Here is a 72,089-nt window from a genome sequence, read left to right as displayed (position 1 = left end):
TCGTGTTCCTAGTATCTCAAAACTGACCTTTTATTGTCCTTCTTGAATGATGCGGCAGTATGGACTTGAACAAGTAGTTCCACGCTATAACGCTAGTGCTCGTGAAGTATCGTTGCATGAAAGTAACGTTCATAAGTACGAGACTTATTGGGTTGGAAGACCTTTGTGGACCGTTTCTACAAGTGATCAAGCTCCTCCTCCTTTATCTAGTGAATACAAGGAATGGTTGAACCCTAGAAGTAGGAGGGAACGATTCGGATCACGCAATTCTGATGTGAAGAGTCGTCTTGGAAATAAAAAAGCCCCTCCTAAAGATCGTCTAGGTCCGAGAACACAAGGGATTGAGTTTAAGACTCCAATAATGCCAAGAAAGAAGAATTATGTGAAAGGGAAGGGTAAAGAAAAGATGGTTTATAGGGAGAAACAACCGAAAAAATTCAAGAAAGGTGAAAGGGGTGAAAGTTCGACTAGGGGTGTGACGGTTCGGGCTACGAAAGACACATTAATGCTGAAGGCCGACCTAATTGACCAAGAGAAGGATGTTCTTAAAGTGAAGAGAGATTAGATCAATAGTGCTTTGCTTTTTTATGATTTATAATTTTTATTTAAAATAAGGCATATGATGCCAATAATTGTAGTCGCATTTATTTCAATAATGACAGCATATTTATTTCAACCTTAAAAATAAAAAAAATTACAATGACTTTATTTATTATTTATTTATCCGAGTCAAGGAGTCGGACGCAATGGAAGAACGAAAAAAAAAACCTCAAACGAACAATGAATTCGCAATTGCACAAAAAACGGAAAACCTGATATTCCACCGTGTCACGGTGAAAATCCCGTGACACGTTAAAAATTCCCGCATCACGGCAATTCCTTCTTTTTTTTCTTGCACTCAGGTCCACCGCGCCACGGTGAACTGTACCGTGACACGGTGGAATGCCCCGTGTCGCGGCAAAACCCCCCTTTTTTTATTTTTTATTAATTTTTTTTTATTTTTTTTTTGTCGTGACGCAATGCTGAACTGACGCGCATATTTGATCAACAGAGGGAGGATACTTTATTTTTTAAAGTGGTCGGGCCCCCTTGAGGAGTTGCCTACGTATCCTAAAAAGGAATCAGGCCAAACGTAGCTCTATTGGGTCATGAACCCATGCGACTAGGCATAGAATTTCTTGAGTTGATCCAAGTTGGTTAAATTGTGGAAACCATTACCGTCCATGTCTACCAATTGTGCCGCTCCGCCAGACAAGATGGTTTTAACAATGTACGGGCCTTACCAATTCGGTCTGAATTTTCCTCTTGGATCTAACACATTTTTACGAAGTGCCTTAAGCACTAGGTCACCCTCTTTGATGTTCCAGGTCTTGACTTTTTTATTAAAATATCGCGCCATACGCTGTTGGTAGGTTTGGACATGATGCAAAGCTGCCAAGCGTTTTTCATCAAGTAAGACCAGTTCATCGTATCTTGCTCTAATCCAGTCGAATTCATCTAGTTGGCTTTCCAATGCGATTCGAAGAGAAGGGATTTCGAGTTCGATTGGTTGTACAGCTTAAACTCCATAGACCAAAGAGAAAGGGGTAGCCCCCGTTGATGTACGAACAGAGGTTCGATAACACCAAAGGGCGAAATGTAGCTTACTTGGCCAATCCTTGTAATTTTCTGTCATCTTTTCGATGATAGTTTTCACATTTTTATTGGCCGATTCGACTGCACCATTTGTTTGTGGTCTGTAAGGTGATGATCTGTGATGCTTGATATGATATTTCTGTAATAATTCCGCGCATTCGGCTTGGAAATGTGTTCCATTATCACTGATCATCTCATGTGGTACCCCATAGCGGCATATGATATTTTTCTCAATGAATTGAGCTACATGTTTCGCCGTCAGCTTAGCATATGAGGCAGCTTCGACCCATTTGGTGAAATAGTCGATTGCTACGAGAATGAATTCATGCCCCCCTTGTCCTGGTGGTGTTATTTTTCCAATGATGTCGATGCCCTAAGTGGAGAAAGGCCATGCAGAAGTATTTGTGTAGAGAAGCGAAGGTGGAACATGCTGTAAATTTGCGTAGACTTGACACTTCATACATTTCTTGGCGTATTCGTGACAATCTCTCTCCATGGTAGTCCAATAGTAACCTTGTCGTTGAATCTTTTGGACTAACATCTTTGCATTCATGTGTGTTCCACATATACCGGCATGCAGGTTTTCCATGGTTTTATGTGCTGCTTTCTTGGCTATGCATAAGAGATTTCTTCCCATTGCAGTTCTCTTGTGGAGTTCTCCCCTGATGAGCACATACTGTGAGGCCAGAAGCCTCAAAGCACGGCGTGCCCTTTTATCAGTATTAGGAGGGTATTCTCCTCTTGTCACATAATTAAGGATATCTGTATACCATGGCTCTTCATCTTCTTCTTGTGATTCTTGTTCATCGTCGAGTGCGTGAACATAAGTTGGCTCATATCTTCTTTCTATGGTCAGTGGCATTCTGATTGTATCAGTTGGAATTCGCACCATTGATGCTAATTTAGCTAGTGCATCGGCGAATTGGTTTTCTTCTCTTGGAAAATACGTATATTCCACTTCATGTAGTTTCTCCGTGAGAGTTTCTAAATGAGCTTGATACGTAGCGAGACTTTCACTTCTCACTTTCCATCTTTTGGAGATTTGGTTAATGATTAGTGAAGAATCACCATAGATTCTGAGTTTCTTAATTCCCAAGGCGACAACTGTTTCTAACCCCAAAAAGCATGCTTCATATTCTGCGGCATTGATGGTGACATCAAAGTCGAGCTTCATGGAAATTGGGATGTGCTCTTCATTGGGTGATACAAGCAAGACTTCTAAACCACATCCTTTTTGGTTTGAAGCTCCATTGAAATAGAGTGTCCAGGTATCATCTTCATTCATGAGTAAATCTTCGTCAGGGAAATCGTACTCATCTTCTTCTTTGTCAGCTTCTTCTAGCGGAAAATCTGCTAAGAATTCAGAAACCGCAGAACCTTTGATGGCTTTTTGTGGCACAAATCTCAAGTCAAACTGAGCAAGATTGACTATCCACCTTGATAATCTGCCATTGAGTGTTGCTTTTTCGAACAAGTATTTGAGAGGATCCATCTTGGACACGACATGCACTGTATGAGTGAGCATGTAATGTCTTAGTTTCTGTGCGGCCCATACAAGTGCGAGACACAACTTCTCAAGTGGTGTGTATCGCGTCTCATATCCTTGAAGTTTCTTACTCAAGTAATAGATTGCATTCTCCTTACTTTCGATCTCTTGCGCTAACATTTCCCCCATCGTTTCTCTTGTGACCGTAAGGTAGAGTCGAAGAGGAAAGTCAGGTATTGCTGGCGCTAGCACGGGTGGGTTTGCCAAGTACTCTTTGATTTTGTCGAAAGCTTTTTGGCAATCGTCATCCCATGTGACTGGGACATTTTTCTTGAGCTTCTTGAATATAGGCTCACATATCGCTGTGAGCTTTGATATGAACCTACTTATATACTGCAAACTTCTAATGAAACCTCGAATCTCCTTCTCATTTTTGGGTGGTGGCATGGCCATGATCGCCTTTACTTTTGTAGGATCTATTTCAATCCCTCGAGAACTGATCACGTATCCAAGTAATTTGCCTGACGTGACTCCGAATGCACATTTTGCTGGATTTAATCTCATGTTGTACTTGCGGAGTCTTTCAAAGAACTTGCGAAGTGCAATAATATGGCCTGGGCGATCTTTAGACTTAACGATCATATCATCGACATAGACCTCCACCTCTTTGTGCATCATGTCATGTAACAATGCTGTGGCTGCTCTTTGGTAGGTAGCACCCGCGTTTTTCAACCCGAATGGCATTACCGTATAGCAATATGTACCCCATTGGGTGATGAATGTGGTTTTCTCCATGTCTTCTTCGGCCATCAATACCTGATTATATCCGGCGTAACCATCCATGAATGACAGGAGTGCATGGTTTGTTGTATTATCGACCAGAATGTCAATGTGAGGTAGAGGGAACCCATCTTTTGAGCTTGCTTTATTGAGATCCCTGTAATCAACACACATTCTGACCCTTCCATCTTTCTTTGGAACTGGAACCGCATTTGCTATCCATTCTGGATATTTGGATACTCTGATGAAACCTGCGGCCAACTGCTTCCTGATTTCTTCCTTGATTTTGAGAGCCACATCGGGTTTCATACGGCGCAGCTTTTGTTTGACATGCTTCATACCTGGAATGAGTGGTATCGTATGCTGAACTATATCCCTGTCAATTCCTGGCATATCTTGGTATGACCAAGCAAATACATCAACAAATTCACTAAGCAAGTTAATTAGCTCTTTGCGTTCATCTTGACTTAGTGTTAATCCAATTTTTACTTCTTTAACAGTCGTATCATTGGAAATGTTAACTGTTTCTGTATCTTCGATAACTGCTGTTTTATTTTCGTGTTCTTCCATTGCTTTTATTATTTCTTTGTCATTTTTATCATTAGCAAAGCAATATTGATCAGGGTTAGGGGAATGACACGCATCGTAAGCAAAGGTACTCATTTTATTGAATTCATTGGCTAATACATCGAGAGGGGCAAGGTCGGTTGCGACCTCACCGGAATTATTAGGCCTAGAAAGAGGGGACTCAACAAGAGACTCAGGATTGAACTCTATAGCAGAAAGAGGGTCGGCCTCAGCCTCTAAGGACTCGTCTACACACTTAGACTCAGACTCGGACTCGGACCCAGACGACTCAGACTCATCAAACATAGGACCTTAGCCAGCGGTTATTTCCAACTTCTCTCCACTTGGCGTAGTGATCCTCAATGTCTTGCGCCATCCCCTTGAAATATTGTCAGCTTGGACGATTAACTCGGAGGGGTCAAAATCCTTGTTTGCTATGACAGCTTGAACGAGCTCGGAGTTATCATTGCGGACCGGCTTAGACTCATTCTTCTCCATTCCAAAAAGTAGGTTGATTCCTAGATCATCAGAGTTCGGGCTAGCTGGCTTCTCGGTTGTGAAGAGCTCTTCATCTTCATCAACAAAGTCACAATCGAGGAACATCTCGAATCCTGATTCACGGATCCCATCATGGACGAATGGTTCAGGGAATTCATAGCATGGGAAGTCTTCCCCTTCTTTGATGTACTAGCCATTGAGGGTGAACGGATATGGATCCATGGCCATTTCTATCTTCATGATTCGAGCATTATTGCGAGCCTTCATCTTCAATAAAGCTTGTTTCACATCTTCTTTTTTTGGCTTGAATCCCAAGCCAAAAGTATCCTTCTTGAGTGCACCAGGATGGCCCTAAGATTCAGCCATTTTCTTCTTGAGTCCAAGGGTCATTCCAGGGAAATGACCTTGCTTCTTCAGAATGGCATTGATATTGGTGTTTGAATAGGGATCGAAGTCGAGATGTCACTTTTCCTCCTCTTCAATCACGAGAAATCATCAAGTGAAAACCCCCAAAGATCTTCATCTTCTTCATCATGTTTAACATGGACGATAGGAGTATCAATAACTTGAATGCGCATAGGAGAAGCATCAATAGTAATCGGAACCCCTCCAACTATGGCTTTCACTTTCTGGTGCAGCGATGATGGAATCACCTTTAGCTCATGAAGCCAAGGGCGTCCTAACAACAGATTGAAAGAGGATTTAATGTCCACCACCTGAAATTTGGTGCGACGTTCAATGGCCCTAGTAGTTATATTCAGTATGATAGTACCCACGGCTTGACGGCGAGTATTATCATAAGCGCGAATCCCTTGAGTGGAGGGGGTCAGTTCTGCATTCTTTATGCCCAACTTCTTTGTAGTACGGAGTGGGCACACATTGATTGCAGAGCCATTATCAACCAGGCTCATAGGAACATTCATCTGCCTACACAACACAGTGAGGTGTAAGGCCTTATTATGTTGGTCCCCTTCCGGGGGCAGATCCTTGTCAGAAAACGAAATCAGATTGCTAGTACTTGGCAATTCAGTAGTGAGAAAATTGACCAATCCTTGAGGAGTCATGTCATCATCAACTCCTATTTTCACCAGAGCATTCATCAAAGCCTTTCGATGCTCGTGGGAAGTGGCCAAAAGTTTCCATACATTCATCTCCACCTTGGTCTTTTACAATTGTTTGACCACATCGTTGTTCACAGGGTCGATGGAATCCACTATCGGATGTGATTGTGGTGGAGGTGGAGGTGGATTAGGGTGTTGCAACCGTCCACTTCTGGTGAGAACCTTGACCTCAAAGTCCCCCCAAACATCTTCACTTGTGCCAAGAGATGAGCAGGCTATATCCTTGAGATAGACGTCTTCATCGTCGCTATCCCAAATTCCATTCACTTCTTCAGAACTCGAGACAAATAAAACTTTTGGAAGAGGTTCATTCACAGGTTGAATGATTATTGACGGATAAAAGGAGACTTCATCTCCCGTGATAGCCAAAGCATCAGAAAGAGGACCTGTTTGAATGTTAGGCTTCTTGCCCCCTAGAGGGACAGGAAGTTGATTAGCATCGATCAGGTCTTGGATTGCATCCTTCAGCCTCCAACACTTCTCAGTGTTATGACCCTTCCCTTGATGAAACTTGCAATAAGCATTGGGGTCATAGCTAGCGGTCCTATTCTCTGGCCGAGGTTCTAGAAATGGTCTGATTGGCATAATCAGTCCTTGACCATGCAAACGGTCATAAGTAGCATCATAAGTCATTCCCAAAGGCGTGTTAACCCTCCTTTGCCTTTGGAATCTTTGAGGAGGAGCATTAAGGGCCAGCACATCATTGATATTGATATTGTTGGTAGCATTATTGGGCTTAGAAGACGAAGAAGAAGGAGTATCGTTCTTCTTGTTTTTCCAAGTGCCGTTATTATTGTTGCTACCAACAGACTTCATTAGTTCGTCCTCGATATTGATTCCAATATCGTATACAGCTTCGAAGGTACTCAGAGGCAGAAACTTCAAGTGTTGCTTGTACTTATGAGTCAGATTGGCAATGAACAAGCGAACCATTTCTTTCTCCTTAGGGGGATCCACCAGGAGCGCAGCTGTTTCCCTCCACCTGCTTAAGTAAGTGGTGAAGCCTTCATTCTCTTTCTGTTTAAGAATGGAGAGTTCACGTTCAGAAGTCTTGGCCTGAATGTTACATTTGTAACGATTCAAAAAACTTTCAGCAACATCCTCCCAGGTCGCGACATGTTTGGATTCCAAAGAATAGAACCACTGTTGACAGGCATGCTCCAAGGAAAGAGGGAACACCGTAGGGAAGAGTGTCACATCTACTCCCTTAAGAGCCATGGTTGCAGAAAAAGCCTTCAAATGGAAAAGCGGATTATCAATAGGCTTGAATTTGGGAATGCCAGCAGTGGAAAACTTCTCAGGAAGCTTGTCTCTTATGGACGAAGAGGTGATAGGCTGTTCCACATAAGTGAATTCTTCATAAATTTTGCTCATCTGTTCCTTAATATTGTCCATTGCAGCGGTAGTGACATTGTTTTGATTGTCTTGTTCCACTGTGCTGACTCTAGTGGTGAGTGTCTGCATCATGTCAGACAATTTTTCAATTGTCTTGTTGAGGTTCTCGATGTCTTCCTTAGTGGCCATTGGTTGAAAGTAGACTGGAGATGGATCTTGTGGAGATGATTGAGGTGGTTTCCTTGTACGCCTCTTTGGTACAAGAGGTTGTTGAGGTATGGACTCGAACCGTAACAATCTACCCCTGCTTCTTGACCAAGTGTTGTGACACCGAAACAAACACACCTTTAATGACCAAACTTAACCTTAACCCATCCGGATTAAAAAGAATTAAAAAAGAATTTTTTTTTTTATTAAAAATCTGAAATTCTACTTGTTTAAAAAAAATGGGAGGATACCATCCGACTTACTCCGAAAAAAACGACACTAAAACAAGACTACCCTAAAAATACGGTCAAAAAATAGTGTACGACTCAAAGAAAAAAAGTGTGTGAACACGATATGTGAGTGATTAAGTGAAGTTATGGACGCGTGTTTTGACCGTACAGCTAGACATGACACCAACTGGACACAACAACCACATACGTACGCACAAAATCGAAAAAAGGACTGACAGGACACTTTTCCTGGGCACCGTGTCACGGGCAGACTGTCCTGACACGGTGCATTCTACCGTCAGACGGTAGAGAGCCCCGTGTCACGGCACTGTTCACCGTGGCGCGGCAGAACATGCCGTGACACGGTGTGCAGTTCCAGGTCAGTTTTGTGATTTTTCCAGATTTTAACTGATTTTAGGTCCGTACTAATTACTATGTGAGAATAAAAACCCTCGGTCATGGGTTAAACAAAAGAGTAAACACATAAAGGTTAGCACCAAACAACCACATAGCATTTAGGCACGATGATGTAAAAAAAGTTCGCAACCTAGAGTCAAGATCTATGTTCAACTATTGGTCAAGCTTTGGGTGTCAAAAGGGGTACCATGGTTAAGAGTTTGGACGCGTTAGCAAGGCAGCCTCCCTTGAGGGTGTATGCCAACGGGCGGCTCCGCGAGTTCGTGATGAAATCGAACTCGACTCCATGGTTTGGGTGGATTTAATAACTCAGATGAACCCTTATTGCCATTAGCGTTTTTGGGTCGATAAAGCTTAAATCCCCCGGGGCTAAGACGCATGTAGAACAAATACGTTTTTTTCAAAAAAATCGAAGGAAGTCGACTGTGAGGAAAGAAAATAAGCCACCTGACTGATTTTAGGACTGCCGTGACACGGCAAAAATTCTCGTGTCACGGTACTGTGCACCGTCATACGGTGCACTGTACCGTGACACGGCAGATTTTGCCGTGGCACGGCAGTCAGAAGATCTGACTAGTGCCCTGTTTTCCTTCGCGCGCAACCAAGTTATCCAATTTTTCCTACGGGACAGACCTGAATGCGACGTTAAAACATTTATGCAGATGCAAAAACGCCAAATTAATCACAGGAATATTTTTTCAAGAATCTTTCAAGTCTCATCCACTCATCTTAATTAAATATCGATCACTCAAATCGATAAATAATTAAGAATCCTCCCCAGTGGAGTCGCCAAATTGTAGGCGTCGCTCGAAGTGCGCCTACGTTAAAAGCATGTTGTGAATATGCTCGGCACTCATAGGAAGTGGGAATTGACATTACGATTAGGGACAACGATTAGGGACAAATAAAGTAGGGAGCCACCAACAAGTTTTTAAGGAACTTGTAAACCGTTCACGGATCATAAAAGGCAACCACGAATAAGGGACAACGATTGACCCGTGAAGGTTACACCCCATTCATAATCCATGAGATTACTAACTCCATATGGTTCGGAACCACGAAAGGAGGATCGGGGATGATGGTACGAAATGAGTCATGGAGTCATATTCGCCCTTATCGGCCTCTACTCGATTCTTATATTTAAAAGCATTTCTGTGATCTCAAAGGCATACAAACAAAATATTCAATTCGCTCCAAACTATTATCTAACTAAATTGGTTGAATATTAATGCACACATAATTCTAAAATATCGTGACCACTTGATTAAACAATAAGATTAAAAAGGAACCTAAGCCGGTTGTCCAAATTATCTTATTAGGCGTGATTTTCAATTACATATTCCCTTTAAACATGCAATATGGTGATCATAAAAATAATAGAATAAACATTAATATTGGAAGCAATTTAATCACAATTCCAACAACATAAAATCGTTAGAAAAATAATAGAAATAAAAGGAACATGATTCTTACTTTGATTCTGTTTGTTTGCAACTACAAAATAATAAACGAGTTAGTAACTTCAAGGAAATAATAAAACAATAATTAAATTAAATAAAATAAAGTAGAGTTGATTTGGGGCCAAACCCTCAAACGGTTCTACCTTTCACGCCTTGGCTTAAGGATGGAACCATGAGTAAAGTATGGACTCCTTTGAGCACTTGAAGAAGGAATTTTGAAATAATAAGGGTAGGCTAGTGTTTTAGGCTAAAGCATAGAAGAGAAAAATAAATCAGAGAGTTAATTCATGCCCCGTACATCAAAAATGAGGGGGTATTTATAGGGAAAATGTGCTGAGGGAGCACACGGAACCCTAAAATGATAAAAACCCTAAAAAATTATTCCGTGACACGGGAAGTCCCACCGTAAGACGGCACATTTTCCCGTGTCACGGTACATTTTTGGAGCAGCGCGGGAAATTTTCAGAAAACGGGATAGAAAACGCGTCAAGGGTTTGCGCGGAAAAGACACAGAATGTCTCGTGTAACGGCAAACTTCCCGTGTCACGGGAAATCCCACCGTCAGACGGAAAGGATTCCCGTGACACGGTGGGTACCTGCCGTGGCGCGGGAATTTCCAGCCTATTTTTCCGTCTAAATACATTTTTAACCCTAATTTCATTCGGCATTTTAAGTGTCGATTGATAATTTCGGGCCTTTTCTGACTTATTATTATTTGGGCTAAAATAAGAAATAATTAAATAAAAATAAATAAAAGGTTTGGGCCAAAATTAAATAATAAAACAATAAAATAAAAAAGGTTTGGGCTAAAATTAATTAATAAGTTTGGGATGAAATTAAAACCATGCTTTTACCAAACATCAAGACTAATCCATGGACTATTCAAAATATGAATTTAATCAAATACGATTTTTTAAGCACTCTCGGGATTAAATACTGAACCCGACCAATAGTGGCGGTGAAAGGTTGTTCATCATCGGGTTTGGTTTTGGGGAGACATTTTTAGGTGTCTACAATACTAGACCAAGAAGACTTTATAGCTCCCACTAAACATCTTGTATACATAAGACCTTTTCTTCATTTTACGAGAACATCAAACGATTTGATTAACTCAAAAATTGAGAACATTAACTCCATGATGCTTACTTCAATCCATTGATGGATCTTTTATGCATCCTTAGGATTATTGAATTTTCAAAACTTTTGATTGTATCATATACGAATCTTCTTTCATGAACCATTTCAAGAAAGCGCTTTGAAATCCATCTACCAAATCTCATAAGGTAGAAATCACTAACATATCTTTAATAGATCTTTGCAACATGACTAATGCAAAGTTTTCATCGTAGTCATAGTCATACTATGAATTAGTTGAATCCTTTAACAAGTCTTTGCTTAGTTAGAAAGCATTTTTCTTTCTTGTCTGTTTTTCTTATAATGGGTCTCACCCAATTAGGCAAATTATTCAAGTGTCATACACTTGCTTACAGACTTAGAATCTATTTCAGATTTCCTAGTTTTTAAACCACTTGGAGTTATCACTCGTCAAATAATCTTTATTACTTGCATAATCATCATGTTCCAAAATAAATATTTTAGAACTCTTAGTCAATATGAAATTGTATTTCATTGGCTAAGTTTTACATATGCAAGTCATCATTGTGGGTTTTTATGCAACAATTGAAACTCATACAACAACTTTGTTTAGTTTTCAATGAGAAACGACAATAGAGGATGTGCACTTGGAATGTACTACCTTCGACACATGGTTATTATTCCCATTACACTTAATGAGACCACGCGTTGTCATTTGTAACATGAGGTGAATCATGCTCACATTGTTGCTTTTATTCGATTATATCTCAAATTGCTTCAAGATTTTTGAATTCACTTTTCTTGAACTTTTCGAGGGTCTCGAACTCTTCAAGATTCTTATACTCCCACTTTCCTTTTAAGGAGTCACATTTAGCATAGGGTGAACCAACCATGGTTTGAACCATGTTTGTTTGTTTCTTTTCTCGAACTCTTTCTAGATTTACACTACTCCCACTTGACTTTTTGGAACAATTTCTATAAGGGCACCTACTTGAGCAACAAACATTTTGTGCTAAGTATAGTTCGTGTCGTAGTGCCCCGTGCTCTATATAGGAATCTAATGTGCATTAAACGATTTAATATATCTTTTATTCCTTATTTTGTAGAAAGACTTTATAAGAACGTTTCTTATCCATATCACATATGAAGCCTTTGCTACATTTTTTATTTGACGTATGTAGTTTTGTTTAGTTTTGTAGCTTATCTTAAAAGTATATCCCATGAAAAATGGTTGGAAGATAGGTAATTTGCATCCATTATAAAAATATATTTTATATAGGTTGATAGCTCCCTTCATAAACACTTCATAAGGTTTTCTTTCAGAGTTTGTCGTAAAACGATTTCACAACTCTTGGATGTTCATCAAGGTCTTGGCTAATTCTCATTATTACGATCATATTGCAATATTTTTAATATATTGCCGAGTAATTGACTTGACTCAAATTTTCACAGTTACAATCATATTGTAATGTAACCATTATCTTGTCAAGTTGATGCTGAACTCCATACTGGACCGTTTGAACTTTTCAAAACTTTCACAGTTATGCTTCAACTAAGCACAAGTGATCATATCACAAATCAAGTTTCATTGTGCGTCTCTAGCCTTTGAACCTTTGGTTTTCTTACAACAATATGTATTCGACCTCGAGTTCGCATCATCATTTCTGTAAATGGTGACTTTGTCAAAATGTCAAATTAGAATGATAATTACATATATCAATGGATTCATAATCTAATGATATTGAAAGTCCATCCCTTTGGATCTTCCGCATGCAATGTTCATTTTTCATTCAAATTCATTGACATATTAGAGACAATTTATATATAGAAATGGTTCTATCACATAGAACTTTAAACCTATTTAGCAATTCAAAACATATTATGACTCAATGAAGCATAGAATAACATTTAGTCCATGTTTTTGAATCTTCAATACTTAGTCATTACTAACATTGAACGGATATGTTTTGATAATGACAAGAATGAATAACATTTATTTAATTCTAGTCAATAACTAGGTAAGGTGAAATATAATTTCTACTTGTAAAGTTGCAACTTTTGCTTTCAGACTTGTAGATTCTACTTGTGAAGTAGCAACATTTGCTTCTAAACTTGTAGATTTAATTCTCCCTTAGCCATAACTTCTTCCTTTAGTTCAACCACATTTTTTAATGAGTGAACTAAACAAGACATCGTATGTCTAAGAAGTAGCATTATGCTAAATCAATTTCTATAATATACTTCTTAAATTGGAACATTTCCATTCGTTTACCTTCCAACTATATGAGGTAGTTTCTAATCAATTGGAAATGGTCCATTTAATTTGAAACATTTGTTGTTCATAACAACTTTTAGCATGTAAGTAGTTCTAGATTCGAAAAGTAGCAACTTGTTTGCATTTCTTGGCCTATAACTTCTTAATGCAACCCTCATATATTCCTAAACCTTTCCTATTTGAGCCACTTAGAACATTTCTCTTAGGTTCGAAATGATACTTTTCTTAACTACTTTAAGCACATTTTATGATTTTTCTAAGTCTATTCAATCATTATTCATATTAGAGTTTAATCAACCATTTAACTCTATATGAAATGGATGAAGAATAATGTCATTTGATCAACTTTTGATCATAGAGATTTCCAAACACTTTCTTATGTTCAATCATATTGAAGATAAGAGATTTTATTGGACTTCTATACTTGTCTTTTAGAGGGTTTGTACCTCCTATCTCATTATATCCCTTGAAACACTTTTCAAAATGAAGATGTGTTGGCATCTTACTCAAACATTTTGAATAAAACCAACCTTAGACATTTGACATGGGTTTAAAACTTGCCTTTTAGAACCATCTTAGCAAAATTGGAATATAGGTTTATGGATTATCTTTTAACCTTTTGAGACTGTTTCTCAACTTTATTTTCAATCGAGGAGAATATATATATTAATAAAATTAGAACGACATGTTACTTAATTGTAAGTAAACGCAAAATTCAATTATGTTTAATAAAATTTAAAGTATCATAAACGATTTAAATTGGTAACTTTAAAGCATTTATTCAATATTAAATTGATCCCTATTGAATTAAATGATTCCAAGACCCTTTATTTGTGTAATAGTTGACTGGACTGAGGCCCAACCATCAAGCATTACATTTTCAAGGTGAGTAAACTCTTTACTGATTACAACTCTTTGTAATTCTTGGTTGAATAATTAATCATCACATGTTTAATTATTACCCTTAGCTTCAAGGTTATAAACTCTTTAGGTAACCTTTTTTAGTATAACCAATTAAATTTGTAGAACGTGATCTACCCCACAATTACCTATGATAACAAGTGACACTCTACTGAGGCTGACCCATCACTCATGATCTAAGGATTGTTGGGTATTCAATTGGAAAAGCAACCTCAATATTACCAGGACTTAGATTTATTATGTTGTGATTATTTAGTGAACTCTAACACATCATCAATCAACATAAAATAAATCTAACATGCATAATCAACTGAATGCATAAATAAGACTTAGCATGACCCCTAATCCTAAGAAAACTAATAAAGTAAATGCTCCCACTTGAATCACCATGGATCTCATCCACCTGACTCCTTTGGGCCTTCACTTCATGGGCTTCTTGGATTAACTACAACCTGTAATTTTACTCTATTCTATCTACTACTTAAATAAAATGAAATAAAATTACAAAAATACTTTATCGGTACGTAGACTATACTAAGATTGCAAAAATACATCACGATGCGCAGATCGTATTTAGTAATCTACTAGGTCATACTAGTCATTATATAGCTATAAACAACATCATATATTATAAAATTGCCACATAATAAATCACTCATCATGCTTTCCTAAAATACAACATTGAATGTTCACAATTAAGGAAACATGGCATCTAAATATCTCATATTTTAATTAATGCAATTAGATAATATCATATATTATTCATGATTATCAATAAAATATCGTATATTTTAAATTAGTCATGAGATAAAATCAAATCTTATTTTAATCTTAAAAGATAAATCATATTTATCCTTAAAGATTATCCTAACAAAGTTAGGAAATTATATCCTTATTACTAGCCAATAACAAAATTTTAAATCAATTATAACCAAAAATAATTATGGGATAATCACATTATTTAAATCAATTATTATCCTTTTAGAATATGCTCAGAATATCATAACAAATTTTATCCAAAATTAACCACTTTAATTATGGATAATTATCAAAATTAACACTTAAATATGGATAATATCAAATTTAACAACTTTTGAAAGATTTGATTTTATCCCATAATGAACAATATTTATCCAAAATAAAACTGATTTTATCCCAAAATAATTTGTAATTATCTTGAAATATTTTCAAAAACTGATTTTTTTTAAACGTGCGCCAGCCACCGTGGTGTGGCCAGCCGAAGCCAGCCACGGTGGTCGTACACCTTGCGGTGTATACTGCACAGCAGTGACGTAGAGCAATAGAAGCAGTGTCGCGCAACTGTTTCATGATGTTGTTGTTGCTGTACCCCTGACCCGAGCTGCTGCCCTGTCCCGCCCCTCCCTCCAGACCACCTGCAGCGGCAGCCGCCGTGGCTACGCCACTCAGTTGCGGTTGCTGCTGCTAAACCCTCCCCCCCTTTTTATAGATTTTAGTTAAACAAAACATTTTTGTTAAAATTAAATTAACTTAATGTGGTCCTTTTAATTTCAAAATTAAATCATATTCAATTTCAAAATTAAGGTTCTTCATGAATTTTAATCCCCAATTCAATTTAACTCTTAAATTAAATAATTTAATCATGAAAAAATCATAATTTATCATGAAATCAAATAGATTAAAATCATTAATTACATAGTAAACGAATTAAATCAAAACTAAAACACAAAATTCATAATTTAGGGTTAGGGTTTCGAAATTTTCGAAATTAGGGTTTGGGGGGGTGAAAATTTTCGAGTAATCTAGGGCAAAATTCGGATCTCTTCATGGCTATTTTGAGCATTATTAAATCACATTTAATCAATTCCAAGAGTAAAATCACATTTAATATAATAATTGGCCCACAATTAAATTAGGAAATTTTAGATTTTAACACCTCACAAAAACGCAAAAATTGATTTTAACACCCCCATAAAAAAATGGATTTTAACACTAGATAAATTTCTAAAAATTTGGTATTACCACCACTTAACTGATTCCGTTTAGGAATCCGTTAAGTGGGTCCATAAGCCACGTGTCATGTTATTATTGGCCAAATAAAGAAAAAAATTAAAAAAAATAAAAAGAAAAAAAAAGGAAAAAAATAAAAACCTAAAACTACCCAGCCACCACTACAGCACCACCCCCGCGCCACCGTCGCCTTCCCCCCAAATCACCATAGCCCTCCCCGAAACCACCACCCGTGTCGCACCACCACCCCCAACCCACCTGAACCCTCTGCCTCCCTTTCCCGCAACCGTATCGCCCCCAAAAATCACCAAACCCTAAACCCTTATTCCCCAAAACGGCCACGAATCTGGCCATAAATGGTCGATCTATAAATAAGATCCATGCCTAGGGTTGCTTGCAAGCAGTCATAATTCACACACAGTGTATTTTGACATCAAGGCAACCAATTCCAAAACCCTAATTCCTCTCTCTAACTCACGGATATCTCTCTCCTCCCCTCGTTCGTACGGCCGGCCACCCTTGGTGGCGCATGTGGTGGTCTGTGGTGGTTCATAGTGGTTTGTTGCTCGCTTTTCTCCATGGAAGGTCAATTTAAGGGTTCAATTGCAACTAACTAGCATTAGTGGAGGTCTTAATTTGTGCCCGTGAACCAAGTAGAGGAATCACGCTTGGGGTTCTTTATCTCCCATTGTTCTTACTTGATCGCACGTGGAATCACGCTTCAAAGGTACAATTATATGTTCTTTATGTGTTATGCATTAGATCTTGGGATTAGGTACTGTATGAATAAAATTATATGTTCTTTATGTGTTATGCATTAGATCTCTAAATAAATCTCTAAATAAGAGCCAATGTCAAAAGCCCAAAACCTAATTCCAATCTAGCTATGCTAGCCCAATCCATTTCATGATTAGTTAATTGCTCATGAAGCCCATTAATGGGCCTCTAACTTGCTTAACCCAATACCCTTGTGTGTGACCTCATAGGATCCATTCTAACGGGCTTTGGACCATTTGACTAGTCCAAAGATCATCGCTCATAGTCTAGCAACAGATGATGACGACCCAAAAGAACGAACTTATTATCTCCATAATAGTGATCCTTGATATATCTAGTAATTGCACTTAACAAAGACACAATTCCTTTAGGGTTATATAGCAATCAAAATGGATTTTGAGAAAGCCTATGAATCTATGATAGATTGAGATGCCTTTTATTTGTGAAATGCTCATTGAATCAGATTGTTATACCAAAGCTTCTTGTCGATGTAATAATGGAATGTGTGACATCGTCGTCGATAAGAGTTCTTTGGAATGGATAACTTACTACTTCTTTTTCTCCTAGTAGAGGAATCCGTCAAGGTGATTAATTATATTGCCACCTTATCTTTTCATTCTATGCATGGAAAGGCTGAATCAAATTATTGAGAATCATTGGAAGCCAATTAAAAGCTAGCAATGATGGGCCAAGGCTTTCAAATTTACGCTTTGTGGACGATATTAATATTTTTGCGGAAGCAAGCTTTGGTCAAACACATATAAATTAATCTTTTTTGAAGTGTTTCTATGATGCTTTGGGGCAGCGTATTTATGGAAATTCCACATTCTACTTTCCCATAATATGGACCAAAATAGCAAACATGCATGATAGATATAAGTGCAACCCTAGGGATCTCTCTAACTGATGATCTAGGCACCTATTTAGGCATTCCTACAAGTAACCAAGGAAACTTCTGGTTATTTGTGTGAAAAAAATCAATCGACATTTGTCGGGATGGAAAGCAATGCAAAATACCTATCCCCAACCAGTAGAATTACTCTTTCTAAGTCCACTATCTCAACCATGGCTTCGTATGTAATGCAAAAAGCGAAGATCCCCCTAACCATTTGTAATGACATAGATAAGTGAACTCGTTTGGGAGGTGATGAAGAGAAGCGGAGGGTCCATCTTTTGTCTTGGGAGTGTCTTTAGAGATCGAAGGAACTAGGGGGCTTGGGGATTCGATCTTCAAGACAAGCCAATGCCGCCTTTTTAACTAAGCTGGGTGGAGGGATTTAATAAGTTAGAAGAATGCACTTTGGTCAAGGATTTTGTGAAAAAAGTATTGTAGAGGCCGATGTGACATTGACATATTTGAACTTGAATCAAATATGTCAAATGTAAGGCGAGAAATTACGGATCGGAGAATGCGAGTATTCTTTGTGAGGGGGCGAGAGTGGTTGTGAGCAAAGGTGATACTACTCTCTTCTAGAAACATAATTGGGCCACTTTAAGACTTCTAAGAGCGTTTACCATTCAATATGTTCCTAAGAGTATTGAAGGGGCCACGGTTGAAGATATGTGAAAAAGTGAAACGTTATCTTGGAGGTGGGATGTCTTTGCAAATTTCTTTCCTTAACCAGCCATATATTACAAAATTTGAAGCCCATAAATTGCACCCTGAAAAGAGATATTTTAAGTCGTTGAAACTAAAACACTCCTAATCAAACACAAATTTATAAACCTAAACCTAATCACCAAACACAAGTCTAGTGGTAAGTAAAAGGTTGAACCTAGGGAGAAACTAAGCACCACTTTCAATAATAACAATCATGCTATCTTGGAAAGGAGGAATGAAGTTATCTAAGATATTAAAACTAAGAACGATGTGAACTAGAATCAATACAATGAAAACAATGGGTAGATGTAGGCTTCATTTGAACACACATAAACATGGAAACAAATTGATCATGAACTAAACATGCTTGACTATCGATTTAAGGTCCAATATAGCCACCTATCGGGGTCAATTGGCTTCTCCTAACATAGCCTCTATGTTATCACATTAGAACCATATACTAGGAGGTGCAATCAAATAACAATCGATACAAATGAATCTAGCTAATTCAACTATCATATCACTTAGCATAAATTCACCCTCAATCAACTAAAAACGTGCACTTTGCAAGAAGATCGAAGAACATTAAGCAAGTAAAGGCTTTAATCACAATCAAATTAAATTCCAAGCCAATAGAATGAATAAATTTCAACTACATCATCCCCACACCCTTAGCTAAAGAACTACTCACTATCCATGGCAATTAACAAGTCAATCATGAAACCAACAAGCAAAGGCATGATTGATTAAGGCAAAATTAAATAGCAAGATAAAGAGAAAAGAGTAAGGAAATGCTCATTCATTGAAGTTGAAAGTCTACAAAGAGATTGATTAAGCTTTTTCTCTAAAATCCAAGATCAACAATGGAGAAATCCACACTTTCTCTCTCTAAAGAGCTCAAACTAATGGTGTTTCCTTTTCTCTCTAGATGAAGCTAAAAACCAAAAAATTAAGCTAAAGGCTTGTTTAGCATCATTTTTGGTTTTCAGTTTCCCGTTTTCTTTTTTAAAACTAAAAACCAAAAACATGAAATAAGAAAAAGGTGTTTCCACTTTTTTGTTGTAAATTTTCAAAATTATTATTATTTTAATAAGTTTAAATAGTTTTTGATTCATTATGTGACATATATCATATACTTTTACATACAACAAAAAACTAAAAAACAAAAAACCACAGCAATGCCAAATGAACCTTAAGCTAATCTAATTACATCAAAAAGGGGAGTACGGACTAATTATATGAGTGTTAGAAAAGAAGAGGTCGATAACAGTGTGCCCTCTCAAGCCCTCCGAGCACCCGCAACAAAGAAAAGGAAAAACTGGAACCCAGCGATACGCGCCCATGCAGCATACTTTCGCGGATGTGCAGAGCTCATGCGCGCCCTCTCCAAAATCCACACACTCGCAACTTCCTGGGTATGGGGAATAAAACCCAGAAAGATGCAGATCACGCATCACCATGCGTGCCCGCGTAAATAACATGCGCATCCTCTTACTACTCATGTGCGCTCTCTCACGGGGTCGCGAAGCGCATCTCTTAGCCAAAATGTTCTTCTTTTCAACACCACAGTTCCTACAAAACACAAACAAGGAAACCAAGAGAGAAAAATAGACAGAGGTAAAAACTAGAAAAGAAGACAAGCAAGAGAAATGTGAACTAAAGATAAGAATGAGGGTACAAACAAGCTACAAATATGGTGAAAAACGTTAAAATAAGCCCTTAATTGTGGCATAAATGTGATTCATCACACCCTATTGCAATAGTAGGTGATCTCCTCTATAGGGGTAGTGCACCAAAAGGTAAATTCACCATCAAACCTGCTCTCAATATCATTTAAAAAGATGATCAGAGCGCTGGTGGTGGTAGTTGGGACTTGGTTTTGAGCTTGCGAGTTCAATAACGTATGAAGGTCTTTAATGGCGGTCTTTAATGGCTTGTAATGCATGAATGCATTATGTGCAATGTGAACCGGTTCAAGAGAAATTTGGTGCATGATTCAAAATGTAACCATTGTCATGATTTAGAGGAATCAGTGCTTCACAACCTAAGGGACTATAGAGTAGCTCATGAGGTTTTAAGGTAAGTGGGAGGGCCTACTAACTTAAGAAACTTTTTCTCTGCTATGGGTGGTAAGAAATATTAAATTTTAGGCACATAATGAACTCTTCCATATATGACATTTGGCTTACATATATTGCTTTTGTTTTGTGGCGAATTTGGAGGTGGCGAAATTTTGTTGCATTTAATAAATCTCATGAGATACCAATTAATGTTAGAAAGTTTTTGCTTGAACGTTTTGAGGAAGTTTGGTAGTTCTTAGGCACTGATGATCATTAGTTAGGTCATGAACCTTTGAAAGGGCAGAGTAGAAGAAAAGAGGTGCATGTAAGGTAATAGGCCGTCGTCGAGCCTACCAAAGATAAAGTCCTATCTTGGTCTCACTAGCTAATAGAAAGGGTAAGAAAGGGTCGAACCCAAGAGAGGCGTTGAATCAACCACCGAAATACTACCTCATAAATAAGCTAAATGAAGTCGAAATTGGTTTGGTTTTATGTAACAAGTGCTAGTTCAAGTCACCTAAAGCTAGGGGGAGATTAACAATATTTAGAGAGTTTTAGGGCTTGGGATATACCACTCAATTTTATCACAAATCACAATTAGCAAGTAGCAAACAATGGTAATTTGAGGGGATAAAATAGGGGAAGTCATCTAAAGCACCCAACTACTCTCTCAAGCTAGAGGGATTACTCGAATTATGAATACAACCTACTCTCGTGGTTACAAAGCATAAAACAAGTATTAAAGCATAATCACGATGACAAAAATATTCCCTTGACTGGAAATTCCTATTCTTATGGCATTTCAAGTCAATTAAGCATAAGGGAGCTAACTCAAGTTCATATCTCGATCCTTCGTTGAGAAAGCTTAGATAATAGTTCTAGCAATGGCCATATACAAGAACTAAGCAATTAAACCACTTAAGCTCAACTAATTAACACCCAACAATTACCAAATTAACACATGCAACAAGTAACTAGTGACTACATTGAGGGTTTTACCCAAACCCTAAAATTAGACTACTCACAATCCATGGAGATTAAAGCAATTAAGGATTTCAAGTAACTCATGAACAAGAATTAACTAAAGATTAAGCTAAATAACAATCTAAGCATACAATAATTAAGCAAGATAATTAACAATCAAAGCAATTAAAATGGAAGAGAAGAGTGAGAAAATGTTACTAGAAGCTTCAACTTGAATATGGTGGAACCTGTCTTCTACAATGATTGAGAATGAAATTTCCAAGCTAATAATTATAATCTAACTAATGATTTGAGAGTATTTGTGTTTCTACAATTGCAAACTAAGAGGAAGCACTAAAAACTTCGATGCCGTACAAATGAGCTCAAAGGGTTATTTATAAAGACCCCTAAATAAAAAGGACAGAGAAAACAAGAGTCGGGCACGGCTACAGGTCAGCACGGACGTGCCGAGGTTGGCACGGACGTGCAGCTATACCTGCACGGACGTGATGAGGTTGGCACGGGCGTGCACCTGGGAGGCAGAAGGTACTGTTTTAGTCAGGGCATCCTGCACGAACATGCCAAATATGGCACGGACGTGCAGGCCTTTTTCAGTAGAATCAGTTTTGAAACTGATTTGGGCTGAGCACCTGCACGGACGTGCAGGATCAGGCACGGACGTGCTGAATATCCTGCACGGACGTGCTGAGCTCTGCACGGACGTGCAGGCCTTGAAAGCAGTAGGAAGTAGATTCTGGTCGTGCTGGAACACTTCTGCACGGACGTGCCATACTTTGCACGTCCGTGCAGACTCTCTAAGGCCTTTATCTTCACTTTTCTTCGGTTTTGCTCCATTGTTTCGGCTTCTAACCTCGGTTTATCATCCAAATGCCTCAAATGGTAGTCTTTGAACCTAAAAACCCAACAAAAACACTAACAACCCGTGAAGCAAGGGATACACAAAAGTTGAACAAAAATAGAGTAAAAGTGAACCAAAATGCCAATATACCAAGGAAACAAGGTTCGAAATCACTCGTATCAAATAACAAGTTATCATAAGGTGGTATGCTCGACTGCTCCTCCTTGTGGTTGGCTCATGCTAAATTATGATGGGACTGCTAAAGGGAAGCAAGGTCCAACATGTGGGGGTGATATGATATGTGTTGTGAAGTTAAAATGAGGTATGCATACTCTCTTAATTTTGGTGTTTGTAATGCTTTCAAGGCTGGTATTGATCTAGCAAAGAAAAAGAGAGTTCCTAGGCTGCATATCCAACAAGATAACACATCCGTAGTGCTGGCTTTAAAAAGGAAGGGTGAAGAGAGCATAGGAGAGTGTGTTCATATGATATCTTATTGCAAACAGATGATTGAATATGGTGATTGGCAAGTGGAGATTATACATGTTTATAGGCAAGCAATTAGAGATGTGGATTGGCTTTCGAATCAAGGCGTATCCCAAAGCAATCGAATTCAACTAGTTTAAGTCCCCTCTTGGCTTTAGGTCGTATTTTACATGATGATGTATGTAGTAAGCGTAGCTTTACCTGGTTTTGTTCCTCCTTGATTGTTTCTTTATTTAATTTTCTTTTCTCGGGGCTTTGTCCTTCATGTGATCCAAAAAAATCTAATATTTGATAAATAAAGTAGGCAATTTTTTTGGTAATACTCGGTCCGCCACATAAGAAAAGGTATTATATTATTTTACCAATTAAAAATGGAAAAATTGGCAACAACACTCTAAACTATGGTTTGGGTGCACCCAACATCCTGTACTTTACTTAGTGGGCAAAACACCAAAACTAATGACTTGGGTGCAAATCACACCTTTAGTGAGTTTTCCGGCCACCATTCTGATCGGAGCCGGTGAATATTTTCGATTTGCACGCCAAAAAATCTCCTGTAAAGGTTTCGGGGGTTATTTTAGTCCTTAAGGATTCAAATTGAGCTTAAAACAATAAAAAAAAAATAATGTACATGATTCGTTTAGCATGTTATAAAATATCTCGATATGCGTGTCATTGTTTTTTAAGCCGAATTGAGTCATTACGCTATATCTTTGCTTGTTTTGAGCTCAATTTGGATCCTTTAGGAATCAAAATGACCCCTGAAACCTTTACTGGACATTTTTCAGCACGTAAATAAAAAAAATTCACCGGCTCCAGTGAGAATGGTGGCCGGAATACTCATTAAAGGTGTGTTTTGCACCCAAGTCATTAGTTCGTGGTGTTTTGGCCACTAAGCAAAGTACAGGGTGCTGGGTGCACCCAAGCCATAGTTCAGATTTTTAAGGCCAATTTTGCCATTAAAAATTAGATTTCTATTTTATTTTAGAAATAAAAAAATTCACTCGCCACCTAAGCGAAGTGACGAATGAGATTTAAGAATTTTTCCACGTAAATAAAAACAAAATAAATTTATGTATCAACAAACATGTATATCAAATTTTTTCAATTAATTTAGAATAACTCATTTTGTGGGCTACCCCCTCCATTTCTTTTTATTGGTTACATTCAGATTTTTGACAATAAAATTAGAGAGTGAAACTAGTTTCCAGTTTTCTATCTTATTTTTAGCAAATGCATGCAAAAGGCCATTTCATTTCGGATTAATCAAAAGGTCGTTGTATTTTGAAAGATCGGTGAAATGTCGCATTAGTCTTGATAATTTTGTCCATTCCTTTATAGTTATTACTCCGTTTTCCATAACTTTTAATAATAGGACAATACATCATAATAAATATTAATATGTATGACATATCTTTAATACATCATATTCTATTCCTTCAAATGATAATATTTTCGAAATAATCTAATTTTGTAAAAAGATTTAAAATGATGAATCTATAAAAAAAATATATTCGTCCTACACAAATTATTGTTATTATTAATAGGAATTTTGATATATATATTTTTTTAATATATTAATTGGATTCTCGCACAACTCTAATACTAATAACATAAGAAAATGAAGGGAGTTTAACAACATAGTGCAACATTATAAACACTTTATCTTTGCATGTAATTTCATGTAAGAAAATTTGATTAATTAAAATTTCATCCTTTTGTTTTTAATTTATATCTCCAATACTTTCATAAAAACTGACCAAATATCATTAAATTGAGGTTATTTTTTCTACCCATTAGGTGTAATGCATTATTTTAAATACTTATTTGGCTATCAAAAAGAAAATCGATACTAATTTATCATTGAATTTTTAAAACACCGTGTAATTTTAATATATTCATTTGTCTAGCAAACTCTTTTGTATATTTCATTTTTCATTTCATTGAATACACAAAATAAGAAGATACCCCTCCGTTTTTTAATACTTGTTCCATTTCTCTATGCGCGGAGTTTTAGAAGAAATTAAAGAAAGTAATAAAATTTGGAGGTAGTGGGGTAGGTGGAAGAATTAAAATTGTAAAAAGTAGTGGAGAGAATTGGTGGAGAGTGAATATGAAATTAATAAAATTTAATTTATGATGGGTCTGCTAGTTGAGAGAAATGAATTAAATATTGTAAAGTCTTTTCAAATAAGGAAATAGAATAATTATTTAAAAATTGCCGCAAATGAAAAGTGAAGCAAGTATTTAAAAACGGAGTGTGTAATAATTACGTTGTTTTTGTATATTATATCTGTGTTATTTTTAATACATTTCTTTATAAATTTTTGGAAATTTTTTTAATAACTACCTCAAAAATTGAGGCTTTGTAAATTACTACCCCAAAAAAATGTTTTTAATTACTATCCCTAAAACTGATTAATTCAAGTGATTGCTACCCTTTTCCCTAATCAACCACTAATTAGGCGATTTAGGCTCTTAATGATATCATTATCCAAAAAAATTGTAATTAGTTGTTTTTAAGTCATGATTAGTTAAATAAACCCTAACACAACCTCTATACCACCACTGCACCACCTTCACCACCTTGCTCCCCACCTCGAAGACCGCGCGCCAGCGAATACTACCACTAAAACCGCGCATCGACGGTGACCCCTGAACCACCATTATGCTTCCCACCTAGCTCAACTCCGACCCCTAAACCACCACTTTGCTCCCCTCCCTAAAACACCCTTTTCTCGAATAACTCTCCCTCCCCACTAACCGACGCCAAAACCTCCTCTCCGGAGCCGGCGAACATGATTCGCCCCACCACCAGCCGTCTCCACTTCGTTCCTCCCCTTAACCACCAGTCGAAACCCTTAAACTCCTAAATTAAAAATTTAGGGTTTCGATTGAGCACACAACATGATTGAAAATTGCAATTGAGCAATCCATGGAAGAATTGGAAGATAGATGAAGATGTTTGCAGAATTTTTACTATGAAATTGAATGTGTTATAATGAATTTGGAAGAGAGAGAGAGAGGAGATTAGGATTAGAGTTAGGGTTTGGGTTTACAAATTAGGGATGAATCAAGAGAAAGAAGAGTGATTTTTCGAACAGTATCAGGGTCGAGGTAAGGGGTCGCCGGGCTCGAGGAATGGTGTCGTTGGCGTTGTCCACGGTTTTCAGGCATAGTACGTGCCGACGCGCGGTGGTCGAGGTTTGGTAGTGGGTGGAGGGTGGCCGGTGGTGGTGAAATGGTGGTGTGGAGGTGGTTATAGGGTTTAATTAGTTAATTAAGATTTAAAAGTAATTAGTTATAAAATAGTTGGCTAATGATATCATTAAGAGCTTAAATTGTCTAATTAGGGGCTAATTAGGAAAAAAGGTAGCAATCACTTGAACTAATCAGTTTTAGAGAGAGTAATTAAAAACTTTTTTTTTTAGGGATTGTAATTTACAAAGCCTCTATTTTTAAGTAGTAATTAACAAAATTTGCTAAATTTTTATTGGTTGAATATAGTAAAATTACTGTGCATGACACAAAAGCAGTGCTTCCAGCCTTCAACTAAGTATCTAGACTGCCAAATGCTTGTACGTAGGCTGACCAAAGGAGTTGTCCACTACACTGATTTAGACTCGGTCTTAGGTGATATTTTATGTGCTAGTACTTCTTTCAAGTCGATTAGTTGGTCTCATGTATATCGGGATGGTAACTTTGTTGCACACCATCTCGCTAAGCTAGTACCTTTCGGTTGTGAACAGGTGTGGGAAAATCATTGTCCTAGTGAGGTTTCCTCATATGTACTCACGGATTCGAATTTAATTTAGGAAAAATTGATTTTAATAATCCCACCTTTAGCTGGTTCGCCATCAATAATCCCACCTTTTGATTATTATCTAATAATCCCACCTTTGAGGGACATCTTCTTCTAATGGTCCCTTATGACCGGTAACTTGTTCTTTGGGTAAGTTTTTTTTTTAATTTTTTTATTTTCTTTTATTTTTTATCTTAGCCACACACCAGCCCTCCTTTCCCCAACCACCATCCCCCTTCATTTCCAACTATCAGGCACCATCAACATCAATTGTCCCAATTAATCCCCTTACACCATGCAATCCCCTTGCCTTCGTTATTCCCAACTCACTCATCACCAATCACACCACCAACATCCACACCACCTTTTCACCACCAACATCCACACCTACAATCACGCCACCAACTCAACAACGCAACAGCTGCGCAACTCATCCATTTCATAGTCCTTGCACTCTAATCCACCTCCAATTGACAACAATTTGGCCTTCAAACCACCCGTAATCAACAATTCGGCCACCAAAAGGCATAATTTTGGCCTCTAATCTAGAAATTTGACACCAACAACTTCAATTGATGCTCCAATTTATAGACCCTAGACGCGCTGTTGTTAGGGTGGGGTGTTTCAAGGTGGGAAGGGATGGGCTGGAGTTTTTCAGGGATTATGGAAGGTTGGGGCTGGGCATTTTGGGGTGTGGGAGGGCTGAAATGAATCGCTTTGGGGTGGGAATAGGTTGAGGTACGGTGTTTCGGGGTGGACGTGGCTAAGGTGGGCTGTTATAGGGTGGGTGTGGCTGGATTTTAGTGTTTCGAGGGTGGTGTGACTAGTTGCAGGGGGAGTATTGGGCTGCGGCTGCTTAACCGAAAAGTATGGAGGAAGGAAGGGAAAAGGATAAAGAAGCAGGATAAGGGTGATAAAAAATTATATTTACTTTTTTAAAAAAAATATATAAGAAAATTTCGGCAAATCACAAAGTAACATGTGGCATGTTAACCTATTACACCGGTTATCAACAAGTTAGGGACCATTGAAAGAAGATGTCCCCCAAAGGTGAGATTATTAAATAATAATCAAAAGGTAAGATTATTAATGGCGAACCGCTCAAAAGTGGAATTATTAGAATCAATTTTTCCTTTAATTTAAATAATACTAGCCTAGCTTTCTTCAAAAAAAAAAAAAAAAAAAAAAAAAAAAAAAAAAAGGTTTCAAGACGCACAAGACAAACAACAATCAATTCCACTTCTCTTAGAAGTGGCAAAACGCAATGCAGGCACTTCACCTCAGCTGCTTAATCCAACACCCAATTCCTTCGTTCTATCCCCAACTATTTCCATCAATTTCAAATTCAAATTCAAATTCTTCTCATCAAATTCTCCTCAAACACAAGCAATTTCTACTCCCAATTAATCGTTTCTCTCACCCCAAACGCCGAGCATTTGGGGTAATTAGAGCAGCCTCAAAAGCTGATTATTATACTACTTTGAATGTTGGTAGAAATGCTACTTTGGATGAAATTAAGAGCTCTTATCGGATGCTTGCTCGCAAGGTTTCCTTTTTCTCTTAATTTTGCTTTCAATTTCTTTGTCGAATTAATTTTTTAACTAATTTTTTTGGTGCATGCAATTGAGGTTTTGATTATCTTTGATAATGCTGTATTTTGTATTTGGATTATGATAATAGTACTCATAATACTCATTTTATTGACACCTTATTTTAAAAGTTTTTTTTTTTGTGGGTTCTTTTGGTATTTTGTGGAATTGAATGCCATATTTAAAGGGTTTAATCTTATATGAACAAATAGCATACTGATACTATTACTAATACTTTAAATATTTCAGAACTCGAATTAGAACTCGAACTTAGAATGTGAAACATGTCTTGCTGGATGATACTAATAGTTGACTGTTGTTAAGAGTATTAAGACTGAAGAAATGATAAGCTTTTTGGGATTATAGATATTTAGTCCATTGGATGAACCACAATCATATACTTGTATGAAGCACTTTTAATTTACAAGTACTAATTTCATTGGATTTATTGTCTTCCCTCTCAACAATGTTTGTGCTCTGTTAAACTAGTCAAGTGGCTATGCTAAAATGAATTACTTTGCTATCCCAAAACACGTAAACGGGCACATCATTAGAAATTATTTTGTGTTGGTGCTGATGACTATTGAGTTTGTGCTCCAAAAGTTTATACATTCCTTAAGTTAGGATATTTGAATTCCAAATGTAGTTGATTAATATTAAGGAACAAGAACTTAGGATCCCTAGCATGTTTGTAATCATGCCCATCACCTAGTAAAGTACCCTTTCTAAAGTGGATTTATATACTGCCATTATCATCACTCGCTTGTTGCTTATCTAAAGGTTGCTATGGGGTAGGACGCAATAGAGAGGGATGATAATGAATGCATTTTATATTTTCACCCAAATCTAATATTGGGCAAATTGGCTTTTGAGTTGCTCAATTTTTTTTGTAAAAATACTAAAATGATGCAATTTAGTAATGGAGTTGAGAAATAACCTTTGAGGTTCATCAAGGGCCTATATGAGTGGAAGAAGCAGTGCTTTTGTGCTGGTGGGGGAATGCTGTTCATCCAATCTTGTTTGTCTATTTATGCTATATATATAAGTTTTAATCTATGCCTGTTCAGAATTTCTATGGCATATGCAACTTTGCAAGTAAGATTGAGAGGTTAATGATGGAATATCGTGGTTTGGGTCTAGTGATGTGAGGAGGACCATTTGGTGGGGTGGGATTAGTGCGTCCTCTGAAGATGGCTGAAGGAGGTTTGCTTATTGGAAGACTAATGCCTATACGAATAGTGAAATTTATTTTATGCAACAAAGTTTCTCAAACTGCATCAATAATAGCCCTTTTGCTTTTTCAGAAAAAAAAATCTGTTGGTTTTGCAGTGTGAAAGACTTACCAAAGCTCATGATAAAATAACAAATGAATAAAGCAAGTATGTTCTATCTGGAGGTGGCAAACGTGTTGCATCTGTCATGTTCGTGCTGGAAGTTAAACGGGTCGGGAAACCTTAACACTAACCCAACCCATTTAATAATGTCGTGTTGACTCATTTAATTAAATGTATAAGAAACTCTTGACAATAACCCACTTTTTTCATGTCCGATTCGCTATGTTACATGGACTCGGGAATGGGTGTCGGACACGGATCCATGTCCAAGTGTCCTAGAATTTTAGGACACGGGGACTCTGTGCGATATTTGGACACGGGTACGGGGACACGTCAATACACAGTTAAATATATATAAATAAATTATATATTACAAAAGCTTTAAATTTTTCATCATGTCTACCCCTATTTTTTTTAAAAATAATTCTTTCCTTGGTAAATTCTCCTAATAAATGGCAATTTTCTCCTCTTCATCTTATCTATATTAATGGTGGTTTTCGAACCAGATATGTTTTTCTTTCATGTTTCTTCTCTTTTTTCCTCTCCTCTCTTAATGGAAGTGTCCGAGTGCCAAGTGAAGGACCGGACACGTGTTCCGTGTCAGTGAAGTGTCATGTCATTATGTTTGCTATACGGAAAAGTGTAAGGCCCATTCTACATAATTGTTATTAATCCATAAAATATTGGGGTTTTTTCTTTTCTCAAGTAGATTGAGTCGTGTTAATTTCGTGTTGGGAATTTCAACACTAACTTGACCTATTTAATTAATTATGTCGTGTCGTGTTGACCCGTTAAATAAAACGTGTCGTAGCCCCTTGACACTAACCCAATTTTTTCGTGTCTAGTTCACTTGCAAGCTCTATTTCTCTTTGGTAATGTAACCCTTTTGATCTAAATATGCATTTAAACAGAAATGAAGCTTGGAATTATGTAATTTTAGTTGTGTTTGATAACTATTATACATAAAGGTTGGGACTGTTCTAGCGTTCTTAGTTGGCTTGTTTTGATGTGCAAAAATATTTTATCTATACTTTGTAATTAAAATCACAAACCACAAATTAATCATATGCCACATGTCACCACAAATCACTTTTATACCACATGTCACCACAAATCACTTTTATACCACATGTCACCACAAATCACTTATATACCACATGTCACTACAACTTACTTATATGCCACATATCACCTCTCTTAATATTTCCTTTTTATATTCTCTTAAATAATTTTTTTTAAACAAAAAGTTTAATAATGCTCAAGTCTTTATGCATTCCATAGCTTACAAATTTAAGTACGAATATAAAGTGTTTCATTTCCACCATAATATAATAAGGGCCACTTCACTTCGCTTCAGCTCTAATCAGTTCAGTTCAGTTCCTAATTTCCTTCTCTCATAAAATGTTCAGTTTAGTCCAATAAATGTGAACATACCCTAAAACAATAGTGCACGTTACATAAACATATGAAGTGCAATAATTCTTTTCATCTCCATCTTAAACGTAAAATATAACTTCAATCATATGTCATTTTATATATTATTACTTAAAATATAATTTGATTCCTTTCATCTTCTTTGACATTTCCACCCTCATTATTTTTTTTTTCAAACTTAGCTCTTAATATTTCATTTTTTATATTTCCTTTGTTAGCACTTAGCCGTGTAGCGTGTATGACTGTATACTTCCTTTGTTAGCATTGTAGCATTAAAAAAAAAACACAGATGGAATACAAAACAGAATCGACGCATAACACAACTAAGCAACACATTACAAGAAAAATATCCTAAGTAATATCCTGTGCATTGAACAGGCCAAAAGGCAAGTTTAAGTTAAAATATAATTCAGAAGAGTTATGAGGGGACCAAAATCCTACCAAACCCGAGATTCAAAAATAGAAGTTTCACACTTTAATCACACATTAACTTAGAAAGGGAAACACTAGGGAAAGCCCGGTGACTGTCAAAGATATGATAAGCCCCGTGACTGAAGATAGCAATTTTTTGTGCAAGAAAGTTGAGGAAAACTACCAGCCACAATAAATATGATCATGCTCCTCAAATCAAAGTGCCATCTTAACAACAGACTGCATAGCTTATCACAAAATTTGCCCCAATTCCTGGTCTCCCAGACCTCATCTTCTGTACTTGCTGATGATTTAAACAGTTAAAAGAGTAATCCGATAAATCCAGACAAACTATGAGAGCCTTTAACAAAGAAAATCCACTGTATTACTGCAAGAAAAAGTGTTTTATTGTCTTTCCACAGGCAAAACAAGAAGGTAAACAGGTAAGGATATAACGGCTTGTTCAGACTAACCTATATATTTTCACAACTACGGTGTTTAGTTTTACCAAAGTTCACTGTGGCCTAAATATATAACAGTGTAAGTAAGATCGGTCCATATGTAAAATGATAGCTAGACTCTGTTTTAGCAATCAGACTGTATTATATGTGGCTAGACACTTTTAAAAGGTAAATTTTTAACTTGATTTGAAACATTTATCACTGTCTGAGTTACCTCGATCTAGTCCTTTTTGTGTCATCAGTACCATCATGGTAGCATATTAGACTCCTCTTCTCAAATATATTTTCTGCTATGTCAGATGTTGCTGCAGCATATTTCTCTAATCGAGTACTGATTTTTCTGTATCTAAACAGTACCATCCAGACAAAACTCCAGGTTCGGAGGACAAATTTAAAGAAATAAGTGCTGCATATGAGGTACTTTTCTGCATGTTACTTCCCTTCAGTTTATTTACCTATATTGGTAATATAATTCATTTTGTGTCTTGGGCTCTTTGTTGCTTTGCTTTCCTGATTCTTTGTCTGTGATGAAAATGTTAATAGTTGCTTTGGGAAATATAGGCTGGTTAGTGAAAATTTTGACAGAGCAATTTTGTTAGTGAAGAAAGTTGAAGGTGTTTAAGAGTCTAATACTTGTTTGTCTTGTGTGTAACTACTTAGAAAATCACATTTGATTTAATTTTAGTTTTAGCAAGTACAAGTAAATATACTAGCTGGGAAAAATAAAGAGAAAATTTATCACTGTCATATACTTGGCTCATTTAATTATTTTTTGTGAGAGCTTTTTGATCAGACAGAGGCAAGTACTATGGCTTTTAGTTTCCATAACATAAAGTATAAAATGACGTAATACCTTTATTTTATAATTTTTTATTAATTGTTTATTTACTTAGTTACCATGTATACATAATGAATTTTGAAAAAGTTTAGTGGGTGTAAGAAAAAGGTGAATAAAGTAAGAAAGAGAAAGTAAAAAGGCAAGTGGATGTAAGTAAAAAGGCAAGTGGATGTAAGTAAAAAGGCAAGTGTGTGAAAAGGTGTTATCATAGTTGAGTAAGTGGTGTAAAATAATAAAGGAGGTTTGGCAAAAATGGAATAAGATAAAGTGAGTAGTAATAGAAATGGACGTAGTTTTTTTGGGACCATTACAAAAGCTTCAATGTATATTTAAAAATCAAAAATATTAGTCACTCCCTCTGTTTCCAAAAACTTGTTCACAGTTTTAATTGTAATATTGTAATTACTTCTTGTTTTAATAAGTGTTACAATATCTTTCTACTTTCATGGTCCTCACACAAACCACTACTATTTTTTTTTTAATTTTTTTTAACCTTTCACATTCATTACTTTTAAATAATCAATTTACCCCACTGTCTTTCTTTTATTATTTTTTAATACTCTAACTACCTTATTTACCTCTTATTTTATTTAAGTTAATATAATTGCCTTAAACTATGTGCCGGTTAAAGTGTAACACTTATTAAAACATGGAGAGAGTAAAAAATTTCAAGCTATTTGTTAACCCCAAAAAAAAAAAAAACACAAATTTGGAAATTAAAAATCGAAATGAATCTAGCAAAAGATCTGACTATGTTTTGAAGTACAAAAAATTGTTAATTATTAGATTTTATTTTCCATAGAATCTCTCAAGATTCCAAAAGGCATAAATTTATATGCGGAGGGGTTCTAATCAGAAGATGTGATCCTAGATATGAGCCAGCAAGGTTTATCACCTTGATAAACTTTGGATGTTTATCTTATGGAAATCTTGTAATTAAATTGTCTTGATATTCATGCTGCATCAATAAATTACTAATTTCTCCCCTTTTTAGATAGCTGGCTTAAATGAATGACACTAAAGAGATAAACGGCGTGATTTCACGGACCTAGCATCACTGCATCATTATTTCAGAAAAAAAAAAACCAAAAAAAAGAAGACTAACTACTACTCCGTAGAACCTGTTGGAGAAGATGAAAGGTTGGTACTACCACCTTCACCTTCGTTGCCACAAATAATGAAGCTAAAACTTTCTATCAGATATCTAAAACAAATTGCTTGGCTCGAGATTTGGGTGATCTACTTTTTCACCTTCTCAGCTTTTCGTACCTTTGGTGTCTTTACCATTTTTGTTCCTCCATTTATTTGTAAATCCGACTTCGATATCTTCACCTTTACGGGCTAAAATCCAGCTTCGCCGCCGAATTTAAGGAAAAACCCTAGGAAAAATTATAAAAATTATGGAAATGGTTAACCTTATAGGGGTAGGGGTTGAAGTCTTCAACAATGGTGAAACATCAATGGATGAAGGAAGAGAGAAAAATAGCTACTGATTGATGAAACGGCAGGTTAACGCCATAAAAAAGGAAATAAGTTATTTACCCCTTAATGCCTGTTTGAATGTACTATTTTACTCCTTATAAACTTTAAATGTTTATCTAGGTTATAAACTTGTATTTTCTCCCTAAATATTCTATGTGATTTAATAACCACTCATAAAGTAAATGAGACAAAAAATAAAGATATAACATGTAATTATTTATTATTTACTATTATTTAATCATTTTGGCTCATGTCATATTGTCATGTGATGTGTCAAAGTTTTACATTGCTGCCACTAGCTTATCGTAACCTTTATCCTTTATCCAGGTTTGGGACTGGCAGCGCGAAACCCACCATAGTTTTATTTTTATTGCTATTTTAATTACCCGTATGAATTGATCATATAGAAACTGAATCAAAGTATTTGACCATGCTAAACTCCATGTGATAAGGCAAAATCCTACTTTTTAGGGATGATATTATTTTGCTGACAATTTTGTGTTAATGGGTGATACGAAAGAAGGTGTGGAAAATAAGTTGCAATTGTGGAGATGAACTTTGGAGTCCCGTGGCTTGAAGGTGAGCAAAAATTAGACAGAGTATTTGAAATGTAAGTTTGGCGGTGTGAGAAACAGTGAGGTAGGGGTGATCATCTTTGATGGGAAGATTGTCTAGAGGTTTTTCAATTGGGATCTACTATTCAAAAGGATGGAGAATTGGATGGAGATGAGACTCATAAGATTAGTTGAAGTGAGAGATTGCGATGGGTTTTTTATGTGATCCTGCGTGCCTTGAAGATTAAAGGGGAAATTCTACCGAACGACAATAAGGTCTGTTTTGTTATATGGTACAAAATGTTGGGCCGTAAAGCATTGTCACGTGCATAAGATGAATGTGGCGGAGATGTGTATGTTGCGATGGATGTGTGGCTATACAAGTAAGGCTCAGTTGTGGAATGAGATAATTAGGAAGACAGTAGGGTTACATCGATTGGTTACAAGATTAGGCTTAAGATGGTTAGGCCATGTAGAAAGAGACCAAGACATGCAAAGTGTTGGGATCGCGAGAGGTAGGGAAAGACCTAAGAAAACTTGGAAGAGGGTGATTGAGAGTGACATGAGTGTTGTGGGGATCGAGGAAAATATAGTGTTGGATAGGGTGGAGTGGCAGGAGAAAATTCACCTCAATGACATGTCATGATTATAAACTTCCCTCGCATTTAAATCAGTAAAACGTTTTGAATTTTTGCACAATTCATAAGAATAAATATATTTTTGTGATTCACTTTGACTTGTCTTTGTGATTTATACATAAGAATAAATATAGTTTTGTGGGTAATTGTTGGAATTGTCTTAATTAATAGTTTAGTAATATTAGTTGTTATAATTTATACTAATTGAAGTCAAAGTTCTACATTGTTATTCGTGCACAAGAGAAACATATGGAGGGAGTATATATACTTTTTAAAAATTTAACTTAGTATTCATTGTTACTTTATCCCATAAATGTTTTTATGCATTTACAGTTAAGTTTTAAAATTAAATGCCCAAAGGGCTGAACTAATTGACATGACATATTATTTTAATGGGTATATCATGGCATTCTTCTTGTATAATTTAATAATTATGTGGTTGAATGTGGCAGTTAATTAATTAAATATTTGGAACGAAGTAGATTTTTAGAATGCAATCAAATCTATATTACTTGCACCATGTAATTCTAGCTACTTGCATTATGCTCTTATTTTGCATTTCCATTTACTAGGTTAGTATTAAGTGTTTGTGTGCTACGACTTCTACCTTTGATTTGAGAAGAGAACCCACTTTTTTTTTTTTTTTCTTTCCCTTTAAGTCTTTTTATGTTCCTTCTATCCTGAATTGAGGCTTAGAGATGTGGCTAGCACCATTGATATTGGAGTAGGCAGTAATATTGGACGTAATTTGTGAACAAAGTGCCATATTGCTTCGGATAGTGTAGGGAATATTTCAAGCATTACCCCAAAATTGAACCCCACTGTGATCATACACTTAAGCATGGTGGCGTCCAAAGGGAAGGAAGCTAGAGCAAAAAAGTCGCTAATAAGTTTTAGGAACTTGTAAACTGTTCATAGGGTGAAGGTTACACCCCTTAACGATCCAGGAGATTGTTAACTCCAATAGGTCTGGAACCAAGACTGAAAGTTCGGGGATGAAGGTACAAATCCAACCTAAAAGAGATTGAACCTGCCCTAATAATAGACATCTACTTTATTCTTCTCGTATTCATGTGCGCTTTCTGACTAGCATGCAATCATTTGGTTTACCCTAAACCTGTTTAATCTATGTTGGTTGAATGTTAATGCACAAATAAATCTATTATTGGCGATCGCTTGAATTATAATCATATTAACCCTAAACAAGATTATTAATTATCTTATTAAGCGTGATTACAAGTACCAATTCCCTTTAAACATGCATAAAAGGCGTGATCAAGCAATAACAATAAATAATATAATATCAATCAACATAATAATAATCAAAATAATAACAATAATTACAATCATAATTAAAATAATCATGTTCATGTTAAAAATAAAGCATAATAATAATAGCAAGATCCTATGCATGATACTAACAAGATTAATAACAAACTCTAGCATGTCACTAAGCAACATAAAAATAAAATCTTTAGCCCTAACATGATATTAACATGATATTAGGAAAGAAAATAGGAAGTATCATAGAAATCATAATTGATTTAAGGAACTTATTCTTTACCCTAAACATGATACTAAGAAAAGCATCCTAATATGATGCTAGGAAAAACATCCTAACATGATTTCTATATCATAATATCAATTTGCAACACAACCTTTAGGGACGCACTTTTAGGAGGTGGTTAGTAAAGGTAAACGAATGATTTTATCAAAATAATTTTAACACCAGGAATAGAGAAGGATTAGGTACCATGTGTTAAAATTATTTTGATTAAACTTGTTGTTTACATTGTATAATCTCAACCTAAAAATCAAAATGCATGCCACATGGATGCAAGTAATTAAAAACAGAGGAAGTAGCTCTTTATATCCATTTATCTGATTTTATGTATGTGTTTCATGGAAAAAAATGTAGAGTTTGGAATAAACACTTACAAATACTTAAGAAATTATTTTTTGTAGATACTCTCAAATAAAGAGAAGAGAGAATTGTACGACCGTTTTGGTGAAGCAGGTTTGCAAGGAGAGTCGATGGGTCCAAGCTTTGATGCCCAAGAAGTAAGATTTAGTTGTAATATAATTTTGCTTATGTTAGCTAGTTTGCTACACTTTCTTGATATGGTCACTTTATGTTAAGGGGATATTGGATGTGTGAGTGTGATACAATATCTACACATACTGTGGTTTGATTTTATTTATTTATTTTTGATATTGTAGACATGTACATTTTCTTTCAAGTTATAGTTGGCGGTCATTTCTTAAAGTGTGTAAATCAACCATTTGATAATAGTAAATTTTCCCTTCAAGTGAACAAGGTTATGATGATATACTCATTAATACTTAGTTCTTTGCACAAATTAGGATGCATAGTCAGTTACCTATGTATCCACTCACTTCTAGGTTCACCCTCTACATGTAGGGGCTTTCATTTTGTATGGATAAGCAATCTCTTTAACTTATGCAAGTCAATATGCATCATAAAATTTTAAAAAGAAAAAGAATGTCTGAGCAAAAAATATGTGGCTCTTCATACCTGCCTTTGAAATTCACAATAAAAACACATTCATATAAAAAGTTCAGTTACCAATAATAAAGTTGTTCCATAACCAATACAATAAAACTTACAGGCCCAAATTTAGAAGTAGCATAATTACTATAATTATTGTCATTGAAAGTTATCCTATAATTGTTATTTGGAATTTGTTGCCCTCCCCCCCCCCCCTTCTTTCAGCTAGTATTCTGAACTCATTGTCAGCTTAAAACCATAGATGATTAAGCCAAGATACTAAAGCACAGCTACCTGAAAAAGTGTCCGGAAAAGTATCTTTGATTTTATCATCTTTGGTTTTTACTTCTAAGCTCTTCATCAGAATCCCCATAACCTTCCTTAGAGTTTCCTAGAACAAACATCATGGGTTGTTTGTCTTAAGTTTTTCTACTTGGGTCCCCCATGAGTGGGATTACTAGTGATCTAACATTAGAGTAAACTCTTAATGTAAATTATCTCTCTTTTTATTTTATTTTATTTATTTTTTAATTTTATTTTTTATAATTTTCCTAATCAATACGTGTTACTTGTTTCTTGTACCTTTACTTGTTCCTTAATTAGGTGGACCCTTTTCAAGTCTTTGATTCAATATTTGGTGAAGCAGATGGATTTTTTGGAGGTCGAGGCATGGGTAGAAGCAAAAGCAAGCTTAATCTTGATATCTGGTAATTGTTGCAAATTACTACATGGGTATTTCCTTTTAAGCATTAATTAAGAGATGCTTTCGAATTTGGGAATAATGTTGTATTCAGCCTTTAGCGAATTAGCTCTATAAATGTCATGGTAGGACCAGTTAGGATTATTGCTTGCACTTGCTTTAATTGATTCCCTATGGCTGAAAACATAATTTTTTAACGTCAAAGTTATCTGCAGTTTGTCTCCTCAACTACTACTGCAATTTACTTATTTATATACTTCGTATTTATTTTTTGCTATATAAGTCTTGATGTCAGGTCTTTTGAAATTTTGATAAAACATACTTTATATTTGAAATGAAAACTACGCTGAGGTTTTGCTTAGTTAGAAGGAACAACTTTTCATGGTTATCTTTGTTCAATCTTGTTTCCTTTATTTTCTCCTATCATATTGTTCAAATTAGAAGGACTAACTGCAATTTGGTTTATGTTGTAGACTAATTTATCTCCTCCTATCTTATTGTTCAAATCAATCTTAAGGGTAACCTTTGTAAAGTTTTATGTTTGTAATTTCAATAAATTGATCTTTATATTAAGTTAGTGTCTGTAGATAATTGTATATCATTTCTTAATTAGAATATCCTCTATGAAGTCTTTGAACATCATAGAGTAGAACAATGGGGACCCTTCATTTTTCCAATTTTCCAGAACGCTGTGATTAATCTAGCAGCACATTGTCTGCAGTCTGTTTCTAACAACATGATGCACTTAGTTGCTAGAGTGAACCATCATTCTTGTAAGAAATTTTGCCATTTGGGAAATACTTAAATTATTTCATGAAAGGAAATCTGCTATAAAGCAACCACCTTGATGTGAGATGCTGACATTATATGACACAAATATGATAAGAATGTGCACCTGGGAGTCTTGTCATCCCTTTCTAACATTTCCTGCTGATTGTTGAGCTTACCATCTATAGGATAGTGCAAGGGGTCAGCCTAGGCCTTTAATCACATATGCTCGAAGGAAGCCCAAGAAGAAGATTCTAGCAACTTGATGATGGGTGGGAAATTCTGTTAGGAAGTTTGTTATGGGTTTCAGGGTATTTTAGTAATTGTGAGAATAAGTTTGTTATTCTTAGCTGTGGAAGAGGCTAGATACTGAGTAACTGATTATATATAGGAGTTTTGTAATAGAGAAGTTATGCTGAAAATTATTGAATGAAGTGAGTAGTCTGGAGAGATTCCTTCCTCTCAAAAGAAGGAGAGCTGTATTGGTTAACTTCCCTGGTTTATCAATACAACATACCCCCATTACTGCCTCTATTATTCTGTGTTGTGCATTGTGTGTGCTCTGTCTGTTCCAGGTTCTAGCAGATAGTGACTAGACAGTTGGATTAGTGAGTCAGAAAATAGGGTTTGGGAAGCTAATTAGATTGGAACCCTGGAAGACCTAGGTATACAGATTTTTATGGGGAAACTGAGAAAACCAAAATATGTAGTAAGTTAAGATTTAGGAAAGTATTCACTTTTTGTCGGGTTTAGTCATGATCTATTAAGTCAATGCAGTATATTGTAAATGTGAGCCCAGTTTTTGGATCGTGGCAGAATGGAGGAGAAAAAGATGCCTCTGACATGCATGACATTGTCTTTGATTGCAGTGATGGTTTGTTGGCTTGCATAATTGGCCACTGATATCAGGGTCTGTTATCAATTTTGACTTTTGAGTATGACCTTCACATTTGACAATTGATTGATTCAGATATTGGTGCATTTAAAAGACTATCTGCAAAGTATAACGTCCACCTCTTTTTTGGGTTGTCTTTTTCCTTCTATCAGAGTGTCTGCTGTTTACTACCCTACGATTTTATTTTTCTTCTATAGGTCTGATCTTAATTTGACCTTCGAAGAAGCAGTGTTTGGGGGAAAGCAAGAAATTGAAGTTCCCTATTTGGAGACATGTGATGTATGTGGTGGTACAGGAGCTAAATCGACCCATTGCATCAAATCATGTACCAAATGTGGAGGCAGAGGAAGGGTTATGAAAAGTCAGAGAACACCATTTGGTGTAGTTTCTCAGGTATCACTGCAACTTTGTGGTAACTAATTAGCTGGTTCAGATTTGTGTTTTGTAAATATATACAACTTCACAGCTACCCAGTATATTTTTTGTTACTTAATGGTAAATTATTTTGCACCTACAGGTAACAGTTATATCCATTATGAGATAGTTCATTAGACATCATGCTCTCTTTTGTCTGTTGATTGTTTCTTTGAGATAGTAGAGGGGTTGAGCTGCTGAGATCTGGGTCAAAAGTTTATAAGAAAGGACACATATTTAGGGTTTATTTATTTATTGATTTTTTATAAATTATTGTTATTGTTATTGTTATTGTTATTGTTATTGTTATTATTATGACTGGATATTTTGAATTTCATTGGTAGGTGACTGGTAGGTGACTTTCTGCATTAATGGATGACAAAAAATCTGATTTGTCTTTTATTTATTATTTGTTCTGGTCTGTGGACTACTACAGGCAGTTCATGTTATGCAATTTTTTAAACAAGGGACTGTTAAAACCAGCCTCTCTGGAGTTAAGGCTATATTATGTGCATCCCTAGAATTCACTTGAAGCAGCCGCCATGTGCACTAGATTTATTTATCTAGAATATAATATAATAATATATTTGTCTATGTGATGATGCTAAATTTAGAACCATGCTTTAATGGCTGGTAATGACTGCTACAAATGTCCAAATAATATAGTTGAAGTAGGGTCTCAAATGTAGAAATTTCCCTCGAATCATTTTATTATTGGAAAATTATCCATGTTAGCTATAGGCCATCCTTCAAAATAACCCTCACAACATTCCCTAGAATAACCTTGAATTTAATAATAGTTTCTAACAAACTGTCTTGTAACTCTGATTTTTTTTTTTTTTTTTTTTTTTTTTTTTTTTTTTTTTTTTTTTTTTGCTGTAAAGCTTGGTCATATTGAAAAATGACTTCAAAGTAACTTCTTGAAATTAAGACGTAAATGTATTTCATTGAATTCAGAACGAGATGACCAAAATAAATGAACCTTTTTCTTGATTAGGAATATTTATCGTACTTGCTGGCAGCTGAATGGCTAGTATAAAATCATATTTTTGTGTCTATGAATACCTTATTATTAATGCAAGCTTACATGCGGTAAATAGTTTGAAATTACTATCCAGATGGCATAGGCTATGTTAGTGTAATGACCTGATCTAATAATCTTGATTTGAGTACCTTTGATGCCTCTGCAGCTCTGGGCTTCACTGAGTCCTGTAGCCGGGGGTTTAAAGGGCTTATCCATCTATATTGTTTGCATCTAAATTTGATTGTTTGATATTTACTTTGTAGACTTAACTGCACAAAAAGCTTATGCTGTATTGTCAGTTCTCGCATCATCATGTTGGTTAGTTTTTTAATGTGAGTGTGTATTACAAGCATTTGATATGTTTTTGGTAAGCAGTAGCTCATCCAAATTTGAGATTATGTTCTTGTCCCCTAGAAGCTGGCGTGTTATGTTCATTTTGTAGGTGTCTACATGTCTAAGTTGTGCAGGAGATGGCAAGGTTGTGACAGATAATTGCACAATGTGTGGTGGTCGAGGGAGCATAAGATCCAAGCGGACCTTTGATGTAGATATCCCACCAGGTGTTGATGATGGGGCTACAATGCAACTACGAGGAGAGGGTAACATAGATAGAAACAGGTCCAGCTTTACCTTTTCTGTATTAAATCATATTTATTTTATTTTCTCCGTCTAGTTTTGATATAATTACGGGTGAGTGCCCTGAGTGGTGAACCTAGGAAATCATGTTACTTGCCTATAAGATAATATAGAAAGGGAACCATATACTGTCACCGATTAATATGTGGAAAAAATAATTTAGGTACAAGTATTACCAGTCTGTGATGAAATCTTTAGGTATCATCTCTTTTGATTCAAAACTCTTGAGTTTAACTGAAAAACAGGTAGTTGGCATATTTGGTGAAAGAAGACATATGGCTTGGTGGTTTCTTGTTCATGTGCTCTGCTGTACTTAACAGTTTTGCTAATGTGGTCTTGCATTCTTGATGTTCAGGGGACTGGGAAGTTTAGGATTGGAGTGGATTGGCATATTGATGCCAATGCTGAAAAATTAAAGAGAGTGCTGGGTTGACATAAAGGTTTTGGTGTTCTTTTAATGCAGGGGTATTCGTGGAGATCTGTACTTGGTACTCCATATTAAAAAAAAACATGGAATTTGGAGAGAAGGTCTCAATCTATTCTCTAGAGTCAAGATAAGTTATACTGAGGCGATATTGGGGACTGTGGTCAAGGTACGTACATTATTTTCCTACCTGTGTTGGCTGTGTATATATGCTAAGTTATCTGATTAGGGGAAATTTATATGTAATTGATTTTTCAATCTTTCTATGTATGTAGGATAATGATTTCATTTCTGTTTGATGAATTTCCTCTATTAAAAATAATTGTCTGGAAATGTTAATGAAGTAGTCAACAAATTTTGTTAGAAATTACAATACTTCAAAAAAAAAAAGTGCTGAAATGAATTACAAACAGATTGCAAGGAAAAACCAACAAGACTAGGAAGAGATTAATGCTTTAGGCTAGGATCTCAAGTTGCTCAATGTAACAGTAAGTTAATAAAATGAGAGAAAAGCTTGTAATTTTTTTTGATTAAAATTGTAATAGTAGCTACAAGGTAAAGCTAAGGAAGGAAGGCTAATTTAAAGATTGAATCTTGGAACTTGCTACGGCTACCTACTACTCTAAGATTAACATCAAAATCCACATGCCATTCTATTACCCTACCCTCTCCTATATATACCAAGCAATCCCTTTTTTACAAATTACCCTAATATAATCATTGATTTTGGCATGTACTGCCTATGTGGCCTTCACAGAAATTCAGACTCCACAATCCCTAGTGAGTCAGTTTTGTCTTGTTGTTGCTGTCACGCTGCTGCTTTGCTTGTCCTCTGTGCTGCTGATTGTGCCTTCGCATATACTCCTTGAGTGGCTGCTGTGGCTTATGGGCTGGCTGTTGGGCTTGGTTCATAGCAATTAAACTTTGTCTTTGGGTAGTATTAGCCCCATTACTATGCTAATTTACTCATATAATCCCCTGTTCTATAAAACAGATGTGCACTAATTTTACCAACCTCCATGGCTCAGTGAACAAGTTTTACTTAGTGAATTTTTAAGAGGAATAACATGATAAAAGCGATAATCATCACTTCGCAATCCAAATTGATATACTCCCTTCGTTTCATAATAATTGCAACACTAGGGTATGTACGGAGTCTTAGAAAAATTATAGGGTGGGGACCAAAAGAGAATTTTTTATAATACAAGTATAGTTAGTAAGAGAGAGAAAAAGTAAGAAAAATTATAGGGTGGGGACCAAAAGAGAATTACGCCTCGGGTGTGCCTCTTTGAATGTGCCTCGTCTAGAGAAAAAAAGATGCTCTGCCCTAATCTCCTAGCGCCTCAATGCCTAAGGCGCTCTCTTTTGTTCACTGCTAGGTAATCTGCTTAAATCTGTGAGTGCCTATCTGATTCAAGCTTTCTGATTGAGTTGTTTGGTTTGGAAGCAAACTAAGTGGCATAGAAACTGAAAGAAACTACTAGAGCCTTAATCCCAATGTGATGGGACTGGCTACATGAACCAGGAGTTTATCTCCAACGTTCGACGCATTTCTTCTCCTTCTATTCCCTTGTCTTGAATGCTATATGCTCATGTAAACCTTTTTCTTTGTATCAGGTCTTACCTCCCTGCCCCTAAGTGATCTTTGGCCTCCCTCAGCTTTTTTTAAACATCCCCATTTTTCAACTTTCTACTTGCTCTACTAGTGAATCTTCCATCTTACAGTATACAACTTTTTGTATCATCCTTATCTCCCACCATCAAAGCAATGTCTTACTTCCTCCATATTCTTTTACTTGCAACGCAGCCTTTAGACATGCATTTTTAGGAGGTGATAGGTAAACGAATGATTTTATCAAAGTAATTTTAACACCGGGATTAGTGAAGGATTAGGTACCATGGGTTAAAATTATTTTGATTTATTTTGTCTGTTTACGTTGTATAATCTCGACTTCAAAATGGGTGCCACAAGGCTATGTTGCAATTAAATAAAAACAGAGGAAGTATAAAATTTACTGTATTGATCATTTCCAGATTTTCTCTGCTTCTTATTATAGAATCATGTTTAAACTTATATAATTAGAAGGATGTAAATATTTTCAGTAGGCATGTAGCTATGTTAATTTTTCACTACAATGCTAATATGTTGACCAACATCAGGTGGAAACTGTTGAGGGTTTGAAGGAACTTTATATTCCCTCTGGAATTCAGCCTGGAGATGTTGTAAAATTACAATCTTTGGGAGTTCCAAAACCTAATGAGCGCTCTGGAAGGGGTGATCATGTGTTTATTGTGGACATTCAAATCCCCAAAAGAATCAGGTTTGGTGTCGTCGTAATCCACCCTTTCTTCCCCCAACCCTTGATTTTTTTTTAATTGCTCAGCAGTACAGGGGAACAATTAAATTTTTAATTATTTTATTTTTGTATGTTTTTTAGTTGTTAGTTGATATATGTAGCATTATCATAATGTCTTCATAATTAAATTAAAATATAATGAGAATTTTCTTAGGGAACATATGTTAGTTGCTTTACTATAACACTTATAAGTTTTCTTTCCATTTTTATTTGTGTAGTTTTCCAGCTATGAGATTTATGTAGGGTCTTATTACTCTTCATAAGGTTTTACCAACCGTTGTGGGCCTTTTTTTCTTCCCTTTTTTCCTTTCCCTAAATTGTAAGTATGTAATGTACAGGAGAATGGGGGATTTTTTCACTATTTGGAGTTTTATGTTTATCAGTGCATAACTTTGACTGTGAACATCTTAAATTATATATATATATATACAAAAAAATCTTTTGAAAGTATATACCGAGACAATCTAACCCTTTGATCTATACTGTAGCCCTAGATGCTCCCTTCTCTATATTTCAGTTGTTATGAATGTCGAAGTCTTCAGTGCTATACTGGTAAAACCGTAGGATTAAAAGTGTATCTTAACCAAGTAATTATTGATGGCAGTGACAGAGAAAGGGAATTGGTTGAAGAGTTGGCTTCTCTCCAGGCATCTTCTGAAGAATTCTCAACTTCTATTGATGGTAAAAGCTCAGTAATGTGAATGCTGCACTACGTGTTGATTATTGTTTCTTTCTGTCTTAAATGATTGTATGCTTAAATTATTCCACGTGTTACAGATAATAGCAGACAGACTGTACACAAATTAAACCAGAGAGGAATTCCTGGGAGATCATTATGGAAGTCAGTAGGACAATTGTTTCGGTAAGTTTGTTGGCTGTAGTTCTGTGATTTTTTCCCTTTCGATGTAATTGCTTAGTTTTATTTATTTTGCTAGTGACACATTTGCTTTGTTGCTTTGTGTATGTTATTATTTTATATCACATTAAAATTCCTTTATCGCTGTAAGTTTGCTTCAGTGCCCATTTTTTTTTTCAAATTAATTCATTTCACATGATGTGCAGTGACAGACCTGTAGGTTGTTGGTTATTGCAGATGCTTAATGTTATATAGTCTATTTTTCTAGGATTAATACCGACATCTGGATCTCTATTTTTTTTTTTTTTCTTTTATGAAAAAAAAGGATTTTTAGCATCAGTTTCAGGTTATCAAAAAAAAAAAAAAAAAAAAAACCTATATTTCTTTTTATGATAGCTGCAATATTGGTTATTTTTTTTATTTTTTATTTTTTATTTTATTTTTTATTTTATTTTTTATTTTTATTTTATTCTTTTTCTATTTTGGTTACCTAAACTGAGCTTTTGTTAGAGTTGCAAATGTGAAGTATCCTTTTTTTGGCAAAAGTTGCACATATTACTTAATGGAAGTAGTAATAACATTAGCTTGTCGAATTTATTTATATCTTATTGTTATTATTAGAAATTGTATGGCTTCAAATTGTCTTTGTAGTTGTATAGAAACAAGGGTAGGGAAACACATGCTGCAAGAACCTGCAACAAAAAACGTAGAAAATATGTAATAATCTGGATACCGGTGTTCTGTTAAACATTAAACTTAGTATTAATGTGTATCTGTAAATGAGAGATTATTTTACAACAATTTAAATTTGTTGACATACTCCATTAGTTCTAGAATAATCTTAACAAGTACTTCCTCTTTTTTTTTTATTTGCAACACAGCCTTTGGGCCCACTTTTTAAGAAGTTGATTAGAGGTACTACGTGTAGAAATGATTTAGATTAATTTATTCGTTTACATTACTTAATCTCTTTCTTAAAGTGCGTGCCATAAAGGCGTGTTGCAAATAAAGGAAAACAGAGGAAGTGTTTAAGAGATCTGGCTTGTGGGCCATTAGTTTTTGTTTACTCGTAAAAAAAAAGGGGGTTTGTTGGCTGGAATCAATGCGGAGAAATTGCTGGGGCAGATGTGCTGAATGTTTGAGTACAGTGCTGATCCCTTGTGGTCACTTTAGTGTGAACAAATTTTTTGGGGACGTCCACAAAAAAAGGGGGGCAAAACAAAAGGAAATGGAAGTGGTTGAGTATTTTGCTATTTTAATGGGAAAACAAATATGAAATGAAAGGATATACTGGTTTAAAAATGGAGAGGTAAGAAATACTCCCTTCTTTCCCGAATACTTGAACACTTTCCATTCTCACCCATCCTGACATAGTTTGAACTCTTTCTATTCTCACCCGTGTATAGTTTGAACACTTTTTTTGGTTGTAAGGTTCTACCAGATGTCCTTTTTATTATCTTACCTTTCCTTTGGCCCACTATGTCCTTTTTACTCCTACCTTTTATTAAAATAACAATACAAATATCCACTTAACTCTTATCACATTACCATTTCGTTAAAATTACAATTGATAACCCTACCACATCTTAAGTTTTTTTCAATGAGAAGTGTTTAAACTAATGTGGGACAGAGAGAGTAGTATAATAGCAATAACTACAATAAATTAGGTCTTTTTTATTCATAAATTAGTGAGTCCATTTAAAAAAATTGTATTAATTTTTTTGGTACAAATGGAAATGGAAAGTGTTGCTATCAATCTATGAAAGAAAGAGGGTATACTAATGAGATATTTACTGCAATTGATTGTGTTACTTGTCCTGAAGAGGGAAGATATAGTTTCTTAATTTCAACTTTCTCCTTTCTTTTTGTACTTCATTCTGTTGTCTTCTTCTTATTCACTTACTCTGTTGTTTACTATAAAGGTGATTATATGTTTTGTCCTCCATATTGTTGCCTTCTTCACTTATTCTGTTGTTTACTAAAAAGGTGATTATACTGTTCTCTTAATTTCAACTGTCTTCTTTTATTGTCCTCTATTCTGTTGTATTCTTCGTTTATTTTCCTAACTGTGGAATACTCCATTCATAATTGGGTAAGGCTAAACTTTTGCTGCCTCTATTTTCTGATTGGTAGCTTAACTTGTTCAGCTGTGTGTCTACGTGTGTTAATTAACTTGCTATGGCTAACAGCTAAAATAAATGGCTGGTTGATTGTTTTCTTTCTCTTGATGGTACAGAAGAGAACGGCAGTCACGAACTGGTTTTTCATCTGCAACTTTGGGAATGACGTCCACATTATGCAACCGTGGCAAACTGAATCCTCCAATATCATTTTCGTGTTTTGCTGTATTTTTGTTTACATGTATCTTTACTGTAGCAACTAGATCTAGTAATAGGAAATCCATCCAAACAAATTCAACTACTCAATTCACAGCAGCTAATCCTGTTAAAAAGAAGCATTGAATGTACAAATGTTTTGCTTTGCTACATGTTGATCTTTATGGGAGGAGAGCCAGAAGTCCCTTTATATTATACTCCGTAAGTGTCGAAACTCGCAAAAGGTGGATAATGTGGTCCATATTGTTATTCACTTTTGAAAATTTTCCTCTTGATTATTTTATGCTAGCTCTTGTACTCATGAAACTGGATCTGGAAGTACTGTTTCTTCATTTTTCAATGTAGAGGTTGTAATTATTCATGTCTGAACAAAATTCATTCATTACAATGTATAAAATATAAATATTTGGTTTTATTATCACCTCTAGTGTAAAACTGTAAATGATGGGCAGTAATTTTAGAAACAAAAATTATCATACAAAGGAATCTGCTCTAGGAAGCACCATATATTCAATCTGCTATGACTCTGAAACAGAGCATATACATCGTATTCAATTTGAGTTCAAAACATTATGACGTAGTATTCGAAATACAATTCTGATCTTCTCTAGGAAGCACTGTATACCAATATTATACTGGTATTATAGTATTATACTGGTATTATAGGCTTCAACCCGATCAAAACAGAAGGGTTGAAAAAAAATGAGACATTCAAGGTGTGCAGCGAGAATGATGTATTGAATTGTAGCTTTAATAAGCCATTAAACAAATCTGTTGATTCGGTATGTGAGCTGTGGCCTGTGGCATTGCAGCAATCTGATTCTTCTTAAGCTGCCAGAAGTCAGGAAAAGATCAAGGTTACAGAACTTATTGAAATTGGAAAACTGAGCTTAAATGGATGGTATAAGTGAATACCTGAAGAGAGGATTACGAGGCCTAAGTACATGGATATACATAGAAACATAAACGATATTATTCCCCTGCAATTGCAGATAGACACAGTTAATGAATCAATTTGCACTGCAGACTAACTTTGTAAAGATTAGTAGATTACTAATCAAGAAACGGAGAACTTTACCAAATAATACCCCATCCCACCCCATTGCAGAAGCAAGGACATTCTTCAGCAAACTTCTCTGCATCACTAGTGTGTTCCCTTCGGGAGATTAAATCACCGTATATATCTGTAGTTTATAGATCCATCAGACGCTGCACATCAGCTCTACATAGATTGGAGTGGATCAAACCAATTGTTATGCACTAGCATTACGAGTATAGTAAGAATTTGATGCTTGGACCTACCGTAAACTGAGAACAGGCTGTTCATTATACCTGCAAAATTGAAGGACACTTAAATGAGAAACTAAGGTTAATAGGACTATTTCATCCAGTAATGGATGAAAAACCTGGAAAAATATTCAGCTTAGAATGAAAACGATACCAATGAACATAATCATATAACGGAGGATGTGTATTTTTGTTGTTTCTTGCAGGACCCAGATAACAGCAAGAACAATAATAAACCCTGCAAGATCAAGAACACTGTTATTAGGCATTTCTATTTGTAACTCTGTACCTACTTCTTTCGATGAGTTTACTGTCATAAATGAAGATTACTTAAATGTTGAGCATACCAACACATAGTCCTCGTAGTGTCCACTGTAGAAGAAGAAATAATTAGTATCCATACAAATAATAGCTTAACACTGTAAAAAGGTTGACAAAATAAGGTCATGTCATTGTTTAGTATTTATCAAGTCTTTCAAGTCAGGATTTGCCTCTTCCTAGCATATGAAAGTGAGCTTCTCAAAAGAAAGCAATAAGCTTGTGTAGGAAATCTGGAAAATAACATGCAGAACCATCCATTACAAATTAATAATGAAATCACTCACATTTCGTTCACTTTCATGGTTGCATCAGACACTGCAGCACAATAACTTTTAGAGGCAGCATTTGAAACAAGAATCTACCATATATATCTAGATACTCAATACTAATCTAGCTGAATGATGCTTACATTTTTGGCAACAAAAAGAACAATAAATAGAGCAAGGGCTAAACATCCTGCAGCGATTCTGGCAGTCAAAAGATTTGTCGATGCAAGTATTAAAGCCATTCCCCAGAATGATGAGCCAAGGTCTGAAAACAACAGGGGTGTTGTTCAACTCACTAGCAGAGCATCATATGATAATAGTAAAACTACCCTAATTCCATTCAAGAGTCCCATATCAATTCAATTGTAAAGGAAGATCGTGATTTTGAATAGTTATAATGTAAAAGTTTTCAGGTCTTAGTAGTCAATACATCCAGCAGGCAAGATAAACCAATAAACACCACCACGTGTTGTCGTCGAACCACCTTCATTTGCATGTATTTGCATCTCTTCCACCTAGCAGGGAACCAATGATAGAATTTACCAAATACTTAGTAGCTGCAGAATACTTAACTAATGATATCCGTCTGAATGCTTGATTACCTCTCATTCAAATGTTAGTCATTAACAAATAAGCTTATACTTGAGCTGATTTATGATATTCTACAGTGACTAAAGAATAATAAGAATGTGACCAACTACGAGTGATGCACTTACATGGCCACAAGTGAGTTTACAAGCAATAGCATGGCTTGCTTCATGAAGAAATACAGTCACGAGCTTAAATGGCATCAGTAGCACCGTTCTCCATAGCTGCAATAGTAACAAAACAAGAAGCACTCACTATCACCAACTATAACCCTTGACGAATAAGTGCATTCAAAAACTGAAAGCTGAATTCGTTATGGATGAGCTTTTAGCCTTGAGGCTAAAATTACCTACACTCAACAGAGCTATAAACATAAATGTGTGATGTTATGACAGTAACCACAAACTGCCATGCATTTTGTTCATATAACTCGTAACAATCAACTTCCCTATATCCCCATTTATCATTGAAACAAAGTAATATTTCCTCTAACTAGTACCTTAAAACGCTCCCTTGCTCCAGGTTACGTCTTAATTCTCAAGGCTATTACAGTTTTGATCTGAATTGTTTTATAAAGAAACTCCTGCTAATCACACCTTTAGTCAAAGAATGTCATTCTATGACAATGTCCGTGAATTTTTCCACCTTATACAGCCACACTTATAAGTTGCCATCATGAGGCTACTAAAGAAAGTGGAGATTTATGAAAGAAAATAGTGAAGAAGTATAAAAGTCGAAGAATTAATCAAACCAGTCAAATGAAAGGTATTTTAATTAGTCATTCCTTGATTTCATTCACCAAAACAATAAATGAGAAATTTACCTAAAGCTTTAAAGTAGGCCAAATCAGTTCAATAACAAAAAAGTTACAAAAAAGAAGTGATTTTGTGGCACCACAAAGCCCCAATCTATGATATGGACTCATTGGTTATAACTACTTTTGGCACTATTGGCACCAATTTTGTTATTTCTGTTATAACTGCTTAGCTTGTCAAGTTTGTAAGAACTTAGTTAGCTATAACTGAATTCTGTTAGAATTAATTTGCAGTAATATTGGCTACTCATTTTTATTCATTCAAGAAATCAATAAAATCTCTTATTCTCTCATTCTATTCTATTCTATCTTTCTCTCTCTTCTCTCTATCTTTAATTTCTAATTCTGCAATGATCTTAGATTCTGCATTACTCTAAAATAAGGGCCTTATTTTTATCCTGTAACCATTTGAATAAGTTACGGGTGCAACTATAATGGGTGTACTAGAACTTTTGAAAGTTGCAAAAGACAATGATATAAATAAGATTTGATTTCAATTTTGTATAATATTTTCAGTGATTTAACCCTAAAGAACTTCTCTGATCCTTTTGTTATTTTTGTTACCTTAAACACCTCATTAGTTAACCATAAATTCTTATACTCCCTCCGTCCCATAATATATTCCTATATTCTTATTTTGGAGGAAAAGTGAATGAAGTACATTATTAATAAAAGTAAAAAGTACAAGTGTAGACAAAAGTTAGAGAGAGTGTGGAAAAAACACAAACAAGAACTATATTATGGGACTGTGAAGTATGTGGTATGACCAATTATCATGGGAGTTACATGTTAGTTTTATAAGGATTATTCGATCAGTATTACAGAGATATTTTGTCAGTATTATAAGGGTTACTCGGTGAGAATTACAAGGTTTTTTTTTTTATGGTATGTTGTTTTTTTTATGCACTCTTATTTAACTAGTCCTTTTTTTCATGTTTTTATTCTTTTATATGAATGTGGGACTATTTAACAATGATATAAAATTATAATCTTTATTATTTTAATTGTTTCTCACTCATTAAAAATTCATTTTTATTAATTAACCTGTCGTCAATTTCAAATAAGATGAACAAACATAATTGGAGAGTACTCCCTATTCCCCTAAGGACCATAACCAACACCACACGAGACACGACTATATATTCATTAATTTAACCAACCGACACCCACCACCTTCAAATAACAAATGAAAAGAAAAATGCTATCTTTTGAGTTTTGACACTTGAAATTCAAATTTATACGTCAAGATTCAACCACCATTGTAAAAAATACTCTATTATAATAAAATTGATGACAGTGATATAGCGTGCTGAACACTGGTACATACTAAATTTTGTTTGACTATATTCACAATTTTATTATCAATCAAACTCAACTAAATATAAAAAAAAAAAACACATACAAGTAGTATTTCAAAGCTAATTTATTCATACCCATCGATCAATCAAACATACTACCTCCGTTACAGGTTATATGCAACGATTAGACATTTTTCCTCTCTACTTTATGTCAAATCGTGCACATAACCTGTTACGGATGTACTATAAAGAGTCATTAATAAAATAAATAGTGTATTCATTAGATTAAAATTGAAGTTTTATTGATGAAAAAAAAAATGAAAGATCAAATATGGGTAAGCTTAACTTACAGCAAGAATGACAACAGTACAGACAGCTGTGGTAGTCAAGAAAACAACTTGTTCATGATTGCAACATTTCTTCAACTCCCAATTTGCCATCTTTTTTTTGGTAATTTTTTTTTCTCTATCCTAAATTTAGCAATATTTCTACTCTAATCTTTATTTGATGGTTGAGTAGAAAGAGAAATTATTAATGGAACCTCGAGATGGAGAAGAAGGCTTTAGGTGGGAGTTATCAAATGTATGAATTGATGATTATGGAATTTCGTGACGACATAAGATTACTAAAACTATACTCTGAATTATTAAATAATAATTGGAGAAATTTGGAATTTTTTAAACCAAATTTGTTTGCTGATGGGCTGCTCCCCATCAGTTTATGTCTCTTTCTCTCTCCATTCTTTAGCGGGAGATGAGGAAAACTGGAATGGGTCAATGGGTAAAAGGTTTAATGCTAATACTTTTTTTTTTTTTAGAGAAATGCTAATACTTGTACAGGGCTTTTTTTTCTTTTTTTTTTTTAGGAAAAAATACAGCGCTTTTTCCATATAGCCAGACATACATAAAAAAAAAAAAAAAAAAAAAAAAAAAAAAAAAAAAAAAAAACACGGTTAACCCTGACCAAGTAACCCCTCATTGACTACATAGCGTGACCAACACATATGGAACTTTGTGATTAACATAAGGAAAATTTATTATTAGATAACACCTTTTATAACCATCTAAACTATGTTTCCAAAAAAAAAAAAAAAAAAAAATCTAAATCTATACTAATATATTAAAAGGCGTTTATAAAAATGTCCATGTGCCACGTGTCCTTTTATAATGTGTCACGTCACTTCACAAATACTTCATGATGCCACATCACCTACCTAACATCTCTTTATGCCACATCATCACCCAAGCGATCCACATTACTTCATACTTGTATATAAAAATATAATGTTAAGGGAATTTGAACCTCCAACCACTTATAACAAAGGTGGCTTATTAAGCATCTTAGTCCATTGTCAAGCGTGTTATAAATATTAAAAAAAAAAGTACATAAGGGTTGTTTGTTTGTGGGGATTGTAGGTGGGATAGAGATTAATAATCCCTTGTTTGTTTAATGAGAATTGTTCTATCCCATATGAAAGGGATAGGGATAAAAAAATAGAGTTATCCCTCTATTTTTGTAACAAGGGGGGCAGGTATAAGGTGTAGGGATTAATCTGTTAACGTCAGCTGCGAATAATCACTGAGCTTCTTAGGTGCCGTCATCTCTGATTCTGAATCTGAAGGAACTTCTGAATCACTAGAAGCTGTTGGAGGGTCTCGGCGATTAATGTTATCCTCAGAACTCGCTAGGATTTGCCTATAAAGATTCTTTTGTCTATGAAAAGAGTGTTCGATCTCAGGATCGAATGGGATATAACCTGATCTGGAACACGTGGGCATAAACAAAGAACTAAAAAGCAAATATGAGACTTGCCTCAAAGAACTAACGTTCTATTAGACAAGAAGAAATAACCTAGACTATAGAAAACAATCAGAAATAAAAATAAAACCGTCTCCTCGGCAACGACGCCAAATTTTGACAAGCTAAAGTCGTAATCACCTAATAAAAAATAATACCTAAATCCACTTACTATGTAGATAGGGAAGAAGGGTCGAACCACAGGGAAACAAGTCAATTTATTCCTAATTAATCAACATAATCTAGATTATCAAGTAACCAAATTGTTATTATAAAGGAGAACTAAACTACTAGGAGTAAATGTGGGAAGGAATAAAAGTAGGAGGAAGATCTCACCAATAAATAATATTTCAGGGTAAGACATAATAATCAATCATCAATGCATCAATTAATCAAATCATAAAGGGGTCTCGCTACTTATTACAATCATAGAATTAATCTACCGGTATTAAATCTCATCTCTCGAATCTCGACTTAACCATTTATAAATTAACTTGCCCATTGAAAATAATCCTAAATATAAATTCTCATCTCTCGAATCTTGAATCAATATTGCTAAACTCATACATAAAAGACCAGCACTAATCTAGTTGCAGAGCATTAAATCAATCAATAGGAAATTAATCTAGCATTGACAATCAACAACAATAAATTACCCCTTCATATTATTTATGGATCCCCATAAACCCTAGAAAGAAAACTACTCAAACATAATTAAATCTAAACTAAACAAAGCAATTAAACAAGCCATGATGAAAGAAATAAAATAAATGACTGAGATTAAAGTAGAAGAAATCGTTACCAAAGTAATCGGAATTAAAGAGTTGAATTAAGAACAAAGTAAAGAACAAAGTTGTAGAAAGAAAAAATAATCTAAAAACTAAGTAGAGAGAGAAAGTCTAAGAGAAGATATAATAGAAGTTAGTGAGAGCGTTAAACTTGCTTAACAAAAACGTATTTATATTAAGCAAGAAAAATCCTAAATTAAAACAAACTAAACGACGCTTAAAACTTCATCAAGGACACGCGTCCGGTTGGGCGCCACACCGCCCGACCGGGCCCGCCTTTTTTTCAACATGGATGTCTCTCGCGCCCGGCTGGGCGCGATACAGGGCGAAAGATGTTCCGCCCCGCCCGGTTGGGCGCACCTTCGGGCGGAGCCTAATTTGGCCGGGCCACAATCTTTTGCAACTTGGACTTCTCGATTAGGCTCCGATTCTTCGGCCAATCCGGATTTCCTCTTCGGGTCTTGAATACTCGATCCAAATGCCTCGATATCACATGCACCAAGCCCTTAATCACCGGTTTGATAACTCTAATCAGCCCTGGGTTACGAAAACTGGTCGTGCTCCTCTAATGCTCGAAGTTGCTCCATAAAAATCCCGGGAAAATGCTCCAAAGGTGGAAATCCCTACAATACTCAACCAAAACTACGAAAACACTAGAAAACACCAATTAGTAATAAAAGTGACTCTAAAGAGCCAAAAACACTACCAATTATGACCAAGGGACGGGGGTAAAATACTATATAAAATGGACATATCATTCAACTTCTGCAACTTTTTCTTAGGTTTAACCAATGGAGCAAGAATCCCCAGCAAATCCCACATCAAATCCACCACAAAATTGCTGACTTTAATCTTGTTCCTAATGGTTTGGGGTGGTCACGCTTTGCTGTGGATCGTAGCGCAAGTATGCAGTGTTGAAAGATCTTAGGATGAAGAGGATGGTTGTTACAGATGAAAAAAGGGAGGGGGATTTTCCAAATAGGTTAGAGTGATTTGGGTGGGCGGCTACGTTGATGGGTGGTGGTGTCGACGGCAGCTGAGAGGTTGGCAGCTAGGGTTAGCTAGGCTAGGCTAGGTTGTGGCTTTGAGGAGAGAGAAATGGGGGGGGGGGGGGTCAATGCCGATAATAAACCAAATCAATGGCCTAATACCATGGTAAGACATGTTCTAAAAAAAACTCTATTTAGGTCCTGTTACTTCACCTTAAAAAAATAATATTCAGTAAATATATTTTCAGTTTAGTAAAATTATTTCAATTCAGTAAAAATAATTTCAGTCCAGTAAAAATAAGTTCAATTCAGTAAAATTTAGTACACTTAGAGAAGAAATATAATAGAAAATCAGTAAAAAAATAATTTCAATTCAGCAAAAATTTCAATTCAGTAAAATTAATTTCAATTCAGTAAAAATAATTTAAATTAAGCAAAAATAACTTTAGTTCAGTAAAAATAATTTCAATTAAGCAAAATAAGGTGAAGTGAACAGGGCCTTAGTAAGGTGATCAACATTGGCCAGGCCCGATCCGACCCGACACGAAAATAGGGCAAACTAAAAACGCATTTTTTTTGTTAAAAGCTCGAATCTTGTCCAAAAAAAGCTCGCTTTGGCCCGACAAGCCCGCCATTTTTTGTGGGTTCGGGCACGACGTATCATGTTAAGGCCCAGCCCAGTCCGATTTTAATCACCTCTAGGATTTAGGTGTGTTAATCACCTCTAGGATTTAGGTGTGTTGACTTGCTAGGGTCTTCTCCATTGACACAGTCTGGGCTTTCTGACTTTGTTCCTGGACGAGTAGTTACTGATGCGACCAATTGGAAGTGGGTCAAGTACGAATTCAGTTGTCGAGCGATTGGATATGACTTCCTTCCTTTCTTTTTCTCCTCTCTTGGGGAGTTTGAAAAGGAGGTTGTTGCATTGCTGAAGCGGATCTAGAGGTTCTTGAAGACTCAGGACATTGGGGCGCGTGCTGTAGCTCATATCTTTACTAGGATTGGCTTTTCTATAGCTAGAGGAGTGGGGGCCCAGATTGTATCTCGGCTTCCCACTAATTTTCTATAGGTTGTATCACTTTATATGTTTTTGAGATATAATACGCGAGATACAATTGATGTGTTAATTGTAATCTTAAATATCGCGTTGGTATGCTACCGCAACCCCATTGAAATTTGATGGTGGAAGACTATTTTAAGATTTTTAACCTAAGCGTTATACATTTAATTTGATACTATTATTAACAGAGCTTAAAACACGCATTTATACGATTCAGACCATTGGTAATTTTAATTTTGGCTTAAAGAGGTTTGAGATCATTTTTCCTCACATTCCGAAGTTCATAATAGCCCCTCTCTCTCTCTCTCTCTTTTTGTGAGAAGTAGTCCATAATAGCTTAGATTTTATCTAGTTATTAGACTCATAGTAATGCAATTGTCTCATCATTGCACTATTTGGTCAATTAAAGGAGAAAAAAATAGATGTGCACAATATTTACCCTTTAGACCCTCACCCCCTTTTTATTATTACACCATCATTTCCAACCAAAAAAAAATATTATTATTACACCATCATCATTGCCTCATTTTCCCCCAAACTACCTAATCCATTTTCATTTCCAATATTAAGACTGTCTTACAAACATAAGACCACTTTTGTGAATTATTGTAAGCATATATATGACCCTATCCAGAATTTTCTCTTTTCTTAACTCATCCCACCTACAAGGCTACAAGGTAGTAATATATGATGGTAAGACGGTCTTATTTAAAAACTTGTATTTATTAGTTTGATTTTTATCATCCCTTAAACACACCACCAAAATTCCAAAATAAATTGCTATTTTCAGAGATAGAGATTTTGTACAATTTGTAATCCAGTATTTTTATTTATGAAGATGGATTATAAAGGAAAGGGGTGTAAAGGTGTAAGAGCATTTGCATTGGTGAGTTACTACCCTACTCACAACACACTCTCTCCTCTTTGTAAGTTAACCCACCATTGTGGAATGTGACTCACAACTTACCCATAGTAAGGAGAACACCCCCACTGATGAGTAGCTGATGAGTAAGTGGCCCACATTTTTTTTGCTTTTATCCAATAGAAACATGACAAGTGTCCCCTTCAAGCAATATTTGAATCCATTGAATTTGCTATTCACGATGAGTGCAACAGCTAGTTTTTGTACTTTAATTTTTACAACGATAATATTTGTAACGGTAATATATACAAGGCTTTTAATTTTTTTCAAAAGATAATTGCACCAATGACATACTTATAATTTTATTTATAAATAGTGCCTAATATTGATATAGTTTTTCATACTTAAAATTTTACCCTTCTTTTTTTATTGCAAAAATATTTTCAGATTATGGATCTTAATAATCTTAATTGTGGAAGTGGTTCATCTCAAAATAATCCAAACTACCCAACTTCCAATTCTCCAAATTTTCAAAGTAATTTTCATTTTGATCCAAGTAACCTTACTAATCCAAATGCTCAAAGGATGTTATTTTATAACATTCCTAACCAACCAATGCATCCAAAGCAACAATTTATACAACAATTTCCAAATCAATTTTCAAACCAAAATTTCCCACAACAATTCCCAAACCAATTTTCAAACCAAAACTTTCAACAAATTCCCCAAAATGTACCATCTGGTTTTATGTTTCCAATGTCACGACATTATGGTGGGAATCAAATAATTCAAAATAGTCTAACAACTCCTGAGAGAGAAAGAAGTAGTAATTTAACCCCACCCAAAAATCCAAGGGTTTCACAACAATCTGATGACGATGTTGATGTTGATGGCGCTGCTGATGATGATGATGTTGAAGCTCCGCACGGGAGCAACACAAGTGAGAGGGCTGAAATTGGGGTGCAAAAGAAGATGACGCACTCGTCTCGACTTGGGTAGAATGTGCAGTTGTAGATCTAGAGACGGCAACAGATCAAAGTTTGGCCATAATGTGGAGGAACATAAAATCCCTTTATGATCAAGCTAGAAAAGAATATAAATCCAATATGCGCCCTAGAACTTTGAGATCTATAAAAAAGTCGGTGGGAAAGAATAAAAAAGATGTGAGTACATGGGTTGGTTGCTATAATGAAGTGAAAAAAGGTATAGGAGTGGTACCAACACTCATGATGAGATGACTGAAGCTCATGAAATATATAGAGGGACGTGTAATGGTTCACGCTTTGGTTTAATTGGCTGTTGGGAGATGTTGAGAGACTTAGACAAATGCAGGCCGATAGACCTAGACATACCTTCTAGTGGTGGTGGCAATTCAAAAAGATCAGAGTCAGATACTCCAACTGATGATGGTCCAAACACTCATTCTCGTCGTCGTCGTCGTCTGGATGGGGTGAAAGCAGCGAAAAGAAAAGGTAAATCTGTTGCTAATTCTGGAATTCAAAATGGTTGTAGCTCTTAAATTCTTTAGAGTCTTTTACTCAAGCTCTTTCAGAGATGAGTGTGATTAAAGGACAACACAAAGATGTTGATGAGAGGCAAATTGATGTAGGGGAACGTATGCTACAATGTCAAAAGGAACGAGATGCCGCCAAAGCTCAGAAAAAATAGGAGGAAAAAAGGTTCAAGCTATTTAGTATCCTTCTTGCAAAACCAATCTATCTGAAGATGAAAAAGAAATTTATGCAAAACTAAAGCAAGAATTTGCACATCTTTTGGGCTAGTTTAAATATCAATTAATTTAATTAAACTCCATGTTTTATGCTATTTTTAATTGATGTATGGTTACTCTTATTGTTTTAAATTTCCTTTGTAATATTTTGTTGTTAGTTCTTTCTTAATGCAATGAAGTTGAAGTTTTTATTATTAATTCTCTACTTTTGTTAACATCATAAATTATTTATTGCAAATAATTAAATTATTAATATATATGAACTCCGTATTGAAAAATGTTCTGTAGCTAGTAACTTTGAAAATATTTACAATATGATTGACCTACAATAATGCTACATTGAAATGTCACATGTGTTGACAGAAAATCTATATGCATCATCAGAAAATCTTATCTTTTCCTGTTATGTGTACCCATGAATTGAAATGTCATACATAAGAAACCTACAAACCCTATAACAAATGTAGAAAATCTATAAACCTTATCGAAAATCATATCTCTTATATACTTTTGTGTCAATATATCATAAACACCAATTATTTGTTTTGAATTATTTTAGATGTTATATATATAAGGGGGTTGTACTTGATGGTTTAAAACATAAAAATAAGTATTATTTCTGCAACAAAACTCTCCTCCTCTCAACCAAAATTTATTACAAAATGAACTCTGATTCAAATTCTTCTAGTTCATCTAGTTCAGGGTTATTTGATTACATGGTCAACGACTCTGTAGAGTGGCATGAATCAATTACCCAAAGGCGAAAAGAAGAAGAATTGATCGAGAAAGCGATCAATACAGATGTTGTTCCCCTTGTAACCTCTACTCACCAGCCCCCCTTCACTCCTAAACTTACGTACCAAAGGTGGTATGTACCAAGAGATCGAAAATATGCTGATGTACAATTATATAACGACTACTTTATTCCCAAACCATAGTACACAGACGATATGTTCCGCCGACGGTTTTGAATAAGCGAAAGTAATTACTTTCAACAAAAGCCGGATGCCACCGAAAGACTAGGTGCATCCCCCCTCTAATAATGCACTGCAGCAATTCGGATGTTAGCATACGATACATCAGCCGGTGCACTTGACGAATATCTTAAAATCGCATCAAGTACTGCAAGGGAATGTCTCGCTCACTTTGTTGAAGGAGTCGTCTCTGAGTTTGGACCGGAGTACATGAGGAGGGCGAATACTACGGATATTGAACGACTCCTCCGTGAAAGTTATAGTCGTGGATTTCCTGGTATGATGGGAAGCATTGATTGCATGCACTGGAAGTGGAAAAATTGTCCACGTGCTTGGAAAGGAATGTATCAAGGTAGAAGTAAAACAACAACCGTGATCTTAGAGGTCGTTGCTTCACAAGACTTGTGGATATGGTATGCCTTTTTCGGTACACCAGGTTCTTGTAATGATATAAATGTCCTCCAACGGTCACCAGTGTTCTCTGATATATGTGAGGGAAAAACTCCAGAGGTTAGCTTTAATGTCAACGGAAATACATACAATATGGGTTATTATCTTACAGACGGTATCTATCCAAAATAGGCAACATTTATCCCAGCAATCAAACACCCACAAACCGCTAAGCACAAATTACTTACCAAGAAGCAAGAGAGTTATCGAAAAGATGTTGAACGTGCCTTTAGAGTGTTACTACAAGCTCGATTTGCAATAATACGTCAACCAGGTCTAGCATGGTCGACTAAAATTTTATGGAAAATCGTAATGGCTTGTATTATCATGCACAATATGATTGTTGAAGATGAGCGAAATGGATATTTGCATTACAATGCATCTGAATTTATCAATGATCAACCACAAAATGTAGTTGGGTCATCATCTGGTAATAACAACCAACCATTTACCGTGAGAAGTGAACGATTGGATAAGCTCAATTTAAGTGGCTATATGTCAAATAGAAATAATGTTCGTGATAGGGAGACCCATATTGCATTAAAAAATGACTTGGTTGAGCATATTTGAGGATGTTTCAGCAACGAATGAATAGACACTTTTAATGAAGATTGTATTTCATATTTTTATGAATCTCTATGTTTTATAAACTATGCAATTTAAATTTTATATTACTATTGTATTTTTCATTTCAAAAATTAGGAAAAAAAAAGGTTACATATTTAAGTGATTATTAAGATTATAGACATCATCTATAATGTCTTAGTTTTATTAAATAATTATGTAAGTTCAATAATTACAAATTCAAAGAAATTATAGATGATGGGATATTGATAAAAATTAGGAGAGAGAGTGGTGTGTAACCTTACCATTGTAGATAAAAAAAAAAGTGACTCATAATAGTAACTTTAAGATAGTGGAAAGTTGGAAGAGAGAAATAAATGAGATGAGTTGTAATGGTGGTGAGTTACCCACCATTGCTCATACTCTAATGGATGTTAAATGATGACTTCCACAAAGTGATGATAATTTTGGACAAACAAATACTGAATAAGCTTTACAAGCATATAAATTATTACAATTCCTAATATACTGTAATATATCATCTACCTTCATCTACAGAAGAAAGAGAGATGGAGTTTCTTGAAAAGTCTTCAACAGCAGTGCTCCCTGTCGTAGTTTTGGTGAGACCAGAGGACGAACTACTAGGATTAGTTTTGGTGAAAGCAGAAGAGCTAGTTGGTGCAATCCATCGGCGACCATGAATTCCAGGTTTACCTGGCTGAGGCAAACTAAATGACTCACTGCATAAAAGCAGATGAACAGAGCTCATGGCTGGCCTCTCAACAACAGTCGCTTGGCAGCATAGCAGCCCAAGTTGAATGCACATTGCCGCCTCATCTGGATTGCACTTACCAAGGCTAGCATCAACTAACTCCAGGCTCCTCCCTTCCTGGAAGAGCTTCCATGTCTGCACAGACAATTTTAGAACTAAAGATTTCACATCTATTCAGAAAGCGGAATGAAGTAGCTAACAGTATCTCATTGATGCTAGCCTAACAGTAACATAGTTGTCTAAGGAAGTTTCTATAAGTATGAAGTATGAACCAATACGTCAACAGTCAACTATAGCCTTCATTAAGTATTGCACATATATATGAATATCTCCTTAAATACATATTTTGGAATTAAGAGGCCTTTAGTATTTTTGGCCTTGTGCATTGCATAGACCAGATTTCCTACAAGGACTAGACTATGAGTAAGATTTACATAGTGAGCATTACACAATGCCTCATGCCCTCATCAAAAAATTAATTTTTTATTAAGATCAGTTCTGAGTAGACAAAGTCAGAACTTTGCACTGTGAAATTGATAGTAGAATTATATATGTAGTAGCAGATTCAGTGTTTTGCCTGAATTTCTGTAACACATATAGCTGCATGTTAGATTTTAAGTCTACAAACGTTTTCCATTTTCTGTGATCAGTATATTGCTAGAACTCTTACAAATAACCGAATGGTACACAGCTCCAGTTTCCCTCCTTCATGTCCACCTTCGCATTTAATTTGTATTTGTGTACTACTAGTTCTCAATTAGTAAATGATACTATCTCCATTCTCTTTTAGTTGTAATGTTTTGACTTTCACGTTTGTCAATGCATAATATCAAACCTTTATATCTCTAAATAGATAAGTTAAAATTATAAAAAAAATTGATATTGTGATGTGTGAAAATAAATTGAGACCAATCTTTCAATAACCCACATGACTGCTTTGCCAACATATAAATCCATAAAGGTGGTCAGAGGGGAGAACGTAAATACTGCAATTATCCAAATGTTGCAACTTAAAGAGAATGATAGAAATATAATTTAGGAAAAAGAGTACAAATTCCACATAATGCTGACTTTCTCAAGATACATCATAACCAGAATAAGAACTTACATAGCTCAAGAGATCTGCCTTCTCTGCACCAAGGTTGTCAACAAAATTCTTTCTTCCACTTACAATCTCCAATGTCAGTACCCCAAAACTGAACACATCCGACTTCACTGACAAATATCCATGCATTGCATACTCAGGTGCCATATACCCGCTGCAATCATAGACAAAGTTTCCTAATCAGCATTTAAGTAAATAAAAGAATTGATTAAACAAAGAGCCAAGCATGAGGATCATGAGCTGTACAAATAAAAATTAGTTCAAAGTGATAAAAAGTTGCTTCTAATTACTCACTAAGTACCGGAAATCTTGAGCGTATCTAAATGGGTGCCTTCACCGGGAAATAACCTGGCCAAACCAAAATCCGATATCTTAGGATTTAATTGATCATTAAGCAATATGTTGCTGGCTTTAATATCTCTATGAATAATCCTTTCAGGAGCCTCTTCATGGAGGTAGAGAAGTCCTCTAGCAATACCAGTTATGATTCTGTACCGTGTAGCCCAATCAAGGACTGATGAGTTGTCTTTCTCTGATAAAAATTTAGCACTATATTAGCTCAAATCAGTGCAATCAGCCTCACTGAAGAGACTTTTAGCAGAATTTTCTAGTCAGAAAGGCATCTTACTGAAAATAAAATAATCAAGGCTCTTATTAGGAAGATACTCGTACACGAGCATTTTCTCAGCTCCCTCTATGCAGCAGCCAAACAATGTCACCAAGTTTTTATGCTGAAGTTTCAACAGTAGCTTCACTTCATTAGTGAATTCTGTAACACCCTGTCTAGAGTTTACTGACAACTTTTTCACTGCTACTTCTTGTCCATTTGGCATCAGTCCCTGAAGTTCAGAGCCAGATGAGTTTAATGTTTCCGCTTCTGGATGCAGAGAATTGTCTTTCTCAGATCCAGCAAATATTATACAAATATTGATTAAGCAAATAATATCAATCATTGCCTTAGTTGATGCTTAAGCAGGACTATAGAAGATTTTCTACGAGTACATCTGCTATTAATAATATCAATTGTAATATCAATCTGAAATTTTTATTATCTGATAAACAACATTATTCAGAAGAGGCCTATAACAAAAAAGAAAAATGCAGCTGGTGGATAGCCTACAGAGTCCAGACTTAAGGTAATGAAGATCAAGGTCCGCAAAGTAGTGGCATTGTCCTAACTCCCAATAGTAAATGGCAATTGTGCCATTGGTTGCGAGAGATCCATGGTTATAGAGGATGCCGAAGCACATGAGAGGGAAGAATTTAATGTCCTGTTGATCTCATTAGCCATCACTATCTTTTCATTTTCTCTAAAATGAACTGTTATTAAGCAACATGAATTATTTCTGCACCTTTTATCTCCTTGACATATCAGTCTAGATACTGCCCTATAATGCTCAAACTCATGCAAGAGATCAGCCCAGTCCAAGGGTGCGCTTTACTTATGCAAGGAGGAGGCCCAAGCAAGGTGTGGATAAGAAGGAGTGAGCTGGAATGTGTGAGCTGGAAGTTAGTTATGGGAAGGGGGTAAATCAGTAATTTGGGAAATAAGTTTGTTAGTCCTTGTGTGGGGTGATGAATTTGTTATGTCTGCTAGGTAGTTATTTTTGGGTATTTAAGGGAAGTTTGTGGAGGGGGAATGCATTGAGAATTTTGTTGTGGAAATCATTTCCTTGGGAGAGCATCCTTTCCTCTCGAAAGAAAGGAGTTAGTTGTATTGTGGTTACACTGACTTGCAATACAATCTATCTTGGCTGCTAATTTCTTCTCTGTTTCTCTTGCTTACTCTGTTTTTCTGAACTAATTCCTAGCAACTCACTCTTTAAAGAAAGATAAAAATGCCAAATCTTATGAACAATAGAACAATTTTTAAGGCTTGTTTGGATTAAGGAAAAAAAAAACAGATGGAAACTGTAATGAAGTTAATCAAAACATTACAACGTAATGTTTCAAACTTCCATTAGAATTCAAGAAACAGATATATAAGCCTATGGTATAGAACATGCAGAAAAATATTTCATATAAAGCATAAAAGAATATCTTAAATACGCAGTATGTAAGCACTAACTCAGACAACACTTGGATTTACAATCGATGGCATCTAAATGCCACCATCTGATACAAGCTCAAGGGTATGTATTGAGGTGGAATTAAGCATGATAGCTGAAAAGGTAAATCATTGCCAGCTGCTGAAGAGGAAAGCTCTGAGCCAGAGGTGGTTGTGCAGGGGAGCTGAGGTGGCAGGGCTGCAACCTCTTCAGGAACATTCCTATAAATATGCTTCCAAATGAACGGATTTCAGAATTTTGTGTTTGTTTAGCTTTTTATTTTGATTTAATCATGTTCATTCCTTTGTTAAAAAAAAAAAGTTACTTTCTTTGACATAGCTTAGGTATGGGCAAATTTTATCATAGCACTGGTGTTGAGAGCTATAAGTAAATGAGAAGATGTAACATGATAATATATATGATCGATAAAATTATACATTCTTCTCATTCTCTACCCTCTCCATGTTTCTCTTTAGGAGTCACTGTTACATGATTTAGCATCCTCGAATCTCAAGATTCCCTTTTTCTTCATAAATTATCTCTGGATTAATCCAAACTATTCTCTATCCTAGAAATTAGGATCAAATGATCAATTCTAGCTTTATATAAATATGTAATACAGTGCTTGATGTTTTATCACCATCATTACATGTTGTCTCTTTTTTAATCAAATAATTTTAGTTTATATTTTTTGAAGGAAAATATTTTAGTTACTTACAATTATGTTGCATAAACAAAAACATGCCAAATGAAACCTTGGACCATCTTGATTAGGACTTGATCATTTCATCTCTAAGAGAAAGTTTAAATAGACTAGGACCAAAAAATTGATATAAGGGCTATTGAGACAATTTCTCAAATAAAAATATATTTGACATATTCAGTTAAATTCAGATTATTTGCAATTAGAAAAAGTCATAGAATAGGATTAATCACTATTGAATTTGTAGGACTACAGTTTTGGAAGATTTAGCAGTCATTTTTATTTATTTTGTTATATCGAAATATATATATATATATATATATATATATATAGCAACCCCATCTTTTATACACAGCCCTTAGGGCTACATATAAACGTCAAATATGCACTATAAAATTGTGCAAAGTTAGGAAATTATAAAAAATATAAACACTAATTACCCTGATTTACGCATGTTTTTGTCATGAATTTCTAATTTTATACCATTTTCAAGAGTGTATTTAGGCTATATATAATATTACTCTTATGTTAAAAATAAAGATCTTGCTAACGAACGCCCCTGGGTGTTGGATAAACATTTAAAATCTTACGGTGGGAATTCAAGGGTTAGCCGTGAAGTTTCCCAATCTACAATCCTAGCCCCCCTGGCAGGTATAATTCCCAGGAGTAAGCGTTATAGCCTGTTTCCAATACTCGGCGGCTTGATCGAACCAAGCCTCCGCAATTTCAGAATCTCCCTGTCGAATGATAGAGGCAATGAAACTTTCTTCTTCTGCAAAATTGGCATATCTGTCCTTTGCGCCTCTCTATATTAGCTATTAGCGTAAAGAAAGTTATCCGTTTCCCTTATGGTCGGAGGTTATTGACAAAAACGATTTGTCTAAGTCACTTCGTTTCTTTTTGTCCAAGTTGCTTCTCTTTTTGTCTAACTCACTTCCGAAAACATCCGACCTATACTATAAGTCCAGTCGTCCGCCTATCTTTATGATCTCCTTTCCTTCTATTCATCATTTGGCTTTGACCAAAAAAGGGTTCAACTTCCCGCTTAAGAAGTACTCGATTCCCGTGCGAGCTTTGATAATCAGTCTACTCCTTTAGTGTTAGTAAGCTTAACGCCCTCGTGTGCTAGTCCGAATAAAGAGTCTATTTTCCGATGGCATTGTCACTTAGGACATCCATCGTTTTCGTCTTCTATAACCTTCCAGCATTAACTAACTGGCCTAACCATAGGATCTCTCTCTTATCCTTGCTTGGCTGAAAGCAGAAAAGGGTTCTGATCCTGTGACTGATGCGAGACTGAAGCTAAGAAGTTTAGGCTGCTGATTTGGCCTTGCGCTGATTCAGGAGCTTCTTCTTTAGTCTAGGTTATGAAAAAAAAAGAAAGGTAGTTTACTTACTTAGTGCTTGCAAAGCATTAAGGGGTGGACGAGAACAAGAAGCGTTCGCCAACTTTGATAGACATAACATTGCAAGCAAATAGAGCAGAGAGCTTAAGGAATTTGTCCAATAGTAACAAAGGGTGCTTCCACAGGTTGACATCCGATCCAACCTAGTAGTAAGCAATCCGCCAAAAGCAACCAAAATAGTCCTTGGTAAATCGGGCGCGCCTTGCTATTTGCATTCATCCTTGTAACTTACCAAAGTTTCGTCAGCTTACCGACTATAGCTCATTGATCCTATAACGTTAGCTCAACTGGTATAGATAGAATCATCCCATTACGGTACTTTGATCTTTCCTCCCTCACCTTAGTCATTTCCAGTGGAGCAGGTCCATTAGAAAGAGGAGGGTGCGCTTAAAGGAAAAGGTTCAAGAAGGTATTCAGAGTAGTAAACTTTGAAAGGAAAGATGGAAAGAGGAAAGGCATTTTTAGAGTTTTCGAAACGAAGACCTTCAGGTCGAGCTAGGCTTCACTTCCTATCACCCTTAGTTGAAGGAGAGCGTAGGAAGCCAAAGACCTGTTTTGAGTTCTGAGTTGAATAAGGCAGGGATAAGTTCATTTTGAGATCAGAATCGGTCTTCGATCCGTTCATTCTGTCTGAAGGCTATACTGAAGTATAAAGAATCAACGAGGGAAGCTCATTCCGGCAGGTACTCCTAGTCCCTTAACTTATTCCTGAAACAGAGGCAGATAGTAAGAGGTATTCGGACAGATAACGAAGAGTTAGGCGGGACCACTAGAGATGCTCCTATACTAAAGGCTATCGGAAAAGCAAGAAATACTTTTTTTGGGGTTGTTATATTATTGGCTCTTCTGTTAGCACGAACATGAATTAGATTCTATTTGTCTTCTTTATTTATTCTTAAGAGAACCTCCTACCCGAACCATTCTTAAGACCGCCAAGCCTTCTCGAATGAGTTCTACTATAGAAGCTTTCAACGTAGATCCGGGGCCGAAATTCCTTGTCGCATAAGTAGCGACCTGCACGAATGGTGTAACGACTGCCCCGCTGTCTCCGACATGGACCCGGTGAAATTGAATTCTTCGTGAAGATGCGGAGTACCAACGGCTAGACGGTAAGACCCCGTGCACCTTTACTATAGCTTCGCAGTGACAACCTTGATCGAATGTGTAGGATAGGTGGGAGGCTAGCTTTTGGCATCCCCTAAGCCCTAAGAGAATGGATGTGCTTAGACGACTCTTGGAACTCGTCTTTACGCCCTTCATTCAAAATTCCGGTTAAAAAAAAGAGTTAAGAGCAAAGTTCGAAAGAAAGAAGGAGAGAGAATCTTACCCTCCCACAGACCAGGGAGGAGCACTGATCCCAGAGAGGACGTCGGGCCTTCTTCGGTAAGGGGACGACTGGATTCGGTGAACGCTCCCGAAACCTCAACCTCATCCGGGTGGAGTGGCTCCTGGATAGCTTAGGATGTATTGAGAATACCTTTGAGAGGAACCCACACGGGGGGTTAATCCTAGCAGGCTGTAGCTACCGGGAGCCTTATCCTCTTGTCAACCAGACTGATCTCCTGTGTCTTACAGCGATGGATCTATTGATCCAGTATGCTTACCCAGCCATAGCGGGCTACTATAAATTCAATGTTTTATTTACTATGAAGAAAAGCTATGGGGTGGATATAACATTTACGATTGGTAATGCTATTCCCTTGACTTTGGAAGACGGGAACCTTCTTCCTAAGAATGAGATCGACGCACACGGCTCTACGAAGGAAGGGCTTGGGTTAGGAGCGTTTTCAATATGATTCTTTTCCCTTATTTGTTCGATGAAAAATTCGAGACGAAAAAGGAACCCCTCTTTTCGACTGGGGAATATTTCTTGAAACGTTTGATTTAGCAGTTTCCTGGCTTTCAGAACTAGTCGTTAATCTCTGTCCTAGCTTAACTTTCGGACTAGTCGTATTAAGCCTCCCCCTTATCAATGTTTGAGATGCCTGGTTGTGCCAATTGCCCTAGTTGACTTTTATGCCTGGCGGCTACTCGGATCTTATGTTCTTTAGATGCCCGGCTTATCCGCCAGTTGTCTGGCGAAAAAGAAAACTCAGGCAAGTGAATCTTCTCTTTAGAGTTCGCCAACCTTTCTCAACTATAGGAGTCTACGTTACCCCTTTAAATCATGAATCCCCGTATAGGGGTTTTAACACTCTTGTCACGAGAGTTAGGAACTCCTTAGTATTAATTTGAGAAAGCATGACAAAATCACGCATCGATCGGTGTAATTAATGTTAGTTTTAATTTAATCTTTCTACTTTTAAGTAACTTATCCAACGCCATGAGGGCGTTCGTTAGCATTTTCCTAAAAATAAATATCTTAAAGCCAGGGTATTTATTAATTTATACAGGAGACATGGAGTCATGGTCTCATGGAGCATAATCAATCCAAAACTCATGCAAAAAAAATATATATATATATAAAACTAATCACATTCACACTTACCCTGAGAAGAAATTCCCGTCAACTGCTTTGAAATATGAAGAAGTTAAACTCTAACTATTAATAAATCAAAATTATAACTGAGGTCATAATTCAATTCCTACCCTGATACATAATTTAAAACATAATTTATATAATTCTCCTGATTCATATTATTTGTAACGATTAGACATTTTTCTTGTTTATTTTATGTTAAATCGTTGCAAATATTATGAAATGGAGATAGTATGTAGCTACTATGCTAGTTTTACCGCCCACAAAATGCCACAATTTATCAATATGTTACGACATTCAATATTATAATAATATGACATTTAAATTGGGATTTCTTATGACCTTGTAGCTATCAAGACCTTAGAAAATAATGACAACTTAGATTTTGGATCGAACTTCATAGAATATGAAATAGAATATGTATCAGAACTAACTAAAGATAAATCTTTTTTTTTGGTGAATCAAAGATAAATCATTAAATAAAAGATAGCAATAATTACTAATGAAGATGCCTGAAAATACCTTAAAAACAGGTCCAAAACCACCACGACCTAACAAATTCGTTTCGGAGAAGAAATTGGTTGCAACCTGAAGAATACGAAGCTCAAAAAATAGCTCAGAAATTTCTTCGGCTTCAGCAGCAGCAGTAGCAGATTCATGGCGAAACTTCCACTTTTTAAGACAATCACAAAACCTTGAAAATAATACTCCCATCTTCAGTTGATCACAAACTTTTGTTTTGTACAATAATATGAAATTTATACATGTAGTTGTAGATTTTGAAGTTTCAATTTATCTGTTCAACTTCAAACGTTTCAAATGATGTCCCCAAGAGGCAGGTTGAATAAATTCGAGGTTAGTTGAATTAAGATACGTCTACTTGTATTTCTCACTTTTCAATAACGAAACTTCTTCAAGATCTCAATATAAATATATAATACACTTGGTGATCTAGACGTTGACTCAGTCGCGGAGCTAGGGTGGGTTCAAATGGGTTCATTGAACCCACTGATTTTTTGAAAAAAATTAAAAACTTTTTTAAAAAAAAAAAAAAATCAAAATAGGTTTAAATAGAATATTTGTGTATTATATGACAACAAGTAAAGTTGTAGGCTAGTGGTTATTTTTACCTCCCATCACATAAGAGTTTGTGGGTTCAAAACCCATAACTCACACTTTTTTTTTTTTTTTAATTTTGTTTCCTTGCTTCCAGCTTTCCTCTTCCTCATTCCCCCAAATTGCAAAACCCTAACTTCTTCCTCCTTCTCTTAATCTCTTCCCGTTCTTCCTCCTTCTCTTCCCGGCGCAACACGGCAGCAGTCAGCAGAACGCCAGAACACGGTGGCAGTGGCAGCGCACTAGCCACTCACCCAACAGGCCAGCAGACCCACCGTCGTCCGTCACAGCACTGACAGCCTCACAGCCGTGTATCGGTGTATGTAGGTAAGTGAATTTGAGGATTTTTTTTTGCAAATGTAATTTACTTCTCAATTGGGGGATTTTTTTTTGCTAAATCATTGAATACTTGAAATTCATATGCTAAATCGCTAATATACATTACGAATT

General features: G+C 35.8%; 4 protein-coding genes across 6 annotated transcripts in view; 2 read left to right on the top strand and 2 right to left on the bottom strand.

Annotated features, from left to right (window-relative positions):
- The first annotated feature begins 26,255 nt into the window (after positions 1 to 26,255).
- On the top strand, positions 26,256 to 48,418 carry LOC110724190 (chaperone protein DnaJ 1). 3 transcript variants are annotated; one of them, XM_021903592.1, is made up of 11 exons: positions 26,256 to 28,109; positions 32,147 to 32,209; positions 37,270 to 37,365; positions 38,417 to 38,520; positions 40,374 to 40,569; positions 42,057 to 42,232; positions 42,714 to 42,843; positions 44,835 to 44,995; positions 45,636 to 45,712; positions 45,809 to 45,893; positions 48,127 to 48,418. In XM_021903592.1, exons 1-11 carry the CDS (start codon positions 27,828 to 27,830, stop codon positions 48,347 to 48,349), a joined length of 1,593 nt encoding a protein of 530 aa, XP_021759284.1. In that variant the 5' UTR covers positions 26,256 to 27,827; the 3' UTR covers positions 48,350 to 48,418. The 3 variants fall into 3 exon arrangements, with proteins under 3 accessions (XP_021759284.1, XP_021759283.1, XP_021759285.1); XM_021903591.1 differs by having other exon boundaries at positions 26,261 to 28,109; positions 48,124 to 48,418; XM_021903593.1 differs by lacking the exon at positions 26,256 to 28,109 and adding an exon at positions 28,145 to 31,774 and having other exon boundaries at positions 48,124 to 48,418.
- A 260-nt stretch (positions 48,419 to 48,678) lies between these two features.
- Positions 48,679 to 54,062, bottom strand: LOC110724191. Its single transcript, XM_021903594.1, has 10 exons — positions 53,148 to 54,062; positions 50,814 to 50,909; positions 50,528 to 50,612; positions 50,241 to 50,362; positions 49,858 to 49,882; positions 49,665 to 49,748; positions 49,526 to 49,555; positions 49,302 to 49,407; positions 49,139 to 49,203; positions 48,679 to 49,054 (listed from the first exon to the last, which is right to left on the bottom strand). Exons 1-10 carry the CDS (start codon positions 53,235 to 53,237, stop codon positions 49,050 to 49,052), a joined length of 708 nt encoding a protein of 235 aa, XP_021759286.1. The 5' UTR covers positions 53,238 to 54,062; the 3' UTR covers positions 48,679 to 49,049.
- An 8,274-nt stretch (positions 54,063 to 62,336) lies between these two features.
- On the bottom strand, positions 62,337 to 71,441 carry LOC110724189 (cysteine-rich receptor-like protein kinase 10). Its single transcript, XM_021903590.1, has 5 exons — positions 71,046 to 71,441; positions 64,516 to 64,726; positions 64,182 to 64,419; positions 63,891 to 64,041; positions 62,337 to 62,917 (listed from the first exon to the last, which is right to left on the bottom strand). The coding sequence occupies exons 1-5, from the start codon at positions 71,235 to 71,237 to the stop codon at positions 62,549 to 62,551; spliced, it is 1,161 nt and encodes a 386-aa protein (XP_021759282.1). The 5' UTR covers positions 71,238 to 71,441; the 3' UTR covers positions 62,337 to 62,548.
- A 183-nt stretch (positions 71,442 to 71,624) lies between these two features.
- LOC110724058 (zinc finger MYM-type protein 1-like) overlaps positions 71,625 to 72,089 on the top strand; it is a 2,476-nt gene continuing 2,011 nt past the window's right edge. The window contains exon 1 of the mRNA XM_021903455.1: positions 71,625 to 71,966. The gene's annotated coding sequence lies outside the window, so the exon portion shown is untranslated. The remainder of the gene's footprint in view (positions 71,967 to 72,089) is intronic.

Source organism: Chenopodium quinoa, unplaced genomic scaffold, assembly GCF_001683475.1.
Source record: "Chenopodium quinoa cultivar QQ74 unplaced genomic scaffold, ASM168347v1, whole genome shotgun sequence".
Taxonomy (NCBI): domain Eukaryota; kingdom Viridiplantae; phylum Streptophyta; class Magnoliopsida; order Caryophyllales; family Amaranthaceae; genus Chenopodium; species Chenopodium quinoa.
Note: the sequence above shows the minus strand (reverse complement) of the source record. Positions and strands in the feature narration are given on the sequence as shown.

Excerpts from the sequence above, each read along its gene's own strand:
- LOC110724190 (XM_021903591.1), top strand. The coding sequence starts at position 27,828 with ATGCAGGCACTTCACCTCAGCTGCTTAATCCAACACCCAATTCCTTCG. Across the intron at positions 28,110-32,146 it reads ATCGGATGCTTGCTCGCAAG|TACCATCCAGACAAAACTCC; the intron begins GTTTCCTTTTTC and ends GTATCTAAACAG. Across the intron at positions 42,844-44,834 it reads TATTGGGGACTGTGGTCAAG|GTGGAAACTGTTGAGGGTTT; the intron begins GTACGTACATTA and ends GACCAACATCAG.
- LOC110724191 (XM_021903594.1), bottom strand. The coding sequence starts at position 53,237 with ATGGCAAATTGGGAGTTGAAGAAATGTTGCAATCATGAACAAGTTGTT. Across the intron at positions 50,910-53,147 it reads GTACTGTTGTCATTCTTGCT|CTATGGAGAACGGTGCTACT; the intron begins GTAAGTTAAGCT and ends TTACTATTGCAG. Across the intron at positions 49,749-49,857 it reads ACTACGAGGACTATGTGTTG|GGTTTATTATTGTTCTTGCT; the intron begins GTATGCTCAACA and ends TTGATCTTGCAG.
- LOC110724189 (XM_021903590.1), bottom strand. The coding sequence starts at position 71,237 with ATGGGAGTATTATTTTCAAGGTTTTGTGATTGTCTTAAAAAGTGGAAG. Across the intron at positions 64,727-71,045 it reads GTTTTGGACCTGTTTTTAAG|GGACTGATGCCAAATGGACA; the intron begins GTATTTTCAGGC and ends TCTGAACTTCAG. Across the intron at positions 64,042-64,181 it reads CTCAAGATTTCCGGTACTTA|CGGGTATATGGCACCTGAGT; the intron begins GTGAGTAATTAG and ends CTATGATTGCAG.